At 45.1% G+C, this 60,948-nt stretch overlaps 1 protein-coding gene across 1 annotated transcript; it reads left to right on the forward strand.

Annotated features, from left to right (window-relative positions):
- The first annotated feature begins 11,933 nt into the window (after positions 1-11,933).
- Vangl1 (VANGL planar cell polarity protein 1) lies at positions 11,934-60,055 on the forward strand. Its single transcript, XM_026394187.2, has 8 exons — positions 11,934-12,036; positions 20,874-21,080; positions 28,493-28,625; positions 32,808-33,415; positions 50,341-50,474; positions 51,825-51,957; positions 52,813-53,047; positions 57,305-60,055. The coding sequence occupies exons 2-8, from the start codon at positions 21,010-21,012 to the stop codon at positions 57,563-57,565; spliced, it is 1,575 nt and encodes a 524-aa protein (XP_026249972.2). The 5' UTR covers positions 11,934-12,036; positions 20,874-21,009; the 3' UTR covers positions 57,566-60,055.
- Positions 60,056-60,948: the final 893 nt, after the last annotated feature.

Raw genomic sequence — 60,948 nt, forward strand, 5'->3', positions numbered from 1 at the left:
CTGGCAAGCTCTTCTTCATGAACCTCAAAAACTTAGGACAGGGAGGGAAACCCAAGAGAGTCACCTTGCTGGCACAGGAGAGAAGAAGGTACTGGATGCTGGGGGTGTGGTCGGGGGACATTGTCCATCCAGAATATAGTTAGAATAAATTAAATGCCATTTAAATAACGCCTACAAATAAAGGCACGATAATGACTTCTTCAGACAAACCAAATCTCAGAAAATAAATTTTGGGTAGAACTGTTTTATAAGAAAAGTTCAAATTTAAGTTCTTCATGTAAAAGGAGTATGATACCAAATAGAAACTTGAATATAATCAAGGAATAGGAAAGCACATAAAAGCAAAATATTAAGACATAGTACATAAAAGCTAAATATTAAACACAGTATTCTACTTATTCTGAATTATGCGACTAAAAGAAAAAATTTACTATGCAATTTGTAAAATATATTAAAGTAAAATATATAACAATTTTTTAAAAGACTGGAGGAAGAGAGTATAAGTATATTCTACGTTTCTTATGCTGTATGTGAACTGGTATAATACAATTCTAAGATGAATATAAGATAAAGATCTGTATTGCTGAAAAAATTAAGGGGTATAATTAAAGAACTAATAATAGGTTAAAAAATAAATTGCAAAGGAATAATTAATATAATATTTTTAGAGAGAGAGAGAGAGAAAGAGAGAGAGAGAGAGAGAGAGGGAGAATTTTTTAATATTTATTTTTCAGTTTTTGGCAGACACAACATCTTTGTATGTGGTGCTGAGGATTGAACCCGGGCCTCACACATGCCAGGCGAGCGTGCTACCGCTTGAGCCACATCCCCAGCCCAGAATAATTAATATAAATGAAGGCAAAAAAGAACAGTCAAACAGAAAATAATAGCAACATGACAGATATAAAGCAAATCACCTCAACAATTAAATTAAATGTAAATGCTTTAGAACTTCTGCTTTTAACCAAGAGAGAATAATAGGGACCAGATTTACCTTTCTGCTTAAAACCAAGAAACTGGACAAAATACACAGTGTGATGGTTTTCATGATGCTGAGTATGAGGCCCCAGAGGAGAGTGATCCCTGAGAGATAAGGGAAAGACATGGTGAGACTTAGGAGTGATTGCCCAGGCTTACAGGTTTGGGAAAGTAAATCTAGGAAAACCTTAAAAGACATCTGCTGAGTAGACACAGCTCAAGGCCCAGGGAAACTAAGAGAGCCAGAGTTTCAGTAGAAAACCTCATAATCCATGGCCCACTGGGTAGAGCACTCAGAAAGTCACCATCGGTGTCTAGAAGTAATTAGTCCTAGACTAAATACTACTCATGTCTCTTTTAACATGTCTTAAAAACAATCCCTATAAGGATCAAATTGTTGCCAAGTAACTTAACCCTATCCCAAAACAAAGCCCAGGAATATTTAGAGAAATAATAATAAGAAGAAAAAAGTCCAGCATCTAACAAGGTAAAATTCACAATGTTTAGCATGCAATAAAACATCACCATGCAAAAACACAGGAAAACCTGATCTACAACAAGAGAAAAAAATTTTTTGAAAATGACACAGAATTGATGCAGATGTTTGATTTAGCGGACAAGGACATTAAAATAGTTATTATGACTGCAACCAGTGTTTTCAAATATCTAAGTAGAAAAATGGATGATACAAAAGAGACCCAAATAAAACTTCAAGGATGGAAACTACAATGTATGAAATGGAAAAATGCACTGAAAGAGCCCAGTCAAGGAGGTAGTTGTAGTGTGGGTTCAGGACGGCCAATTAGTCATTGCAAAAGAGAAGATTAGTGAACCTCCTGGTGACTAATTCTTTCATATTGGGAAGGTCTGAAAACTTCTATATTTCATCTTCATTTTTTAAAGATATTTTTATTTGATATAAAAATATATCATTGTATCAAATCATAAGTTAACATTTTTTTCTTTTAGTAACTAAATTTAAAGATTGTTCCATTGTTTTCACTGTCTCTGATGATAAATTTGCTGTTATTCTTATCTTCCTTCTTCTGTGGGTAATGTATGTCTTTTTTCCTTGTCTTTTTCCTTTGTTACTGGTCTTGAGCAGTTTGATTTTGATGGGTCTCAGCATCACTTTCATTGTGTTTCTTGTAGTTTATTAAACTCCATGGATCTGCTAGTGCATGTTTTTCACCATATTTGGGATTTTAGAAGCTATTATTTCTTCATTTATTTCCGTGTCCCTCTCCTGTGGTAACTGCCAATACATGGATCTTACACCACTGCAAGTTGTCCATGGCTTACTGAAGCTCTGTTTACTTTTTATTTTGATTCTTTTTTCTCTTTTGTGTTTCATTTTGCATAAGTCTCGTTGCTAAACCTTCAAACCTCACTAATCTTTTTTTTGGGGGGGGAGGAAGGGTCTTGTTTGTTCAATCTGGTGTGACTTTTATTTCAGAAATTGTAAATTTCACCTTTAGGAGCTCAATTTTCTTTTATATCTCCCATTTCTCCACTTATCATGTTTAATATTTCCTCCGGCATCTTGAACATCTGAAACACAATTAAAATGATCAGTTTAATGTGTTTTTCTACTAATTCTATCACCTGTGTCAGTTCTGGTGAGTTACAACTGATATATTTTCCTCTTCATGACGGGTCACGTTCTTCTGCTTCTTTACATGCTTGGTAATTTTTCCCATAAGATTCCATTCGGTGTACATTTACTTTGTTGAATGCCGTATTCCATAAATACTCTGAAATATTGTTCTGTGATACAAAGTACTTGGAAAACTTTTGCCGCTTTCAGGTCTTGCTTCTAGCTGCATTTGGCACAACCAGAGCAGCATTTAATCTGGGGCTTTTTTGCCCCACTACTGAGGCAAGACCTTTCTGATTACATCAGCTCAATGCCCCATGGATTATGAGGGTTTTCAACCTGGCTGATTATCGTCACTAAGTATTATTTAATTTCCTGTGTGAGTTTCAAGGTATTTTTCTCTCTTGTCCATTCAGGGGATACTTTCCTCTCACTAGTAGTGCTTAGTTGAATTCTTGAGGGGAGCTCTGTAGGTTTCTAGAGTTCTCATCCCCTGTAGCTTTCTTCCCTGTCATCCAGCCTCCTTGGAGCCCTCACCCCACCTCTTCAATGCAGGGGGACTACCAGGCTCTGCTTGGGTGGGTGTGCCCTCCCTGCGCCTCAGCCTGAAAACCTCAGGAGCAAGCTTTAAAGGCTTTTATAATCAAAAGAAGCAATTTTGTTATTTCTTGGAATTTATGGTTTATATTTATTTGTATTTCAGATTCCCCTCTCCCTCCCGGAGGGGCACACATAGCTTTGCAAAAGGATGATATTTTTTTTGAAGAAAGAAAGGTAGAAGGAAAGAAAGAAGAGGTGGTGGGGCAGGGTAGGATAGGCAGTGATTCCTGATTAGGAAAGAAAGAAGAAATACACAACAAAAACTAACTGATCTGTGTTGGTTATCTATAACCTGCGTGGCAGGAAAGTTCTGGGCTGGGAATCAGAAGACCTGAGAGTTCAGCCTCAGTCCTGTAACCCTAGGAAAGTCATGACCTATTCAAGATTTTGTAAAATAATTACTTGATAGTGTTATTATCAAAATGGATAATAGATAAAAGATGGTCATCACACTGCCTGAAATATTGGAAGAACAACAACAACAAAAAACTATTAACCTCTTCTCTCTGTCCAATGGTAGAGTCCACAAACCAGCAAAGATCTGATAGAAATCCCATTTTAAAATGTACATGTTTTAATTTCCTGAAATGGGGAAGCCAACAGATCAGGAGACAATGCCATTGAATTGATAATTCCCAAGAAGAGGAGACATGCCACACCTTGAGGGCCACGCAGGGGAAGCCCCAGAATGTGGGCAAGCAGCTGTACTGTGGTATCTGTGGGAAGGGTCGGGTTAGGCAGTGTAGGACCTGCTAGTTGGAATAATTTCTGCAGGCTCTGGGGGAAGATACTGTGTCTACTTGTCTGGCACCTGGCCCTGGGGTGATTAAGACAGGGGGACAGTGTGGTCTAAAGTGCATGAGCCCCATAAGAGCCCAGTCAAGGAGGTAGTTGTAGTGTGGGTTCAGGACGGCACATGGGAATTATGCTCACCTGGGAGTGTTTAATATCTGCAGGAATTAGCTAGCCCTGGGAGGGGCAGTGCCTCTGGATCAGCACGGTCCTGATGTCAAAGCATCAGAAATATGGAAAATAAAAAGGCAGGATGAATACCAACCCTCATTGCTAAGATGAGCTAATAGTGTTGACCTACCATGTCCAGACTCAGCTGTCTCCTCCTGCAGCTCCCACAGAGACCATCTGTGACTCAGGCAAGAGACTGGACCTGCTGGTGGGCAGGGGCCTAGGCCTTCCTTCCATGCCTGCTTCTGCTCCCCAGCTAGGAGTCTGAACCCGGGCCAGCAGCTCCAGAGGCTGATTCACCCTTGGAAAACGATGCCACCTGGTGTTAGTCCAAATAGTTAGTTTAGCACCATATGTGGTGTGCTATTCAAGTGTTTCTCATAAATAGTTAATGAATTACTGGTGATGATGCCACAGACTAAAAAACAACATTAAAGGAGAAACATCCAGGTCCCCAAAGGTATCATTAGCCTAGTACAGCTCTGCCCACTATTAGCTCTGAGTACTCTCCTTTGCACTCCCAGGCAAAGGGAATCATTTTGGGATTCCCTAGCAGCCCCAGGTCATGTGCACTGACTGGTGTCTTTATTGGGCCCTCTGCCTGGCAGCTTAGCTTATATTCCTTTCACTGATAACAAGGCTGCCCAAGTGCAGGGCTTGATTGGAGGTTTGGCACCATCCTGAGATCTGAGCTCTCTACCTGCCTGCCTGCCTGCCTGTCCCGGCCTGCAGAAAATTGTGGGGGAACCCTAGGGACTGGCCCGTCCTGAGAATTAATGCACTTGGTCCATAGTCTATGACTACTATTTAGGCCTCCAGAAGCCTGGTGATTTTATATGGAACACACTTGTGTCCTGTCCCCAGACTGTACATCCAAGTCCAGGTGGAGCTATTTAATAGAAAATAAGACCATTTCAACTGCTTTTTAAAGTTTCCACTTGGATATCCCACCTTTATCCCAACTCACAGAAGAAAAGAGTTCTTAGTCATAGGAGATACTTCAGAGAGCACCGTGCCTGGAATCCTTGCGAGGTCTTTGATCCCATTCAAATTGCTTGCAAAAAAAAGATGGCAAATGTGTAGTTCTCCATGGTTTCCATCCCATTGGCAATCAGATTCTCAAAGACCCCCCACCCCCACCCCGAGGAGCCACTGGACACATTTCTCACCTGGCCTGACTCCATCTCCTGGCCTCCTGGTTCCATTAGATCCTCTTGCCTCCTATTACACAGAAAATGCTGAGGCTCCCTGACCTGCTGGCTAGTGGGCTTCACCTGTGCAATTCTAGACCTTCCTTCCACCTGTGCTCTTGATCACATGCCCCCTGCGTCCTCCATATTACTCCTTCTTTTTAAAACGTTGGACCTTTCTCCGGTTATTTCTCCCTGGTCTATAAGAAGGCTTAGGACTTCCTCTCTTGAAACAAAATGACAACTGCCTCACCTCTGCCAAGTCCCTACCTTTTTTCTCTGCTTCATAGAGTCGCTGTTTGTCTCCTCTCCTCTTTTCTCCAGGGCATTCCCGGCTACGAGGACTATCCGAAACCTAGATTCTCGACCATTAGCCTATCTTGTCCTGAGTTCTAAACCCACGGCCAGAAAGCAGAACAGCTTATGAATTAAACAGGAGCAATCCGTGGTCACTTAACCTGGGTTCAAAGCCTGGTGCCACCAGATAGCAGTGTGTGATCTCAGGCAAATAACTGAAAACTTTTCTTCTCTGTAGAAAGTAGATGATATGATACCTACTTAATGGTTGTGCTGAGAAATAAATTTGACCCGTCATATACTTAACATGGGCCTGACAGGTTACAAATGCTCACTACATGTAAAATACTATTTTTACAACTGCAGAGGTACTTGACACTCCACATGCTTCAGACAGAACTTACCTTTTCTCCTTGAACCTCTTCCTCTTCCTGGTTCCCCATTTGTGACTGATGTTTGCCTGCCATGGCTGCATGAGCTCAGGCCCACTCATCACCTTGGGCCTCCTAGATCTCACCAGAACTCCCCTGCTTCACTTATCCCTCCCACCAAACTGCCCTCCTAAGATAAGCTGAGTCAAGTCAGCTCCTCTTATTCCTCTTCATCCACACCCAATGGCTTCAATAGCTCCCCACTGCCTACTACATGAAATTGACACTTAGGGCTCCCTGAGCTCTGGTCTCTGCCTCTCTCTTTCAGACTCTGCCCACCCTCTCACCCGTCCTAGCCCTGCTTCCTCTATGTTCTCCCCAGGCCAGACAGAGGTCTTAAGGAGCCCTCCCACTTCACCACCTGGTGTCTCCTTTGCCTCCCCCCCCCCCAAACATCAGTATTTCCAGCATCTGCCCCTCCAAACCTGCAGTTCTCCAGCAGCCTCAAGGGGAATGCCCCTGCCCCTGCCCTTTACCAGCTCATCACTACTGCACACGGCCGTCAGTGAACCTGGGCATTTGTTGTCACGGGTCTGTGCGTTTGCCAGAATGCCCCCTTCCTCTTTATCTGCCAAATACTCATAGTCTCATGGTCCCAGCCAGAAGCCATACCACTTCTGCAGGCTGAGCTGGGTCCTCCGTCTCTCTGCTCCCGTGATGTTCCTATCCTGCCCCTGGCTTCTGTCACAGCACTATCATATTCTACTACAAGTCTCTGTTTACACAGCAGCCTCTCCCAGGAATGCCTGAGCTCCTCCAGGAGCGGGTTGCACACACCCTTACTGCCCCCTCTCCTGCGGTCTTTTCTGCTTTCTCCTTAGCCCTCATGCTGCGAGGGAGGACATGTTTATACTGCTCATCTATCCATCTCTCCCCACTAGAATGTGAACTCTATGAGTGTAAAAGCTTTTGTTCGTTTTGATGTGTCTCCAGAGTCTACAGTAGTGACTGGTACATAGTAAGTGCCCAACAAATATTTGCTGAATAAAGTGTTGGATCACTGATCAATGTTACTTTACCTAACTTTATCTCTAGCAGCTTAAATTTTGCTTGGCACATAGTAAATACTAAGCATGGATGTTCCTTGATGTACCTTGAGGTGACAGCCTGATAAACCCATTATATGCTGAAAATATGGGAGGCTCAAAATGTACTTAATACACCTAAAATGCCAGACACCATAGCTTAGCTGGGTTTACCTTAAATATGCTCAGAACACTTAAGTTATTCTACAGTTGGGAAAAAGCATCTAACAAAAAATCCATTTTAGAGTATTGGCTATTATTAGATATATGTATCAAAAAAAAACCCCAAACAAACCTGTGGCCACATAGTACACTGCTCAGCTGTTCACTCTCTTGATCATGGGGCTCACTGAGGGTCCCCATAGACTGCCAGCCCAGGAAAAGTTCAAAATCCCAAATTCCAAGTATGATTTCTATGAAATGTGTATCGCTTTTGCACCACTGCAAAGTTGAAAAATTGCAAGTAGATCTTAAGTCAAGTTAAAATCCTCTGTCTGTATCTGTTCTTAGATGAATGAATACTTTATCATTTTGCTAGCCTGTTTTAAAAAGTTCAAACACTCATACTTTCTAATCCTAGTCACTCAATTTTGATGACTCTGTGTCTCAGGATAAGCCCTTATCTTGATTCTGACTGCCCTGCTCCCTGCCCTGGGGTATATCCCAAACATTTCTCTCTCCCCACCCTCACCCACACTTCACAGAAATACTGCTGACCCATTGACTCAACATGAAGACACTGAGTGCTTGGGTTAGACCCGTTGCTCTTCCAGTGCCCATCTTCCATCGATGAATATTTCATTTCTCTCTTTTCTTAAGGTGAAGACAAACTGACTCTCCTCTAGAAATCTTTCCCTAACCATTCTGGCCTGTGTGAACCTCTTTGGGCACTCATGACCCATATGGTAGCATCTCATCACTACTTTATTTAACCACTAAATGGACATTACATATATGTAGATTTTATAGACAATGGCTCTTTAAAGAATCATCGATTTTTAACATGTCAAGCATTTGCATGGAAATCTTTCTAATGTTTGCTTCACTGCTTTCCTGTCTTCTTAAACGTAATACTGCATAGAGAGCATCCCTCTAGGCTTTTACAATGCAGGCTCGCTCCTGGTAGACTGAATGTTTTCCTGTGGTATGGTCTTGTGTCAGGAGGAATACCTGGTAAAAGGAAGGCCGTGAGCATTGGAATCAAATGATCCTCATAACGACCCCCTTTGCAGTTGCTGGTGTCCCTCTGAGATCACCTCTGACTCCCTTCATTTTTATTTTTATTTTTTGGTACCAGGGATTGAACCCGGGGCACTTAACCACTGAGCCACATCCTCAGCCTTTTTATATTCAATTTAGAGACAGGATTTCACTAAAGTGCTTAGGGACTCACTAAGTTGCTGACGCTGACCTTGAACTTGAGATCCTCCTGCCTCAGCTTTCCAAACCACTGGGATTACAGGCGTGAAACACTGCCACCAGCTTCTGACTTTCTCTGAATGTGTTTCTAATCTATAAGGGACTTAGGAATTAGATAATGAAGGTTATTAGAATTGTCTGCAAACTCAGTGTACAAGTATTTAAATGTAGGTAAGAATCTTCTATTGATAAGTCTATCTGCTTTAAAACATAGACTTCTGTAAGTTAATTTGTTGATCAGAGGTTTTTTTTTCTCACTGAACTCCCATTTGGGGGCTTTATTCAGAATTCTCAAGGTTGGATGTCTAACTTTTCAAAAAGTATGATTTTATTTTATTTTATTTTTTTTTTTATTATTTTTTTTTATTGGTCGTTCATAACATTACATAGTTCTTAATACATCATATTACACGGTTTGATTCACGTGGATAATGAACTCCCCCTTTTACCCCGTATACAAATTGCTGTATCACATCAGTTTCCCTTCCATTGATTGACATATTGTCTTTCTAGTGTCTGATGTGATTTTAGAGCATTCAGCCTTTATATGTTTCCTCTTGTTAGCTATCTTATGTGCAGATGTCAGGATTTTTCAACTAGATCATTCCCCGGTTAGGTTATGAGTTTCCCAAGGGCAAGAAGTCTTGGATAGTCATTCGTTCCTTTGCTAAGTATATTTTAAAGCAGCTACTATGTGGAAAGATCTGTAATACAAAAAAGGGGGTGGCAAATAAGACATGATATTTACATATTATTGAAGAGATAAGATGCAAATAGCCAACACAAGGTTAGAAAGTAGGCAGAAAAAATCAGAGAGTTTTGAGAATTTAAATGGAAGAAGAGACTATTCTGTTTGGGAGAACTGGGGAAGGTTTTGTGTAACAGGTGACATTTGATTTGGATCTTGGCAATGTGAAGAATTTTAGTAGGTAGCATTCTAGACTTCGGGAAAACTATGAGAATGGCAAAGAGGATGAAATATTCACATACAAGCGTGGGATGCAGCCATGCTGAAGACGTGAGAGCACCCACTACACAGGATCTCTCCTCCCCAATTGAGTTTCCAGTAAATGGATGAGTGAGACAAAGGAGTGGCAGACGGTGCCCACAATATTACCTTTATTATTGATTTAGCCTAAGTTGGAGGACTCACCTTTAGGGGAGAGCCAACTATGTCTGAAAACTGCCACAGGCAGTTTCTCTAGGTGATACTGAAGCTAGATTCAAAGATAGGTAGTTAGTGTAGTTAGGAAAATCAGGTCTAACATGGAGTAAAATAAAGAAAATGGAGGCCGTTATAGAGAATGGAGTCCAGGAAACCAGAGCAGCACTTGGGGAAATTGAAATGTTAATGTTCCCAAGGTCCTTAGAACCCATTCTAAGGAACTGTTAATGAAACAGCTCCTAGCTGTCTCCCACCTTTTGGACCTTCCCACCTGCATTCTATCGCTGAAAGATAAAGGGAAACAAAAGACCTGAGTGTGGGAAAGCTGAAAGAAGACCTAAGCTATAAAAAAAGGGAAGACCTCCCCCTTCCACGCATTCCGCCTTTTGGGTCCCCTCCTTCCTCCTGGGAGAAGTCCTCTCTGCTGTCCTTTAATAAACCTTCTACTTTCCACTCTACACTTGCCTCGGCAGCATCTCTGGTGTTATACTTCAGCATTGGCGGAAGCAAGGACTCCTCACCAGTCAACAGCGGTAACAATATCACTCAGTGCCCCAGAATTTTCCAGTGCTAACCTTCTCAACTTTAAAATCCAAGATTGTTGGATAAAAACAAATAGTAAATAGTATTTAAAAGTGAATTTAATATTTTAAAATAATTTGAGATTATACTTCTTTCCCACAAAAACATTGTATGGTGCCTAGAGGTAATAACCGAAATAAACTCAAATTACTTTCCATGAAAATTCACTGAGGACTCTATTTTACAGCAGCATCACAACTTGAGTAAAACAAAACAAAACAAAAAAACCTGCTTAATTTTAAAGATTCTTAATGTCAAAATCAGATACTTTTGGCAAAGCTCCACAGTTTTACACCCAGTCATGGTGGACAGTCAACTGGTCTTACCTGGGGGAATCTAGCTGTACTGGAGTCTGCAGCATCTTCTTCAGGAGCCCAGAGAGGTCAGGTGTGGGGGTGCAAATGGTCTGGGGTACCAAGGGGGGCAGTGGATCCTGATCCTGGGAGTGGTGAAAATCAGTAAAGTTGAACATCTGGGTTTCCCCTTAGGATGTGTAATATATAAGGGAGAAATGAGTGCAAGAGGGGATAAGAGAGAAGTGTTGGGGGATTAAGGGTTGATTGGGGCTAAAGGTCTCTAAGACAGTTCAGGATGTGATGAGTTTCACAGCCCAAATGTTCACAATACTCCTGTAGACAACTAGACAACGCTTGCAAATTCAGCACTTCATTATACACTGCCTCCACTAGAAAATTTTGTCATGGCAGCAACTCTGGGTCCAGCTAGATCTGACATACGTAATCTGGATCCCTAACCCTAACAACACCAGGCAACTAAGAATGCAAATATTCACGAAAATAGTTGCCCACTGCTCCTCGCCTGTTGGGCATTTCCACTTTCGATAAACCTCATCACAATCCTGCAAGGTCCACATTAGCATCCTTGTCATTTTTCAGACAGGGAAACAAAGGTGCAGAAAAAAAAGTATATGAGGTTGAATCAGCACAGAACCTTGGACTACCTGTCATCAGAAATGTACTCATTCAGCAATTTCTAGGAGACTTGGAGTGGGGAATGCCTGCTCTGTTAGGGAAGGAGTAGTGACAGCCTGTAGTAGTGTGAGTATGTATGGCTATTTATTTGTGGAGTCATTTCTTGGAGGTACTGGTGCGTTTCAGTGTGAATACTATGTGGATTGAGACTTGGGTGTATATGAATATTTGTGGGTCAGTTATTGTAATATGTGTAACTGAGAGTGTGTCTTGGGGGGGTGGAAGTTAGTTCCCGAGCCTTGTGAATATGTGGGCCTTATGTGAAAGCCAACGATTTGGATTTTGTGCATAATTCTAATTATGCGTGCATCTGTGTATGTGCATGAGCTTGGGAGTGCAAGCCTGTTGGAGACCTGGGGTGGAGGGTAAATCCCTCCTGGGTCATGTATTCGTGATGCATGTGAGTGTATACTCCCCAAAAGAGTGGGTTGCTGGATGTCTGTCCGTGTTTGAGTGTGAGTGTGTACATGAAGGTGAATGTATGTAAGGGGGGGGTGTCGTCCCCGGGCCCCTGTGTTAGCGAGTGTGACTGCGCTCCAGTCGGCCCCGCCCCCCGCTGCAGGTGGGCCGGCCCGCCGCGGGGCCCGCAGCGCTCGCAGCTCTTGGCTCGCGGCCGCGCTGGGCTTGCAGGGCTGGGCTGGGGCTGCGGGGCGGCGCCGGGACAGGAAGCGGAAAGCAGCAGTGCAGCGGCGGCGGTGGTGGGGCTCTGCCTCTACAAGAGCCCAGCACAGGCCGCAGGGACGCGGCCGCTGTGAGCCGAGACCACGGGCCGCTGAGCCCAGCCGGCCAGCGCGGAGGTGAGTCCCGGGGGAGGCCGTGCGCGGCGAGGCGGCGGCCTACGGGCGGACCTCGGGTGGGGAGATGCCCCGTCCGGACTCGGCGCGCCCCTGCGCCCTCCTCCCGCACTCTCCCCGCCGGACTCCGATCGCGGTTCGCGGCCCTCTCTTCTCTGGCCGGTGGCTCCCTTGGCTTCCTCCAGACCGCTCCCGGATCGTGCTTCCCGGGACCCCACTCCTCCCATCCCTGCACGGGGCGCCTTCCCGCCCCTGCCCTGCGCTCTCCATTGCACCCGACTCCAGGGCGTATCTTGGACGCCCCCCTTTACCCCTGACTGGCCTTTGGGGTGCGCCACTTGGGTGCGCGTGCCGGCCGCTAGGGAGTGCAGAGCATCGATGGGGGCAGTTATCTGGGCCAAAAGGGGTGGGGACTCAGCGGCTCTGCGCTCCCCAGAATTCGGGCGCGCACCGGGGTTCCCACCCGGCTACTGGACTGGACTCGTGCAATCGCCAGCGCCCGGGTGCCACCTGGCCAATCGCCAGGTACCGGGACAGAGCTGGCCTGTGTTTCACACCTCCCTTGCAAAATTGAGCCAGCCCGGAGGCCTTGGGGGGGCGCGTCCGGTGGCGCATCGGAGAGCGCAACAGGCAGGTAGGAGTTTACTTTCAAAAAAGCCGGGGTGGAGCAGAGTCGTGCCGGCCAGTCTCTGCCGAGATGTTCCTACCCTGGGAAGTCTCGCTGCGCTAGGGTAATGTTCGCCACGGGCAGGACCTCATTTCCTCTTGCAGCCTTTGAACTGCCCCAAGCAACGCGCCCAGAAAAGTGTGAAGCTTTATAAAAATTTAAACGCGTCGGTGGTGGAGGTAGAAGTGGGGCGGAGCCGCGGCCTGGCGGCTGGCGAGAAGCTGGTGAGACTTGCAGCCCAAGAAATCTGTTGCTCAGCTTTTACACTTCCAAACCAGGTATAATGCCCACGCCGTGAAAGGGCTCCGTGCCATGCTCATGGGGTGGTGTTAGGGCGGGGTACGATTGTGTGGCTAGTACGTGCAGTTCGTTAAAACCCTTTTTTGAGGGGGCTGTGGTTAGAAAGGGATGTATTCTTAAAGACTTATTCCAAAAGCTAGCAAGCTGTAGAGAATCTGGTGTTTTCACTGACATGTTTATAAATTTTACAGGGTTGCTGAAAAATATTACAACTTGTGTCACCAATCAACAATGCTAATTAGCATTCTCTTTCCTGTGGGTGGGTTGTTTGATTACACAGCTCCCAGCCTCTTTAAGGGAGATGGCAGAAACTGTCTGAATCCAGGGAGACATAATTAGCTATTTTATGTAACCACTAATTAGAGTTTTTTGAATTAAATCACTGTGATATGGTTGGGGCTTTGATTTGTTGGGAGGAAACTGTTCTATTCTGCAGTTCAAAGAAATAACACCCTTCACCTATCGGTGAGCGTTTAGCACTTCCAAATGTTGGTGACTCTTAATATGATTGGTGAAAACACCCAGTGTGAAATTTGCACTGTTACAGTGTTGGCAGCCTGACTTGGTTGCAACTTAATTTGTAAGTAAAATAGGAGAAGAATTCTGAGAGTGGCATATTTGCAAGGGCTGCATGCCAGACAGTGCATTTTATTGTTTTATGTGTTGAGCAATAGGCAAAAACCATAAAGGAAATTTAAAGTTTCCTTATGAAGCAACAATTCCAATGTCATCCTTGTCTATTGAAAAATTAATAAATGCTGAATGAGGAAAGTACCGTCTCTTTTATCCTCCTAATACATACACATACCCTGTTAGCTACCCTAGACTTCATCTGCTGCTTGGCTTTGATGGGCCTTCATCGGGTTGGATTTTAGTTGGAGGTCTCTGTCTTTGGGTTTGGGACCCTTAAGAACTAGAACTATTTGAGATTCATTTCTTTTCTACTGAACTACCCCCCTACCCCGCCCCCGACTAACACCCTTGCAATGCTTAGTTAGGACACTGAAGCTGTGAATAGGAGTTGAAATTGCAAATTCTTTGTGAGGTTATAATGTGGTTTGGAACAATTTATGATTGTTGCCTACCCTCCTCTATGTAAATAAACAGATCTGGTAATTGCTACATTGCTATAAATTTTCCATAGCAAAGAACACACGTTCTGGAATTAGTCTCCCAAAGTTCAAGCCCTAGTTGGAGCACATATCAGGTGTGTGACCTTGGTTTCCTTAACTGTGCCATGAAATTAATGTTTTATCTCCCTTAAAGGCTTGTTATGAAAATTAAGTGAGATACTGCATGCAAATAATTTCTGAGAGTCTAACATATAGTAAGCACTTGATAAATGTAAGCTGTTGGACTATAATTGCCATCATCTCTCTGTGAACTGGGGGCATGGCTGTATGTGGCAGGAGACTGGGGCATGGTGCTCGGTTATTCTTCATAGGTGGCTTGCTTGCGAGGCTGTGTTTCTACAAGCAGTCTTGGTCTCAGTGAAACCTGCTGAAAAGGAGTCTGCATGTTCTGCTACTGTCTGTTCCTGCCCGAGTTTTCCTGAGTCCCAGCTATTGCACAGTTGTCATTGGACCTGGCGCCATAGAACTCACAGAAGAGCTAGTTCTCATGAAATTGTGTTTCTTTTTTCTGTTGTTATTGCCTCTGAAGCTTAAAAGTCTAGCAGGGGTAGGGGGTTGCTTACAAACAAATATCCATTGTAGAGCCTCAAATGCATTTACCTTTCACAGCTCTTAGAAATCTATATGCAGCAGCTGAAGGCATTTCAGAAGTAATTAATGATTTAAGCCAGGAAAAGTTATTCTGGGAAGGTGAGTTGAAGTCATTGTCAAGACAGGTAAAAGGAGGTTGATATTTTCTCTCCATGTGAATAGTGGCCCAGAACCATTCATTTATAAGACTTCTGTTGCCATAAAAGGATTATTAGGTATGTCACAAGTGTCATAGGCCCTGTAGATCCTCATGCCGGTGACCTGGACAGTATTTTATGATTTATAGAACACAGGTTCAGAAAAATGTTTTCTAGTTCTTGTCATCCTTCTCTGAATTTCCACTCAACCTTGTGGTCCTCCAGCTACACCCACACCATGTTCTCTAATGTCTCTGACATTCACTTCCAACCTGAGGAAGCTTGCAAGGGGCAGAGTAGAAATTATTAAATTACTTAGCCACAGTTAATAATAGTTGTTCAAAGTGGACAATCAAACCAAAACGATACACGTAAAAATTCAATGAAAATGGTATGTTAAGTCATATGCCACCCAAAGGTATTCTTCCTAACCCAGGAATTTCACTTTACTGAATAATCATAGTTGATGGTTATGCTTACCCTGTGCTTGGTAGTGTTATAAATGATTTTTTTTGGAATCATTTCATTTAATACCCACAGTAAGCTTATAAGGTAAGTGAAAAATGTAATTCTGTTATCACAGTCGAGAAACTGAGGAATGGAAAAGTAGCTTGCTCTGAGATCACCCAGCTAAAGAGTACCCTGAGCCAGGATTTGAATGGCCATGGTCTAACTCCAGAACCTGGGCTCGTAAGCTAGTCTTCTGTAGAGGAAAAGTTGGCTCTAAGCAAAATTATTTAAATTGTTATTTTCCCCTTGAGGATCATATAATTAAAAGTGTGTGCTTGGAGCAAAATATTCACTTCAAAATATAAACAATAAATCATGGAGTGAACCCTTAGAATTCTATGTGTGGTAAAAATAAAATATTCCAAGTAATGCACATAGTATATATAAACACAGTTGATACATAAACTGTGCTTTATGCTTTCCCTTGGAAACCCATCCACCTCTGGGAGAGCAGGCTGACTCTTGAAGTTCCATGTACATCTCTGTACCTCTTGCACAGTTTATGTTCTACCCTCCCAACCAAAGCCCCCTTAATTACTTAATAGCTCTAGGCAAAGCTGTTGATGTTTTTATAATTTGCTTTTCATGAAGATTAGCTTATGTTTACCACTGTCATTACCATAACCTATTATTTCCCTCATGATTTTCTGAGCACTGTTTTTCTTTCAAGTCAGAAGTCAGGTGTATTTTACGTGAGTGAACATGACTTTAGGGGAAGATTCTGTTTGAGGCCACTGACCTTCACTTGCTCTGAATAAAGGGTGGTGAAAGAGGTCCTTTGGGCCTTTTTGCCTGGGAATTCCAGAATTCAAGGCACTTCCACTAAGAAAAAATCACCCTGTGCACCTGTCTAAACGGTGTTCCTCTTGCTGGCATGCGTTGTAGCTTGAAGAGTTCCCTTCCTGTCCGGATGTGGGCTTCCACCCTTACCAAGCAGTGCCTGTAGCTTCTAAGGGGTGGGTGACAGGAGGGTCAGGATGCATCTGGAATATGAACTCTGGTGTGAGCCAGTGGTGTGGCTACAACTCTCAGTAGTTCTGACACCACTGCTGTATCTACTTCTGCAAGGTTTTTTTTTCCACAGTGAATGTATGCCTCTGTGTCCTGAGATCTGCTGCAGAACCCAGTATTCATTTAGCAAAGGTTGATTGGATACTGGTTATATTCTAGGAACTGGAGAGAGAGTACTGGAAGTGGTTCCTGCCCTGTGAAGCTCATAATCCATACAGGAGCCCGACACTGAATAACCATACAATCAAAAGTAGGTTGGAAATTGGGATAGGAAGAGTGCTGGGTGCTGGGAAGGGCCTGATTTAGATTGGAAGATCCGAGAGGCCCCTTGGAAAAAGCTGTATTTAAATTCAGAAGAATTGGGAAAAACTGGGCATGTGAAAAGTGAATACCAGCAGATACACTGCATTCTGCCAAAGACAGGAGGCTGGAAAGAGCCCGTGCCTTAGAGGAACCTGGTGGGCAGGACATTGCAGATCAAATGGAAGATTTTGTATTTTATTCAAAATTTAGGGGGAGACCATGGAGTTGTTTTAAACAGGGGAGTGATGTCTGCATTGTAATTTTAAAGGTCACTCTGGCCTCTGACTGCTGCCCAGTCTGGGCCAAACAAAATAGGTCATGTGAGGGGTAAGATAAGGAGGCAGTTCCAGATTTTAGGGTCCAAATTTTCTCCTTTGAATGACTCCATGCATTCAGGCTGGTGCAGCAGCCTGTAAACTTATTACCCAGGGAAACTGATTCCTTTTTATACTTTAGAATCTTCCCTGATAAGGGGTCCCTTCTAACCTTGTGTGAGTGCTGTCAATTCCTGGTGCATACAGGGAACTGTCTCATAAATATGTCTTTGCAGGGATCAGCTTTAGGATACGCTTCTTCTTCTTTTTTTTTTTTTTTAAACTGGATCGAAGCTCTTAACCTGAGCTCAAACCCTCTTTTAAAATGAGTGCACTGTGGATTTTATTAGTTTGTTACCTGTTGCTTCTCCTTAATCCTCACTCAGATCTTAGAACAAGAATTGGTAACCACAGTCTTAACAGTCTGACTTAGAAGAAGAGCCAGGCTCCTCACTGACTGGATTAGCTGAGGAAACCCAGAGGTCTTGCTAAGGTTGGCGTAGTGTTGCTGCGAACCAGCAGCATGAGGGCAGGACCCCGGACCAGCAGAGCTTAACAGTGGTCGGAGGTGTGGGATAAAGGGAAGATGAATAGGATGATGGTATCACTGCAGCAGAGGAAATTAGAAAGATTAGGCCAAGACTTGAGAGAGCAGTAGTGGGTGGTGATAATCCCAGATGGAACAAGAAATATCCAAGCAGGAAATATTCATCTGGGCTTTGTCCTTCAGGCATTATTTGTTGGGGACCTATATGATCAAAGTATGGCACAGCCTCCAAGGAGCCTGTACCATAGTAAATTCACAGATGGAGAAGAAGAATGGTGCATGTTTTGAGGGTCAAGGGATGACCTCATGGGAGAAGGGAGGACCGTTTGGAGAGGTAGTAGAGGTACAAGTGCCATTGAATCGGAAGACAGCCAGCAGCAGAGTCCCAAAGGACAGCAGTGTGCCTCTGTCATTGCTATACCCCTATCCTTGCTGAGAGTATTCTCTCATGGCTACTCTTTCAATATAGAGGTGAATAAATGGATCACCTGGGTAAGAAGGACTTGGAGAAGGAGCACAAGGTTTGATCTTTGGATTCGGCTCACAACAGTCTCTGGGCAGCTCCAGTGAGTTGCTTCCCTGGAGAGGGGAGGATGGAGGATTTGGTGGTGACCAGGGAGCGACAGCATGTACAGATCCCCCTTGGGCAAGTATGGTCAGGAAGCGTGGGAGAGAAACTGGGCATGGGGGTTGGTAGAGTTAGGAAAAGCCTTTCCCCAGAGGGCACTTGGGGGCTGTGATTGCCTTTGAGAGGCGTGCCTGAAGTTGCCCTAATGGATAGTCAAGGTTTTAACGAGAATAAAGAATGATGACCTTTGGCAGAGCGGAGGAAGGGAATGAAACTTGGGTTCTCTGAGCTGGAGGCTCCCCACCATTTAATCCTTACCAACGGCCCTTGAAAGAGAGTATTAAATAAACCTCATTTTATTTGGGGACCTTGGTGGATGGGTGGAACTTTGAAAGCTCAGAGAGGTCCACATCTAACCTGTGGTGTCACGGTTGGGAAGCATGGAGACAGGATCATGTCTCCGTGACTGGTGTGCAGAGCCTGGGCTGCCTGCCTCTTAGATACCCCTCAGCATTTAGCAAGGAAACATTCGATATTAGGGTAGAACAAGGAATTAAGGATTATGGTTTGAAAGGCAGAAACGAGTGTAGGAGTTATGCCCGGTTAATTATGAATCTGAAAAAGGGTGGTCAGTTTTCTGAATAAAGGATCCAAACCTTGGCACATGCAGGTCAACAGGGAATGGGCCGTGGGCTCTCGGGAAAAGAGACTCAGTTCATTCCAGGCTGCACATATTGGCTGTATCTCCCAAGGCTGGTGTCTGTCATGTATGAAGCTGGTGAAAAAGCACCAAAACCTGGAGCAGAAAGGAAGTCAGACTGTAAGATGCTCAGAGCTCCCTGGAATGCCTAGTGATAATGGTAGGAGATGGAGCAGGGAGAGAAAGAGGTGCTCTTGAAGTTCCCAGAAAGGTGGATGTTAGTCCAGGAGCCAAACTAACATTCTCTTAAATGCCTGTTGTATTTCACATTTAATCTTTACAGTTACCCCCACCCCGCCAAAGGGGGTCTGGTGTGGGAAACCTATGGCTCCAAGGTTAAGCTCAAGTGCAAAACTGGTTAGTAAGTGGTGGACTGCAGGTGAGCCTCAGGGTGGGAAGCCTCCCACGCAGGCTCTTCCCCCACGGCTCCTTCCCAAGCTTTTTTCTCACTGAGGACAAGGAGAACTTGGAGTTTGGAACCATTGAAGGGAGTGTTGATGGCCTCCAATTTTCATTCACCCCATGCCTGGCCATATTGGCTCATTACAGCCATCCTGCCATTTGCAAGTTCAGAGGTTTAATCATTTCACTGAGGTCTTGTAGCTAGGAAGAGAGTCAAGTACGGGGTTGCAACCAGCTCTGGATATTACAGTATCTGCTTGGGTCTTCATGTTAGCCCTGTGAGGGTGGTGGCTAGTTGATTTATCCCTGTTTAGCAAAACAAGGCTCAAGAAGGCTAGTGGCTTATCCCAGGTTGTGAGACATGGTGGCTGAGCTTGGGCCCGAACCTAGGCTTCCTCAGGGCTTGCCTTCGACTTCACAGCCAGGGAGAAGTGAAATGATGAGTCAGGATACCCTGGGTAGAGGAGGCTTACCCTGGGTAACAGACAGACCTTGCACAATTAGTCAGGACAGTCTCATCCTCATCAGTATTCGAAGCCCTGGGGAGTGGGTTGGTGTGTGGTGATGTGACATGCAGGCCCAATTCATGCCCCAACCTGCCCGGATTCCCTTCAGACACTTGTTGCTAGCTGGGTCAGGGAGACTGGGCCTCTTCCCAGTAGGGGTAGGGGTATGGCATTTGCCACTCCTTTGTGTTTTCTTCACACTTATCTCACTGGCTCTGTTTGCAGTTTCAGCTTCCAGGGGCGCTGGAAGGAGGAGCCCTGTTGGGCGGAGTCCAGCTCTGGAGGGGTGCTGGGAGAGACAGAATTTCCTAGAAGTAAAGCTTTAGCAAGTGGGAACTCAGGAATGTACTTGGAAATGTTTCCAATTTATTTTTATTGCAAAGCAATACCTAATGAAAGTGTGCGGAAGGACCCAGGAGCCTGCCATCAATCAATCATGGTCTTTCATTTTCTGATGTCCCCCTTTAATTCTTTTTCTTACATAAACTCTTTTATGTGATTGTAACTGTAATGTTTAGACTCAGTGTGCATCTACAATCCTGTATCCTGCTTTGTGAATTTGTCATTCATCATAAAAGTCTCCATTCTTTATCATTATCACTTTGTACAGATATGTGATATTTCTTTGGTGAGATGAACCATGAGTTTCCTTACTGATTCCTTTGTTTTTTTTGGGGGGAGGGGGAGGAAGGTCATTTAGATTGTTTTTGGCTTTTTAGTATTAGAGACAGGGAATAATTATTCTTCTTTAAGAATTAGCTCTTTAAGGTGAATTTTTATGTGTTTGGATTCTTGAATTTAAGAGACAGAATTTGTTTTTAAATTGACATTTGGAGATTATGACCCCAAAGCTCCTTCCCTAGGTATTGTTTATTTATTCAACTAACTGGCAGTGGGGGGCTGGGCATTCTGTCTAGCATTGGTGTGAGAAGTCACTTCCTGCAGCTAAAGCCAGTGAGGGCGAGGCTGTGCTCAGGAAATGGACCACTGCCCTGGCTCTCCCACCACCCATCTTCCTGCTGCTGGGATAGGATTTGGTTCAATTGACGCCCATCCTAGGCACCTGGGAAGAGATGACTATTGTCCATTGTCCTTCAGCCCCGTGAAGATTGGCTTTGGAGATTGATCCCTCTTTCTTTCCTCTTTCCCAGAATTCGTTCCTGGCGAAGAGAAGCTCCTCCTCTGGTTCCCAGACCCCTTGAGGCTTTAGGAACCAGTAGGTGAACTTACCTGCCTTGAAGGAGAAACAGCGCCTGCTCCTTCATCAAGAGGAAGCCGTTCATTGCTATGGATACCGAATCCACATATTCTGGATATTCATACTATTCAAGCCATTCAAAAAAATCTCACAGACAAGGGTATGTAAGCTGTCAAATGTTCCACTTTTCTGTTTGGGGAAAACTGCAGGCTGCTGGAGCTTTCTAGACTCAGTTTTCAAACCGCTTGCTTGCAGGGCTGTTCATGCTGGAGATTCAGTCCTCCGGTGCATGAGAAGCTGAACACGGTTGACATGTGTTGGGAGTCGCCATGCCACCAATTTACATTTTATAGCCACCATTACCGTCGATGACCTCAATTTCTCACAATTGGTTTTCAATTAAAGTTTCCCCGGCAGTGGGGATGTTCTTCATTTCTAGGTACTTCTAGATGTCAGTTCTCCCAAAGCTTTACCGATCATGCAAATGAAAAGTTTAAAAACTTGTGCTGATCTGTGGGTGTCACCCCAGGCTGCTGACTCATTGTCCATGATGCCTTGCCATGAGGCTCACACGCAAACCCGCGTGATTGGCCAGGCCCCTTATTTCTCTTTGACTAATCTTCCAAGTAAAGCCTGGGTTTTGAAAGCACTGTCCGGGGTGATGGGGCCAGTTTCTCCCTCCTCTACAAAGTGACGGCAGGTCTGCACTGGTATTCACAGGGCCTGCGTGTTACTGACCCACAGAGTACTTGCTGAGTGGAGGATGAGTGAATGATGGCAGAAATAAATTAATATATAGTGGACGCTGTGCTGGTTGAGAGTAGAGCTGATGAAATTGTAGTGCTGCCATTTACCCTGTTCTCCTGATTTGTGATATGGGTACAGCGATCCCCTCCTTACAGCATTCTAAGAAGATTAAACAAGATTTAATCTTAATTTATGTAAAGCATTGAAACTAGCACTGTAGTTGGAGGTTGCTAACCAGTGCCTTGTCATGGCACCACGGTGTTAAGGTACCCACTGATCCCAGCCCCAGGGCCCACCATGGCCACAGTTCTGCACTCGCGTGGGAACGGTGGCTCCTGGTGTTTGTTTCCCTTGCTGAGCTCTCCGCACAAGCAACTGTTGCAGAGTGAGCTTTTGTTTTGTGCATCTCAAATTTGCTAATTTATTTATGAGCCTGGGTAGATCTACACACACAGAAAGAGATCTGTGAGCATATTCTCCAAGCTGCCAAGAGTAGCCGTTCCCAGGGAAGGGGGTCAGCCACAGATGGTGACTGATGGGACCTTCAATTATACTGTCTTTTTGTAGTTGTTCAATTTTTTTTTATAAGTGTGTCTTTTGTGATTAAAAAAAATGAATAAGAAAGTACAAAGGAAAGGTTTTCAAAGATTATTTGAGGATATGAGAAAAATGTCACGAGATGGTGTTATTAAAAAAATGGAAAAAAAAAATGGGATTCAAAACATTGTGTCTTATAATAGTTCTATCGACACCTAATAAGATCAGTATTAACCAAGCCTGTCTCTGAGTATAGGATTATGGGTGGCTAACTTTCTTTTTAAACTTTCATCAATTTCTGAGTTTTTATACATGGCTCTTATAATCATACCTATTTGACCCTTTGCACTGGAGCCCAGGTTGGCCTTTCCAATCAGAAAAGAAAGCAGACGTGCTCAAGTGTGGCTGCTGCAGGGCTGGGGCGAGGGAGCCTGCAGTCACATGCCAGAGCCCAGGTCCTGAGAGAGCTAGAAACCTCAGGTGATAAAAATCCAATCACAAATTCCCACCAGCGGGTGAACTTACCAGATGAGTTATGACACACCAGAAGCGGCTGTTTTGAAATATCAACTCTGGGAGCTAAGCGGGAAAAGCCACTCCCTCTTCAATATTCCGGGCTCTCCTCTTTCACGCCACAGTGATGGAAGTAGGGATTTGGGGTGCTTTTGAAATTTGGGGATGAAGAGGGGTGACAGCTTGCAGGATCGGAACCAGCTCTGGCCCCTTTGGTCTACACTTGTATTCTGACTTCTACGCTTTGGGACCTTTTGCTGCTCTCTGCCTCTTGGAGGCCCCAGAAACTGATAGCCCAGTTCAGTGGTGGGAACTTCCAGGAACTATAACTTTGTATTAAAACAACACGCAGAACTCTCAGTGCCTTCTTGGACCTATGTGGAAAGTGCTTGGCAAATGTTAATACAAGCCGAGGCTTCTGATCAGCTCCGAGAGGAGCTCTAAGTGGAGCCATGTGAGCACAAGGGGTCTGGAGGTGCATTTCATGGTTCTTTACAAAACACCATTATCCTTGGGGGTGAATTGTCTGACTGTAGGCAAAGCCGGGTACAGAAACTGGTGGGGAGTTGTGATCTATAGATAATGGGTGCTATGGAGTGCTTTGCTAGGGCATAAAGAATGTTAAGCAGTAATTGTACCTTCCACAGGCATGAGAGCAGGCCTGAGACACAGCCAAGGACATCTATTTTGTCCCGGGAGTTTCCCTGGGCAGGTGGCTCTCCTCCGTGCCCTGTCAGGTGTTTGAATGGAAGAGCAAGAAAGTGGAGGGCCTTGTCTATTGGGTAATTTTAGTACGATTTCAACGCAGGAATAATGAAGTGCACCAAACATGGTATGCTTGATGACATCATGATCATCTTGGAGAGCTGACAGGTGACTCTTATAGCAAAGAGGCTGTTGGCCTGGTTTGGTGATGCCTGTGGTCTCCAGAGATTGTCCAGTTAACTTCAGCCCACCTCACCTAAACCCCGGGGGGGTTCAGAGCGTAAGTTTCCCAATTTAAACACAGAGCTGCCAATAATATGGACAACCACTTTGGGAGTCCCTGCTGGCTCCTCCCATGGTCACAGCCATCCTAGGAGGGTGGGAGGTGGTAGCCCATGTTACAGATGATGAAACCAAGGCTCTGAGACAGCGTTGTTGCCTGAAGTTATAAGGTTTGTTGAAGCACCCTACAGATTTCAGGCTCATGATCCTTCAGAAAGGAAATGTCACTTTTGCAAGGGAAGTGAAGGGCAGCTGGTGTGACTGATGTATTAACGTGCATCATCCCAAAGAGGGCTGCCTGGGCAGTGGAGAAATTGGTTCTTTTGTTCTGAGGCCATTTCAGTTCCAGTTTGCCCAGTGCTCAGCCCTCCTACCCCAGACAGGGCCCAGAGGAAGCAGCCAGCCAGACCCAGCAGTCAGTAGAGAGAGAACAGGTAGTGGGTGGTGGTAGAGAAGGAAAGGGAGGAGTAACCGGTGGGGCTGGCTTTCCCCAAATAGAAATAGACAAACAACAGAAACAAGAGTAAATAATCTTCCCAGGAAATCCCGAGTGTAAGTGGAAACAGTATGGGAATCAGAGGATTCTGGCTACATACTGAGGGGGTTGGTTACAGCAGCCCCCAAGAGCTCAGCTCCAGAATTGGCCTAAATAGATGCATTTATACACACACAAAGGTGCAGACATTTGTAGGTGCCTCCTACACACTGCTGCTTGTTCTTCCCACCATCTAATGCACACGTACACACACACACACACACACACACACACACACATACTTATCTTTGCTTATCTGGGCAGAGAGTGTGTGGGGATAGATTTAGAGATGAAGATATGAAGATTCCCTTAGATGATACAGCTGCTCATCAAAGGCACATAGGTGATCCAACCAATTAGGCCAAGTTGGAAAAGTCTATCCTAAGTATGTATTTATTTGTAAGACCTCATTCATTGGTTTGGTAAACTGTTGACTCCTCTGACCTCCTATTGCCATACTCATAGACACGTGGACCCATTGTCTCCATGAATGGGGAATACTTTCCCAGAGGAAACTTGGAAGCCTTAGAGATTCCTTGGAGTGATACCATCGAGAGCATTTGGGCCCCTGCTGCCAGGAGGTGGCCACTTGCAGTTCTGCAGACTGGAAAGCACTGGATGGATGGCCATATTTTTGTTGGAAGTCACTCTTAAATCCTACCCTGACTTAGTACCTGGAGCAGTCATGCAGGAGTCGTGATTCCTGTGAAAGCTGTATGGCGGGTTGTGTGCTTCCTTCATAACAAGACCAATACAAAGAGCCGACCCCCGGCACAATGTTGGTGCAGTGATAGGACCTGCTCTATGTTCCCCACAATCGACCTATGTGTTATCAGTTTTGTGTCACTGTGACCAGAATACCTGACAAGAACAACTTAAGGGGGCAGAGATTATTTTGGCTCCTGGTTTCAGAGATTTAGTATATGGTTGGCAAACCCCACTGCTCTGGGCCCAAGGTGAGGCAGAATATCATGGCAGAAGGACATGGTGAGGGAAGCTGCTTAGGGAAGGGTGGCTGGGAAGGGGAGAGAGAGAGAGAGAGAGAGAGAGAGAGAGAGAGAGAGAGAGAGAGAGAGAGAGAGAGGGGCAGGCCAGGAAGGGGCCACAGAGAAGGTGCACCCCTCCAGGGCATGTCCCTAGTGACCCACCTCCTCCAGCCATGCCCCACCTGCCACATTAAACCATTAGTCCATTCGAACTAGGATGGACTGATTGGGTTACAGCTCTCGAAACCCAATCATTTCACCTCTGGCTATTCTTGCCTTAACACAGGAGCTTTGTAGGGAGCACTTCATGTCCAAACCATAACACCCTGCGTGGAAAGTTCTCAGCTCTGGGCAGCCTTCATTCCCGGCTGCACACTGTCCTTCACCTACTTAGCACTATTTTAATAAGGAAGCACTGTGCGTTGTGTCATGGTGCAGCTGAGCATAGGTTCGTGGCTCCCATTATGTAGCCTCTGCTGTGTGCAAGGCATACTCTGTCACTCCAGCAGCCCCCTGCCCAGGGCCAGTTGGGTTGGAGAATCTTGGGGGAAATTTCTTAGACTGCCTACATCCTGCACACCTGGGAAGCTGGTGGAAAATATGGATTCCTATCACCTCCCTTCCAGATAAATCCCTTGATGGTGGAGCCTGCCAGTCTACCTATATCTGTGCTCCAAGTGGATTCTCTGCACACTGGGGTTTGCGAGGCACTGGTTTCTGGCTCTGGAGGATGGAAAACTCCCCTCACGTTATCAGATTAAGGGTTCTTATCTGGTTCTCCTCAGATGTTAGCAGGGTAGTTGTTAGACAGTCGTTCCCTGTCTGGGTCCTCTTGGTTTCTGTAGGAGCCAGGCTGGGTGGGTTGGGGGTTGGGAGAGAGCAGAGAGTCTGTTTCCAGCCCTGGGTGGTTCCCCCACCTGCTCTCTGCCCTGCTAGTTAGTGTGCAGGATCGGGGAATTGGCACTCAGTGAAAGATTTTGATTTCCAGTGGAATTTGTGCTGTCACAGGATTTGACCCATGGGGCTTGTGAATAGAGAGATGGGTTAGGGAAGCATATGACTTGGCTGATGGCCGAGGCAATGATAAATGTGGCAGCAGTAAGAGTAAGAAGGGAATCTGTCTGGCTGCAGGTACGACCTACCAGAGAGACAGTTCTGGCCCTTGTCTGACGACTCATTCTGAAAACTAGCCATGCATGGGCGAATCTCTCCCACGCTGTTTATTGCTTCTCACATGGAGTTCCTTTTTAAATGATTGTATTAGACAACAGAGAGTGTGGGGCACACAACTTTGTGCTATCTAAGGTCACAGGGCAATCAGGACTCCTAGTAGTATCTTTAAGGCGTAATTCATGGCTCTTGTAGCTTTGACAAATATGAGGGTGAGCATCAGGAATTTTATGCTGTAAAATCTTCCAAATTGTTTTTCAAAACACTGTAGCATCGTGGGTTTGAATGGAGATAGTGGCAACAGACCTGGATTCGGATACTACTCTGCCACTTCCTGCACCTTTGGGAAGTCACTTAAATTCTGTGAACCTCAATTTTCTCATCTGTAAAATGGGAACAATAATACTAACCTCAGAGGATTATAGCTAGGATTGAGTGAAACTATCAAGCACGTAGCAAAGTGCTTTGAAATTGAAATGGGACAAAGATGATTAACGTTGCGTTGTAATATCTTTGGGTGAACAAATTCTCCACTTATATGACTTTTTTCCTAGTTGCCTGGTTGAAATAAAGAGTTAACCAGAATCTGTCTATTCCTAGTTCTATTCTAGGGATAGAACTGTTGTCATTGAAAGATCTTCTGCAGCCATGGGTGCCTCTTGGCTCTTAGAAAGAATTATCCAATGCTTATGATAAGGTACACGTTTAACATGAAACCTGCACATGACAGTTTTTGCTTTTTGGGTTTTTGTTGTGGTTGTTTTGCTAAATGGTGGGTTAATAGAAGACCTGTGTGTGGAAAGGAAGGGAGTTTGATGATGTGTTGATGGTTCTGTTTACATCTCTTTCTCCGAGGTAACAAACTCTGCTTCACAAAGTCAGGAAACCATTCTTGGTCTTTAATAATAGTAGTGATACCATTATAACAGTAAGCCACAATGGCTACTGTGTACTGGTCCTATGTACATTATCTATTTTTATTGTTCCCCGTTTCCTATATGAGGAGATGGAGGTTTTAGAGGTTGTGCAAGGTCGAACATCTGGTGGGGACAGATCAAGATTGGACTCTTTGCACAACCTTTATGTGCAATGCTTTCCCTGACTTGGGAATGAGGGCAAGTGGTCATAGGAAGGAGGACTGATGTCAGGTGGCCTACGGGGACAAGAGGCTAAGGGAACTTACTGACTGTTGACCACTGAGGGGCTGGCTCTGTTGCTGGGTCACTCCTGAATTCACCATTGGCAGCTGGAGGCTAGAGTGCTACTTTCCATAGGTGGTTATTGACCAGATTGTGACCTCTGGGCTTGGCCACCGTGATTGATTGATTTGTAACTTCAATATTGACCCCCCACAGTGGGGTGCCCTTTCAGTCAGCATGGGAGACCACCCAGAAAAGTTCATCTGGGTTGAAAGTATGCCGCAGTCTGCTCTCCTTAGGAGGCCTGAACACACACACACACACACACACACACACACACACACACATACACACCACACACACACACACCTGGGTGTCATTTGTCCTAGCTTTGTTTGTTTCTGTGGGTGTCTTTGAGTTCACCTAGAACCTATGGGAATGACTTTTAGTTTGGAATTCGTAAGAATTAGGAGAAAATGATTCTCTGTCCTGGTTTAGAGTTTCCTTTCTTCTCTTGTCCAAAAGTATAGGGTGACAGTGTGTCCCAGATTTTTGGGGGGTAGAACGAAGCTTAGATATTCTACAATGATGGCCCAATAAAATCCTAGAAAATTAACTCGGGCAAATTATAACCAAGTCAAGTGAGTAATTATTACCATAAAATGTGCCTCCAATTCAGGAATTGAAAAATTTGAGGCTCTGAAAAATTAAGACCACTGTTGATAGAGGAGGAGTGACAGTCTTTGTGTCAGGTCTTGGAATGGCAGAAAGAAAATACTAAGTAAGGAATAAAGGTCACTTTACTCTTTGCAGGGGGTGGAGATGGGTGAGTATTGGTGCTGTGTGTGTATACAATTTTCCTAAATTCAGAATGAAACATATAATGCATTTTGATGAACCAGAGAGTTAATTACTGTGACATGAAATGTGCTCGCTGTTATCATTTTTTTTCCTCCAGGGAGAGAACTAGAGAGAGACACAAATCACCCCGAAATAAAGATGGCAGAGGGTCAGAAAAATCTGTCACCATTCAGGCTCCCACCGGAGAGCCCCTGTTGGCAAACGATTCTACTCGGACAGAGGAAGTTCAGGTAAGGCTCACAGGTGGTCGGTAAGTATACTGCTGCCCCTTGACCACGTCTCTTTTCTGTAAATGTTTTCCTAAGTCCTGTTGCAATAGGTTCTCTTGGGTTTTTAACCTTTATTTTTCTAGCATGTTAATTAGTTTATCTATGTCCTGTGGTTTCTTGTTGGTCTAAGGACAGCCTGTTCTGCCATTGGATAGCTTGGGGATTCTCCTGAGGTGTGATTGGTTGGCCTGCGTTGAATGGTGTTGGACAGAAGCCAGGGCTGCTGACGACAGGGCAGGGCAGGGCAGGGAAAAGTTATAGGCTGCAGTCTCCGGAGACTCCTTCCAAAATGGAAGAGTGTTAGGGAAGGAATCTCTGTCTCCAACAAGCCTAAGTAGTGTTGGGAAGATGAGGAAAGAATTTAGGACAGCTCAGATGTACTCCTGGACATGTGAAACAAACCAGGGCTGGACACGCAGCCTGGTAGGGAAACAGGATGAATGAGGTACCCCTTGGATCAAAGAGAAGGGACAGGAATATATCAAGCAAGCTTTGGGTGGTAATGGCCTCTGTGATCCCTCAGCATGAAGACCTTGGGATGGAGAGAAGGATCTATGACGAACCGGAGAAGGTGTTTCTTCTGCTAAGGGACAGCAGCTCCGTCAGCTCCAGAGACTTCCTGCTGCTTGGAAATGCAAGGACTAAGTGCTGATGGGTCTTGCAGTGTTTAAGACAAGTCAGGGGGCTGGGGTTATGGCTCAGCAGTAGAGCGCTCACCTACCAGGTGCAAAGCCCTGGGTTCAATCCTCAGCACCACATAAAAAATAAATAAATAAAATAACAAGTATTGTGTCCAACTATTTCTAAAAACTAAATATTAAAAAAGAAAGAAAGAAAAGAAAAGAAAAGGCAGGCATTAGGGTGATTAGGAAACCACCCAATTTTGAAATATGGTCAGTTGTATTTCTTTATTGAAAATATCACTTGGGTACTTCTCAGGGCCCCTGCCTGGCAGCCTGTGGACTTAAATCAACATCTGAGCTAGACTCAGAAGCATGCTTGCACAACCTCTGCACCTCCTGAAACACATGCGTGTCCAGCCTTGCCTCACACAAACAAAGCCAAGTGTGCATACACAGCTGTAAAGATAGAGGGCTGCAGATAAGCCTGTATCTGAATACAACTGTAGGTACACAGAGATAGGCGCTTAGAGTCACATCCACGGACAGGACTGGCAGTTCCTCAGAGCACACATGCAAAATGCAGGCGTGGGTTGAATGTGGGGTTTGTTCAGTGATGAGCAAATGCCTTTAGAACTGTCACACTGCTTGCCTTGGCTCTGAGGAGATGGGTGGATGGATGGATGGACAGATGAACAGATGGACCAATGGGGCCAGTCCTAGGACTGGACCTTCCTTAAGTGCTTTAGGACTCAGCTTTCTTCTGTGAGTGGATGCTAAATGCCATAAAGACATTTCTTTGTTGGTAGCTTCTCTCCACCACCATGTACTCACTGGGAAGCTGTTGATGTTTACTGCAGGGTGATGCGGTGGGGAAAGCATTCAGAGGTTGTGTACCTCAATAGCTGTATTACCTTGGGCAATCAAGTGGAGTGGGCTTCTGCTGGCCTCATTGACAATCTGGAGGATTGGATTAGAGGAGTTCATTCCTTTTTGTTCAAAAATCCTCAGGCTTTGGAGAAACATTTGTATATGTACATTTTGTTTTAGGCACAGATGTGCACAAATTCTTAAACTGGACAGGAGGTTTAGTAACTCTTTGGCAAAAAAAAAAAAAAAAGATGAACAGCTACATCAGAACAATGTAGTTGGCAAGAAAATGATCACAAGGTACTAATAATTACTTCAGCATTGATTTGCAACTTTTTCCTAGCCCTGATACAAATCTGGAAGCCAGTGTTTGCCTTTATGAAAAAGGTTACAAAGTAAATTGTTTCCTGTAGACTGTGAACTCACCTGTTATTAAGCAAAATTTGTTTGTCTTTGAATTTGTATCTTTCTCCCTGGCTGATGTATTTTTTTTTCCTTTAAAAAATTGACCTAAACTTATACACAGAGAAATAAAACAGATCTTAAACATTTCAGTGAGTCTTCATAGATGAATTCACCTCTACCACCCACACTCTTCACCACAGATTCTCCCAGGCCTTTCCTGGTCAATCCCTATCCCCATTCCTACCTCTCCAAGGCAACCACTGTTTTGATTTCTATCTCTGTTGGATTAGTTTTGTCTGTTTTAGAATTTAATGTAATTGGAATCATATGATTTTTTTCCTCACTCAGCATGATTTTGACATTTATCCATGGTTTGATATGTTTCAACAGTTCATTCTTTTTCATTTTTTGCTGAGTAGTATTCTATTGTATGAATTTACTGCAATTTTTTTATCCGTTCTCCTGGTGGTTGGACATTGGAGTTGCACCACTTTGGCTGTTCACAAACAAAGCACTTAAGAACATTCTTGTACAAATCTTCTGTGGACATATGTTCTAATTAATTGGGGGTAAAGCTTAGGCGAAGCTTATTGCTGGGTCACCTAGTTAAGGGTATATTCAGATTTCTGTGAAACTGCCAGGCCAGTTCTCCAAAAGTCTTTTATCGACTTAACACGTCCACCAGTGATGTCCAAGAGCCTTGGGAGCTTCTGGCTGTTCATAGGAATGGCCTTTATATTCTGTGGTACTTCTCATTTTCCAAGATGAAGGTCTTTTGTTCATCGGTTGGGACCTTTACCACTACTGCCACCTCTAAACCTAGCCTGTCCATTTTATAAGTCACGGGTCATTTTGTTTTGTTTTTTTAATTATTACTAGATTTGGAGTTATTTGGTTATGAGAGATCTGTGTAACTGAGTAGATTTCTTTAAGTTGATGTCCTCGTTTTACCCATCTTGCTGCTGTGACTCAGTGTGTGTGTGTGTGTGTGTGTGTGTGTGTGTGTGAGAGAGAGAGAGAGAGAGAAAGAGTTAAATCATATGCACAAATCTCTGAGGCAAAACTTCTTTGGACTTCATAGCTTTTTGGTCCCTTCTTGCTTTATTGTGCTTTGGAATGAAGTCACAGCTGCTAGGGAGATAGCAGGCATGTTTGAGACCCTAACAACGGGGTCTTGTTAAATGAATAGACTAATTGCTCCAGCTAGCAACTACCTAGAAATTTAAAAAAGAGAGAGAGAGAAAGCAAGAGAGTAAAACTACAGGATCATAATGCTGGTTATTTGTATGCTCTAGGTGTTTAGTTTGCCCTGAACATGTGTTTTGGAAAGAATTTCTGAGCTGTCCTGGCATAAATAGATTCTTGAATTTGCTTAGTTTGGTCAGTGAAAACTGCTGTCAGCAAGTGCTTTATATTGCTACTTCCTGAGAGGGTCTTACAGACATCACACAGAGCTTTAAAAAAAAAAAAAATGCAAGTACCAGCCACAGGTGAGCTTAGATTTCTATAGTGATGTAAGTTCCCTTTCTGTGCCACAGAGCTATTGCTCCACAGAGCTATTGGAGTGTGTAGTAATGTTCCCCACTTCCAGAATTTGGACTTTGTAAGCTTTTAGAGCTCAGCATGCATTAGGAGGAAAACACAGGGGGGCTTCTTCTATAAGGGATCTCTCTCAAGGTTAATCTAACAGCTGGGTCTTTATTGCAGGACAAATAGCCCCAGGCCCAGAGCTTCTTGAGACTTGTCAATGCCAGGGATCGTAATCAGAGTTATGCTAATGAATCACCCAAACAATACAAAGATTTAATTATGTTTTTCTCTGTTTGAAAAGGTAAATACAAGCCAGCAGAGCTAGGGAAGCTAAGGCTGAGGATCACAGGTTCAAAGCCCTCCTCCCTAACTTGGAGAAGACCCTATCTCAAAATACAAAATAAAAAGGGCTGGGGATGTGGCTTAAGTGCCCCTGGGTTCAATCCCTGGTACCAGAAAAATAAATTAAATAAATAAATGGTATAAATTTTTTTTTAAAAAAGGTAAATACATAATACATGTGGAAGATCTCAGTGAAAATTGTTAAGGTTTAAAATTCTTCTATTACATGTTTATTCAGTTCCCATTTTCTAGAAAGCCCAGCATGCAGAGTTGGGTAAATAGGGTGCATTCTCCACATACACTGTGTCTTCTGGTGGCTTTTACAAGTGACCTGCTTCTTTGGGCTCATCATCCTCACTGTCGCCTCTCCCATCAGGATGACAACTGGGGAGAGACCACCACAGCCATCACGGGCACCTCGGAGCACAGCATATCCCAAGAGGACATTGCCAGGATCAGCAAGGACATGGAGGACAGCGTGGGGCTGGATTGTAAACGTTACCTGGGCCTCACCATCGCCTCGTTTCTGGGACTCCTAGTTTTCCTCACCCCCATTGCCTTCATCCTGTTACCCCCGATCCTGTGGAGGGATGAGCTGGAACCTTGTGGCACCATCTGCGAGGGACTCTTTATCTCCGTGTCGTTCAAACTCCTCATTCTGCTCATCGGAACCTGGGCCCTTTTCTTCCGCAAGCAGAGAGCCGACGTGCCCCGGGTGTTTGTGTTCCGAGCCCTGTTACTGGTCCTCATCTTCCTCTTTGTGGTTTCCTATTGGCTTTTTTATGGAGTCCGTATTTTGGACTCTCGGGACCGAAACTACCAGGGCATTGTGCAATACGCGGTCTCCCTCGTGGATGCCCTCCTCTTCATCCATTACCTGGCCATCGTCCTGTTGGAGCTCCGGCAGCTGCAGCCCATGTTCACGCTGCAGGTGGTCCGCTCCACTGATGGAGAGTCCCGGTTCTACAGCTTGGGACACCTGAGGTAAGGGCAGGGGGCGTTCAGGAGGCAGAAAGGCCAACTGGTATCCCTGGAAGATAGCTGGTTGTCAGTGTGACAGATGCACGTGCCAGGGCCAGGGCTGGATTCCTTTCTGGTTTGGGGGAGGAGCTGTGTGCATGAACCTCTGTGTAGGTAGTAGGGGTGTCTATGTGCATCGGTTAGCTGGACTTTTGGATGGGACCAGCCAAGTCAGGTTTTGTTTTAGTTGACTTTTTCACTGTTGCAACTAAAATATCCAACCAGAATGATTTTAAAGGAGTAAGTTTATTTGTGGGAGGGGGGGGGGGCTCACGGTTTCAGAGGTCTCAGTCCATAGACAGCTGGCTCCATTCCTTGGGACTCAAGGTGAGACAGAACATCATGATGGAAGAGGCTAGTGGAGAGAAGCAGCTTACACGATGATCCGGAAGCAGAGAGAGACTCCATGCCCGCAGTCAGCCATTTCCTCCAGCCATACACCACTTGCCTCCAGTTACCACTCAGTTAATTTCTATTAGGGGATTAATTCACTGATTGGTTTAAGGTTCTCATAACCCACTCATTTCCCCTCTGAATATTCTTTCATTGTCTCACACATGAATTTCTTTGGGGACACCTCACATCCAAACCCTATCAGGTTTTGTCAGGACTATTCTCAAATCTTGTTGCCAGCTTCCTAAAGTGGTGCAGAAAGGGTGTACCTAGTGATGACTGCCTGCCTTGACCGTGAAATCGTCTTCTGGGCAGTGCATGAAGTGACTATTAATTCCATTTTGCCCCGAATGGTTCATCTGATTTACTGTGGTATTCCAGTGGAATTATTAATCATTCTTCCCTCCTTTTTTTTTTTTTTAAACTCTCAGAGATATCCTGGTTTGGGCAGTAAATTATATGGTCACACTACTGATCCTCTAATAAAGAATCAAATACAGGTTAAAGTCTCCCAGATGTGTACGGGTTGAGTGTTTTGAAAATATATTCATGAGAAAAAGTTAGAAATCAAGTGGGGTGTCATAGTTTAAGTCTCTGCATAAAAATCCCATTATTTGGGGTTAGCTGCAAGAGTGAGAATCATCATTTATTTTATAGATAAATAAAGGTAAGCACTTCATATAAATTTAGTCTTCACAGAACCTGTGATACAGGTATTGTCAATCCCATGGTTGCAGATAAACTGAGGTTTAGGAAATTTAAGTAATTTGTACAAAATAATATGGCTAGTCTTGTTTAGAATTCACTCAGATGTCACGGCTGAGTTCATGTCCCATTGTGGCATCTCTCACTTGGTGTTAGGAGCTTATTTTTCCTCCACAATGAACTCTCTGAGGACAGGACCTGGTTCTTACTCTCCTGGGGTCTTCAGTGCCCAGCGTGGAGCATGGCACATGCTCAGATGGTCCCTGGGATGTTTGACTTGAAGCTTCTCACTCCTCAGGCCCTTCTGACTCCTGGACAGAATGTGCTGATGTGTGTGACCTGCAGTAGTGAAGCTGGCCAAGTGGCCAAGGTCAGCAAGGGCATCTTGGTGAGAAACAGAACAATTGGCTTTGTTTTGGCTAGAGTTTTGGCTAGAGCCCAGGCGGGTGGCTCAGCCCCTGTTTGGAGTCAGGTCACACTTAAGCCATTGAGTTGGCAGTCACCTCTTTCATTCCTTTGGTTCTGCTCCTACCACCCGGAGGACTGGGTGACTTAGTGTTCAAGGTTACTTGCCACCCTAATGGATCCTCAGAGGGAATTGGTGTCTGATTCACATGCTCTGTACACCACATATGGTGTTTTGAGGGTTTTGAAGATGACTGTGTGGCTCTGAAGGCAAATAAGTCACTGCTATATATTAATCTCAGTTTTCTTTCCATTTTGGAAAATGACCCAAAGATTTGTGTTAAGTACTTCTGTGTGCAGAGCCCAGAACCTGGGTGACTGCCTGCTTTGTATCAGGACTCTTGGGGTTTGCAGTCATTTGGAGAGAGACCAATAATACTGCTCTGTGGCAGATAGTTGATGAAATAGGCCTATAGACAGGTGACGGGGACAATGGATAGGAGATCTCAGACAGTGGCAGTGACCAAGACCAGCAGGGAACAGTACGTCCCAGGACAGGATTTAGAGAAGTTAAGGCAAATGGTGAGACATCCAGCTGTGGGCACAGTGGAGATAGGTAGTATTTGGAACTGCTTGTGAATGTGAGCAGCCAGTGCACTGGCCAGGAGTGGGACCTACCAGGGTTTGGGTTTTGGGCCTTCATCGCTCGTTGGTGCCAATCTTATCTGTGATAGGAAGAGTGATAACTTTCTCACACCCAGGGTACTTTGTCTGACTTCCCCTCTATCAACTCTCACTCCCTGTAAGTCTGGTCAATCTGATCTGCACTTCCCATCTGAGTAGAATCGAGGGGAACAAATCAAATAGCCCCCCCAAATGTCATAACCGGTGGCAGTCCTGGCATCTCACACACAGCTGTACTGGTCAGAACGAGGAGGAGAAGCCACATCAGTGGTGCTGCAGGGCCCGCAGGCTTGCTGCAAACCTCAGTCTGCTCTCACTGTGACCAAGTACTGCCTGTCTTTACTTTCTAAAGTGAAGCCAGACACCCCAGCTCCCCAGGGAGACTTAGGCGTTGGCTAATGTCCAGCCGCTGAGGTGGGGAGAACGTTTGGAATGATTCTCGGTATCTTCTTTTTGGTCCTTCTTCTTCTTCCTGCCCTGTGTCCAGCCCCCTTTGTCCTTCCTGTGGAGACCCTGAATTATGAGGTGGAAAAATCGGCTGGGGAAGGAGAGATGTCTTTCCTCCCAATTAGAGCCCTCAGCGGGGTTGGATGACCTGTGACAGGCAGTCTGCAAGGGCTGGAGCAGAGTTGGCATTTCTCCTGGCACCGTGTGGGCCTGGTCACCCGCCGATCCTTGGGCTAAATCCGATCCAAACCCAGCAGTGGCTGAAAGAGTCACTGGGCTGGAAATATAACTTCTAAGCCTTTTTTGTAAAGTGTAGAGACAGGAGGAAAGGCACATGGGAACGCACAAAAGCCAGCCTCAGACATCAGAATAGCAGGTCTTCATCAGACCTGACCAGAATGACAGGCCGTTCCATTTTCCCTTTATGCAAAGCCGTCGCTGCACCAGCGACCTACTGGGCTTAGGTGCAGAGTGATGGGGAGTTCTTTTTTCCCGTTTTCAAAGATGGTTTCATTGAATGCACTGAGCTATTTTTGAAAGTTGTCAAAAGAATGCCTACTCTTTAGTTTTTTTTTTTTTTTTTTAAGGAAAATAGGCTTCTTGTTAGTTCTCATAAAAAGCACTTGCTGTGGCCTAGCTTGTTGGCAAGAATAGAATTTGGGGCTTATTTGAAAACTTTTTTAAAAATGCAAAAGGTTATTGTTATAGGATATATAATGCCACAAATAGATCAAGAGACTTCCTAACCTTCCCCCGGTGCCTTAGAAGTTACAGGAGCTTTTCATACCTTTGGTCTTAATTTACCCCACCTCAGGAGTCAGAGCAAGTTGGGTATAGTGTCTCCCTATTGCAATTGAGAACCTGATCTCCAGATTAAGGGACCTGCACAAGGTCACAAGGAGCCAGCGCCTTGCTGGGCATCACACCCCCCGGACTTTCTAGAGGACTCTGAGCTCTTGGCGTCGTTGGTTCACAATTCTCCGCACACATCCCACAGGTCTTGCGCCATTCTCACAATCGTTTGCTAACTTTTCTGCCATTTCAAGAGGGACGAGTGAATTTCGATCTGACTGTATTTGAAGAGAAACCCGGATGAATAGAGAAAAGAGATTAAAAATGATGTGTAATTATACTTACTAAGAATTTCTCAGTTTTGAAATCTTTCAAGGAAAGTACTGTGAACGTTGGAATGTGGACACTGGTGTCATTGCTTGAACGTGAGGTGAAGAACCACAGAGACAAAGAAAACCTCAACAGTGACTGACCACATGGTTCTGACTCTGCCAGGAGGCTTCTCCGCTCCTAACACACAACTCGATCTTCACAACAATCCCGAGGGGGAGGCACTGTTATCTTCATTTTTAATGAGGAAACTGAGGCATGGAGAGTTAAGCGAGGAGCCAGATTTTGAGCCCTCGGTGATCTGGCTGCAGAATGATCTTAAGCGCTCACCATTCTGCCTCTGAATGGAGGGCTCATCTTCACACCATGGCACGTGAGCAAGCTCTGTAGCACTGTTGGTGAGCACGTGGTAGCACTGTTGGAGTGTTACCGTGTCCCAAGCTGGGTACTAGCTGTTGGACACATTTTCTTTTTTTCATTCAACTTTTAGCTTCAGGGCTGGAGTGGACAGAATGAAGAGATCGGGCATTTTTTTTTAATAGTTGTAGGTGGACAGAATGCCTTTATTTGTTTTTAATTTTATGTGATGCTGAGGATTGAACCCAGTGCCTCCCATGGGCCAGGCAAGCATTGTGCCACTGAGCGACAACCCCAGCCCTGGCCAGACCTTTTTGCACTCTCTGCTTCACATTGTCTCAGGAAGACATCTTACCCTTTGCTATGTAACAACTACCTCACAATGGAGTAGCTTAAACCAACCACGGTTTTATTATTTCTCGTGTTCTGCAATGTGGATTGGGCTCAGCCAGGAGGCTCTTCTGTGGTTGTCTTTGCTGGTGGTCCCTGTGTAGTTGAGTCAGCTGGGCCGGGCTTCTTTTCCTATCCTTGTATTCTGAGGGGCTTTCCTCTCCCTATAGCCTCTCTTTGTTGTTTCTATATTAGGATATTCACACTTCTTAAAGGGCAGCTCGGGGTTCTCACTAGCATAATTCAGAAGCTTCCAGGCCCCTTAAGTCTGAGGCCTAGAATTGGCTGTGTTTTACTGCTATGACATTCTCTTGGTTAGAGCCAGCCCCAGCCTACTGCAGATTTAAGGATTGGTAACTACACAGGTGGGGACTAAATCTAGGAAGCCTGCTTCAATGTAGCAGACACCCACCACCTTGAGCTGCCATTCCCCAACTATTTATTCTTTGTTTGCACATAATTCTAACAGATTTAATCATTGGATTCTATGCCTTAGAAATGCCAGAAGTAACATGGAGGGAGTAGAATCTGCTTTCAGGAGACACATAGACACCAATGAAAAGGGATTACCAATAGTGATCAGCAAGAAAAGGCAGAGAACCCACAGAAGTAGACACAATGTGCTGTACTCTGGGGAACGCCTATTCACGATGACCTACTCTTTAGGGTTTTCATATTGCTAAGTTTCATTGTAACTAATTTAGCAGGAGATGTTAACTGTTTGTGGTTGTTGAGTTTTAGGGGAGTTGCTGGGGATAGAACCCAGGGCCTTGCACATGCTAAGCAAGCATTCTACCACCGAGCTACATTCCCAGCCCCAATAAATGCTCCGTTCATTGAGACCAGGAGTATCTCATAAATTGGCCTTGAACATGAACCTCTTTATCAAAGCTCTAGTAACTAGTCCTAGAACCTTCTGCGCTTTGGACTGATTCTAGGAGTGCTTTCAAACTGTGGAAGTTTCTGATTATGCATGATTGTTTTATTACTCTGCATAAAGGACTAAATATGTCCCCCACCCCCAAATTTATATGAGCTCTAACCTCCAATGTAGCTGTATTTGGAGATGGGAGTATATGAGATTAAATGAGGTCATAGAATGAGAACCTGATTTGATAGATTAGTGTCCTTGTATCAAAGAGACACCAGAGAGCTTGCTCTGTTTCCATATACCACTGTTCCCCCCAAACACACACACAAAAGAAAAGGCCACATGAGGTCATAGAAAGAGGTGGCCATTTGAAAGCCAGGAAGGGAGCTCTCGCCAGGAGCCAAATGGCTTGACCTTGATCTTGGCCTTCAAGCCCTCAAAACTGTGAGAAAATAAATTTCTGTTGTGTAAACCACCCCGTCTTGTATATTTTGTTAGGACAGCTCAGGCTAAAACAGGAATATTTGAACACCCGTGGTTTTGGACCCTGGAGCCCCCAAATCAGTGCAGCTCAGCCCTGATGATACAGCCCCTCTTGTTCTTTCTCCAGCTGGTATCCACATCCTCCCAGCTTGAGCGGGGGGCCTTGCTTCTCAGGCTTGCACTTTGGTTTTCTAGTTAAAAACGAAGAAGGGCAGGTCTCCCAGGGAAGTTAAAGTTACTGCAGTAATTCCAGGACATTCCAGCTCCCCGTGAAATCTTATGTTTATGATTCTATGTGGAGTAGTATCCAAGCCGGCGATCACATGGTTGATCAGACCTGACCTACTGTAACACTGGGCCAGGCCCCTCCCTCCTGTGTTGGGACTGGCACCAACAGTCAGGGAGGGATCTCAGAGGCCCCAGAGCCATTGGCTGTGACAGTAGGGAGTGTTTTAAAATGACCATCAGAGGTTCTGGCTCCTGTTACTGTGAACCCGGTTTCATGTACAATGTTATTTTTAGAAATGTGGGTCTTTTTTTTTTTTTTTTTACTTTTGTAACTACTTTTCAATAAGGATAAATTCAGCAGTCAGCAATCATTGCCCCCACTCCTTAAAAAAAAAAAAAAAAAAAGCAGAAGGATAAAAAATGAACACAAGCTTAAAGATGCAGTGTGAAGGTTTCTGCTCAGATTCTTTGGCTCGGGGGAGGAGGGTTTGAAAGGCGGGAACGGAGCTGCCGTTTGTGGTCTGTGCTGTGGTGCCTGTTTGAAAGTGGCTTTAATGAGTCTGTAAGATGCCGGACACTGAAGCCCTGTGTTTATACAGCTGCCTCCTGGCAGCAGTGGCCACAGCTGGATGGTTTGTCACACTCCTGGAGTCTGCTCCCTGCTGCACACTGAGGCTCAGAGGACTCACCTCCATGGAGCACAGCTTCCCTACCCACGTGGATCTGGGAGGTGCTCTTAGTCCCTATCTAGATGGACTTGTTAGAGCACCCTCCGCAGACGCTTGTCTTTGATCCTTGGATGTCTGCTGTTTATCTTGGTGTGATTCAGCTCTGTAATTTAAGACACAGGAGAAAGCAGAGTTCCCATCCCAGGCAGGAGGCGTGGCCCAGACTGGACCATGCAGGGAGGTGACAATGTGGTGGTATCTGTGCTGAGGCCTGCCAACCAGCCTGCCAAGCAGACCAAAGCACAGCCAAGCCTGCCACCGAGGGGGATGTGTCTCCTAGGTACTAAGTGGGACAGGGCTCTGTCGTCTCTATTCTGTGGGGAAGAAATAACTAGAGCTATTCAGGAGGAGGCTGTCGGCTCAACAGGGCTGTCCCCTCACTCCGAGCCCATGGTAGGATCATGACAGCTTTGTGTTGTTTCACTCCTGAGACCCACAGAAGCACGTCTGGATGTCACAGACTGCTCCCACTGTGGAGAGAGTGGTCGCCTCTGCACGTGCTTTGGGTGTTATTTTAGTAGTATTAAAGTGGGTGTTTCCCAAGGCTATAGTATATCATTAGAAAGTTAACATGGGGGAAAATAAGGAACTTGAAGAAGTGCTGTGGGTGTCCCCCAGCCTGCACTGGGAGGCCATTCCATGATGACTAAGTCCTGTTGATTCTGTGCCCTTCAAGCTCTGGGATGAGATCTCTCAGGCTTCCACTCCGCTTGCTCGTCTTTTGGAGTGGATGCCCTGCAAGGCTGGTCCATAGCCTCATATTCAAAGCAGAGACCTGCACACTTTCCAGCTTGCCGTGATCAGTTCAAAGGACCTGGGAAGCCAGCAAGCCGGGGCACTTATAAATCCAGGTAACCAGGGTAGGGGACTTCCTGCAGGCCTTGACTGCAGGACAGAGCCATTAGTGTGCACCCTTTCTCAGGATAGTCATTGTGCCTGCTGTCTCAAGACCTTAAGCAGTGTGTCCTGCTGGATGTGTCCTGACAGAGTCCAGAAAACTTAACCTTTCTGCCAGGTCAGTAAATGAGCCAATTGCAGTTGGTCCCCTCAGGTTCTAAGGTGATCGTTGCCTGTTATCTGTGTGAGACTGGGGTATGCCAACTTCCCAGATGCAACTGCAAGACGAACATTTTAATTAAAAGGCAGAGGGTCGGGAGACGTAAACACGCATGTGTCTGGTTGTCAGTACAGACAGCAGCGTTCAGGGGCTAATTATATTTGCTTCTCTGGGACTTGCAGGAACATTGCTGCAAGGAGTCCCAACTGACTGTCCGTTTTACTTCAGGTCTGGGGAGCAGTGAAGCCCCCCCCCCACACACACACAGGTAGACTCGGCTCTCATAGACTTTTCTGGGGGAGAAGTGGCAGTGAGGTAAACATAGTCACCTGCTCACACTCCGTCCCACTGTCTCGTGCCTCATCCTTTCTCACCTTTGCGTTGTGCAGAGCCTCAGTTGGCAGTGACTGAGCCCTGCCTTGCCCTCTCCTGCTCCCATTCCTTTTCCCCTAAATATACATGTGTTGGCTTCTTAGGGCTCCTGTAATATATGACCACAAATGGGTCCCTAAAAGCAGTTTCCTCTCTCAGTTTCTCAGAAATGTGAAACCTAGGTGTTGGCCAGTCCACGATCCCTGGGAGGGTTCTCAGGAAGAATCCTGGCTGGCTTCTTCCCAGCTCCTGGTGTCTGCTGACAACCCTGGCATTGCTGACCTGCAGCTACCTCACTGCAGTCTCTGCCTCCTCCATCCCCGTGTGTCCCCTGGTCCTCTAACCACACCAGTGTGACCCTACTTTAACTATAACAACACCTGTCAGGACTCTGTTGCCAAACAAGGTCACATTCTAAGGCTCGGGGTGGATATAGATTTCATGAGACACTTTCAATGGGATGGGTTTCTCAAAGCTGTCCTTTGACTGGATGCTGACCCCTGCTCCCATATTTGTAGATATTCAGGCTGTTTAACCCTGTATCTGCTTGCTTTCTTTGCCTGGAATTTGCCTGATAGCCTGTAGTCCACACAGGAGGATCATCATTCATCTTTTCAGACTTAACTGAGAAACTCTACCCTCCCTCCTTCATGGACGTCAGCTAACCCCCCCCCACATGTCCTGCCACTGCCTCTGAATCTCTTGATTGTACTTGCTGCTTGGGTGGCTGTCACCACTGATTGGAGTGGAAACCTTTTGGAAGGTCTGACTCACATCCGTATCTCTGCACTTGGGACCTAGCAGGTGCTCATAATTCATAATTGCTTGGGATGGAGCAGGAGAGGCTGGTTATTAGGGTTTCTCTTGAGTGTCAGCATCCTTCGTCGGCTCACAGGGTAATGACTACGTACTCTGAAAGGAAGTCTTTCTGGATTTTACTGTGTGATGAGAAAACTGTTCAGTGCTTTTCCTGTCAGCACCTACCTAGGTAATCAGAATCGTGGCCTGGCCTTGATGTGGAGCCTTAGTGTGCAACTTAGCGTGCAAGATGGGTTTTCACATTTTCCACATGTGAAGAGAGCTATTTTTAATAGAGTTAAGGGGGATCCAGTTAATGTTTAAGAAGTGGTTACAACTTGAAAGGGGCTTTTTCCAGGGCCACTTGGCTATGTCCTCTTCTCTCCTCCTTGCTCTATAAGAAGTGAGGACTTGAGCCTGGATGAACTCCAAAGCTCAGGGCTAATTTCTGACTTTAATAATGTGTACTAGTTTGATGGCAGAAGCCACATTAAAGTCCAGGGAAAAGTGAACAAATAGGATGTAGTTCACAGGAACCCTGTGGGTGTGGGCGTGTCTGTGTGTGTGTGTCTACTCACACTGGTCCTAGGCCTCAGTGCCTTTATATGCAAAATAAAGAGGTTAAAAGGAGATGGCTTATGGGGCTGGGGCTGGGGCTCAGTGGTAGAGCACTTGCCTAGCATGTGTGAGGCACTAAGTTCAATTCTTAGCATAGCATATAAATAAAATAAAGGTTCATTGACAACTAAAAAAAAAAATATATATATATATATATATTATTTTTTTAAAAGGAGATGGTTTATGGCCACGGTTGTTTCCTTCAAGTATCTGATGTACTTTAACAAGAAAGAGGGACTTGGGCCCAGAGGAAGTTGTGGGTAGGCCAGGAGAAGAAAGATTACTTTAATTCCATGTGAGAGAGAACTTTCTTCTCAGTCCGAGGCTGGAGATCGGTCAAGGTATTATCAGTAGGCTTGGTGTCTGGATGGATTAGGAGATTAAGCCCAGTGGACTCCAGTTTTCTCAATTCTTGAATCTCTGGGTGAACTAAGATTCCCTCCATTTCTAGAATTCTGAGACCCAACGCCTGAGATAATCAACTTATTAGGAGGAAAGGTCGATTTGGGCTCACAGTTTCACTCCAGGGTCCCTGGGTCCCATTCCTTTGGACCCAAGGTGAGGTGGAACATGGCAGGGAGCACAGGGCAGACAGAGCAAAGCGGCTCACCTCATGGCAGCCAGGAAACAAAGTCAGATAGGAAGGGGCTGGTGTCCCCAGGTGCCCAGCAGGGGTATGCTCCAGTGACCTAACTGCCTTCCACCAGACCACTCCTCTTACAGGTTTCACAGTGACATCCCATGGCCTTCGGGGTCCACTTACGATCCAAACCATAACAGTGATTCCAAATAGGTGGAAGTTGGATTGTGCTTTTTATGCCCAGGCCCTGCATGAATCCTCCAGCCACCAACCAGCCCCATCCCTGTTCCAAGGTGCTCATGCCCATCCTTAGCCACAGGATTCATTTTTTATTTGTAGAATGCTTTGTGAAGTTACAAAATGCTTTCCCTGGCATGATTTCATTTGCTCTTTTCAGCAACCACATGCAGTGGTGGGGATTCTCTCTCCATCACCCTCCAAGAAAGGGAAATGATTTATAGAGGGTTCTAGAGTTGCAAGATCGGGTCTGGAATCCAGACCTTCGGACACTAAGGTGCGTGCCGTTTCAACCTTGTGCACTGTAACCTAACTTTACGGTCCCACGCAAAGGGACCCACCATGGCTCATGTCCTGTGGCAACACCCTTGCAGTGAGGCTTTGGTGGGGAGGTGGACGCAGGTGCATATGGGAAACAGACTGGCCTCCGTAACTTACGTCGACTGGTGAGCTGGTGATGGTTTCCACTCATGAGGTATTTCCTTTGAGCCAAGCACTTTAAAATATATTATCTTACTTCATGTTTAGAACAAACCTAAATCAGGCCAGCAGCTCCTCTTTAGGAAGCAGGAAAATAGATGGTGAACTCCCCAGGCTCCAGTATTTTTCCTGCTTTAAATGCCAATTAAATTTGAAGTCTTGGAAAGTACTAGAACTCAGAATTTCCCAGGAATAATTAAGCTCATGAACAATTGCCACATGCCGATGCAGCCTTAACCCCTGTATCTGTTATATTTGGATCCCGTCATCTCTTACTAGAATGTGCCATAGTGCCATGTCCCCATCATTTCTGTAGATTCAGGAATATACTTTATACCAGTGAGTATTTTGGATCCCATTTACCATGTTGTAACAAGGCATTCAGGGTCGCTGTTCCTATCCTGCAGATGAAGAATCTGAGGTTTGGAGAAATTAATAACTTTTTTATGATCCAAGAAAAGGTGAGAGAGTCTGGCTGCATGTCATCGGCACCATTTCTGCTGTGATGCTGCCTTTCATTGTCTCTGTACCAGCTTTCAGGTGGGCACAGAGCTTGGGGGAGGCAGGGGAAGGTACAGGTATGTAGAACATTTTGGGGCGGAAGGGTTTGTGTTCTTGTTTTCTTAGTTTATCTTTCACAGACAGATCTTTCAGATTTTCTGAACCACAATTTGGACTATCTTTCCAGGTTTGGTACAAAGGTGAGCCCCCCTCTTCCCTGTTGCCACTGTGGTCTGTGGAGTTGTCAACACTGGAAGTGTTGTGGTTGTGTAAACACAAAAGACCACATCCTTTCATATTCCATCTTCTCTGTCCTTCAAATAAAATAGGCCATTTATCAGCAAATGCCATAATTTCATTCTTCTTTATGGCTGAGTAATATTCCGTTGTGTGTGTGTACATACACATATAAATATACATGTACACACACATATCTATATCTATATCACATTTTCTTTATTCATTCATCTGTTGAAGGGCACCCAATCCCGAAAAGCCAGTTCTTTCTGATGCATGTTCTTTCTGATATGTGGATGCTAACTCACAATGATGGAGGGAGGGGGAAGAATAGATGTACTTTGGATTAGACAAACGGGAATGAAGGGAAGGAGGGGGAATGGGAATAGGAAAGACAGTAGAATGAATCAGACATTACTATCTTCTGTGCATGCATATATGATTACATGACCAATGTAATTCTACATCATGTACAACCAGAAGAATGAGAAGTTATACTCCATATATGTATAATATGTCAGAATACATTCTACTGTCATGTATAACTAATAATAGCAAATTTTTTTTTAAAAAAAGAAAATAGTCCAGTAAGGCAAGCTGGTCAACAACGGGTTTTAAGTGAAGACGTAGCTGTCAGATTCCTTCAGCATTTGTGCTGACCCCTTGCTCCCTCTTCCTTCCCCTGGGTTCCGGTTGGGCCCAAGCCCAACAGAGGAGCTTCTTTTCCACTGATGACATCACCATCCTCTTGGTCCGTGTTGTCTTCATGCGTGTATCTGGGGTTCCTGTGTTTCTGCTTTTACATGTAGATGTTGAATGAATTTCTTTTGGTATGACCAGGCGTATCTCTGCATGCTGTTCTCCACGAATCTGTGTGTTCTGGGAAGGTATATGTCCTTGGAGAATGGTAGAGGAGAATATATTGGCATGTGATATTGATTGAGCTCAGGCTTCTCCATGTTTGAGCTCAGGGTTCTCTATCGTGGGAGAAGGCTTCTTGCCGTGGGCTTTGATGGAACCATCTCCATAGTCTGGTTTCCCCTGACTGTGGTTCAGGTCTGCGTGGGGACTGTTGAGCCAGGTCACTGCCTTTGCTCTCGGAACATAATCATAGTAAGAGCAGTGGCAGTTTCTCACCAACTTGATTTTTCTCACCTCCCTCCTTCCCCAGAGATGACCTGGTCTAGAGATTGGGATTAGTGGAAGGGTTTGCTTTGGTTTGAAGGGCATCTGGGTTGGTTCCACAGTCTAGCTATTGTGAATTGTGCTGCTCTAAACATTGATGTGGCTGTGTCCCTGTAGTATGCTGTTTTTAGGTCTTTTGGGTGTAGTCCGAGAAGAGGAATAGCAGGGTCAAATGGTGGTTCCATTCCCAGCTTTCCAAGGAATTTCCATACTGCTCTCCAAATTGGCTGCACTTATTTCCAGTCTCACCAGCAATGTATGAGTGTACCTTTTTCCCCGCATCCTCGCCAACACTTGTTGTTGTTTGTCTTCATCATGGCTGCCATTCTTACTGGGGTGAGATGGTATCTTAGAGTAGTTTTGATTTGCATTTCTCTGACTGCTAGAGATGATGAGCATTTTTTTTTTTTTTGTATATTGTTGATTGTATATCCTCTTCTGAGAAGTGTCTGTTCAGGTCCTTGACCCATTTATTGATTGGATTAGTTCTTTTTTTTTTTGGGGGGGGGTGCTTATCTTAAAGAGTTCTTTATATACCCTAGAGATAAGTGCTCTATCTGATGTGTGAGGGGGTAAAAATTTGTTCCCAGGATATAGGCTCCCTGTTCACCTCAGATTATTTCTTTTGCTGAGAAAAAACTTTTTAGTTTGAATCCGTCCCATTTGTTGATTCTTGGTTTTAATTCATGTGCTATAGGTGTCTTATTAAGGAAGCTGGCGCCTAATCCCACATGATGAAGGTAAGGGCCTACTTTTTCCTCTGTGAAACGTAGAGTCTCTGGTTTAATTCCTAGGTCCTTGATCCATTTTGAGTTAACTTTTGTGCATGGTGAGAGATAGGGGTTCAGTTTTATTTTGTTGCCTATGAATTTCCAGTTTTCCCAGCACCATTTGTTGAAGATGATGTCCAAAAGATCACAACTGTTTGTTGTTGTTGTTGTTTGTTTGTTTGTTTGTTTAATCAGGCATATTGGTGAAGGATTATCTGGGTCCTGTGGAAATTCTCATTCCCCAGTATTGCTAGATGTGTTGAGTGTCAGACCATTCTCTGTAGGTGAGAGTGTGCACAGCTCTTGGAGGCATTTATAAAAGACGCTGAGAGTCCTTCAGCGCCAGTCTTAGCTTGTCAGTTGGGCGGCCAGCCAGGTCCCCTGCTGCCTCTGAGTCATTCTGAGGAGGTGCTGGACGAGAGGAGGATGCCTGCACTTCTTCCCTGGCGTGGTTTTTCAGAGCAGTAGGTCTCAGGCCTTCAGGAGACTGAGACCTCTACTTTAACAGGTCTCTGTCCAGTGGTACCTGTCCCAACCCTGTGCACTTTCCAGGGGATGCCTAGGCTTTGCTCTAGGGTCAGATGCCAGGGACAGTAGACTTGCCCCAGTTTGGAGGGTATCTGCTGGAAGTCAGCAGGATGGGAGTCCCGCTGGGACAGAGCCCCTTCTCCAGGCAGCACAGGGTACTTGTGGGTGGTCGGTGGTCATGGGCTGGCCGTGTTGCAGATGGCAGTTATTTCCTCACTGATGGACTTTGTGGGATCCCTGGGCCCCTCCTTGTGGCCTTGCTGAGTAGAAATGCAAAACCTACAACCGCAGGAGAGTTTTACTTTGAAACTGGGCCTGAGGAGAACCTTTAAAATTGCCTTTTCATTTTAAAGTTTTGATCAGGGAAATGATTTTCTGCTGGAATCCAGGCACCCAGGGACAGTCTAGGTCAGTGTAGGGCGAGGGATGAAGCAGTGTGGTCCCCAGTGTCTGTCTGTGTGGCTGAGGCTCATGTCTGCAGAGGAGCTCCCTGTCCCACAAAGGCCCAAAGACTCTGGAAAATCAGCCTGGGACAGGGCCAGGAGTGAAGTGTGCAAGGACACATGCGCGTGCCCCACCCAGAGCGGGGCCCAGGCAAGCCTCTGGGTGCAGTAGGCATGGAGAAGGACCCGCCCCCCTGGGGCACAGGCAGAGGGTGAGGGAGAAGGTTGGGAGCTCAGTGAACTGGAGGGCCACCAAGCCCTCAGGACAAGCAGGGTGGGCGTCTGCACAGAAGTCCACGGTGACACAAAACGCGGCTCAAGGGCCACCTCCCCAGGAAAGCTGTTCTTGCACCCTCATCAGCTCTTCTGTGTGCTTGTGCAGTCCCCGTGTATTCTGGAATAAGAGCATGCTCATTGTCACATGGCCACATTCCATGCACCTGGCTATCCTTCCTCTGTCCTTATAGTCCCCAGTGCTGGCGGATGCAGGTCCCTAAGTATGAGAATGGTGACTGAGCTGGGTACAGTGACACATGCCTGAATCCTAGTGACTCGGGAGGCTGAGGCAGGAGGATCTCAAATTTGAGGACAGCCTTAGCAATTTAGTGAGGCTCTAAACAGCCTCAGTGGTTGAGCACCCCTGGGTTCAGCCCCCAGGACCCCTACTCCCCTCAAAAAAAAAATGGTGAGTGAGTCACTGAATGATGAGATGACTAGGACTTTCAAAATAGGAATTGGCTTTTAGGAATCTTAGATTCCCATTACACAAAGTTGATCCTCACCAAATTTCCCCTGACAGTGTTCCTTTGGTTTACATGACTCTGTGTGTGTGTGTGTGTGTGTGTGTGTGTGTGTGTTATTATGCAAATCACTAATTGAGGCTGCTCTCTCAAGGAGATTAGCTGACTGACTTCTAGATTGTCTTTGGACTCTGTGTTAAACTCTTAAAGCAGAGCCCTAAGGGGACAGGGCAGTTTCTCTGCTGTCCAGCTGGTAGGCCAGGGGCCTCATTGTCTTGGTGTGAAGTGGAGATCCCTGGGCTACCGTGAGAGTGTTGGAATGCAGCATGGTCATCCAGGAACCAAAGACACTGCCCTCCCCCACCCGCCGTGTGCTCCAGCTATTGTAAATCATCCAAGACTCAGCAGAGTACTAGGAATGAGAATCAAAAGGGCAAGATAAAAACAGAGTTACGGTATTTAGTACCCTGATGGCTGGTGAAGAGCTTGAAGATCTACAGATATTAGGATACACTCATACTTAGGGGCTCCATCTTATAGCAGAAAGAGCCCAGGTAGGAGGTTTGGGAGTCTGCATCCGAATCCCAGCTCTCCTGTGTGTCTGACCCAACATTGTTGAGCCTCAGTGTTCTTACCTTGAATGATTGTATGGGCCAAGAGAGATGGGGTATGTAAAACTCTTGGTCTTATTGTAGCAAACTCCTCTTTGAGGTCATGTGTATCCTGCATCTGGCACCAGGAGTGTGTTCCTGTGTCACCCCCTGCTCATTCCTGAGTACGGGTGCCCTCCCCCATGTACACGCCTCCCTGTGGACGTTACTTGTCCTCTGCTTCCCCATGGATCACCCATGGTTCTAGCAGATGAAAGCTTGGAGACCTTGAGCTGGGAGAGAGAGGTGGCCACTCTCTGCATACATCCTGCTGAGAGCCAGTCCAGGGGTCCGAGGCCTTGTGGACCATGAAGCTCAAGTGATCTCAGCTGTCGCCTTTTTTTAAGGACTCTGCCCTTATGTGACTGCCATTGTGCTGCTGATGTATATAGACCTAAGCCCCAGGATTCCTTACTCCCGGGGGCAGGGTGACATATGACACAGAGCACTCAACAAGGTCCTTGGAAACCTGAGTCTCTTGTTCTTTCGCTCATGAGCTCTGTGACCATCTTTAAGTGTCTTGCCCTTTCTGGCATCCTCAATTTTCTCTTTTGTAAACCAAGGAAAAATAGGAAAATCTCTATGCAACCTATATCTAAATGTGCATTACAGTTTGTCACTTCTTCCTCTTCCAACTGTTGGCCGGATGAAATACAGCTAATCACGGAGCCCAGAGAAAGACAGGGAAGCCATATGTCAGTGAGACTCAGTGTGGTCTTTCAGTTCTCATCCTGGTGACACAGGGTGTGTGGAGCTCAGCCGACTTTGGAGGGAAATTATCCTTATATTTTGTTACGTAGCCTGACTCCGAGGATTTTTCACTGAGGACCTACTTATCCCTTGAAAAAGCCTTTCTATTAATCTCACCTTCTTTCTGCAGTATCCAACGAGCAGCTTTGGTGGTTCTGGAAAATTACTACAAAGATTTCACCATCTATAACCCGAACCTCCTCACAGCCTCCAAATTCCGAGCAGCCAAGCACATGGCCGGGCTGAAAGTCTACAACGTAGACGGTATGTACCTGGAAACCGTGTCCGGTGTGTGCAGGGGCACGTTGGAGTGATGGTGTAGTTTAAATGTCATGGTATATTGGATTCTACCTTCTCTTTGTGCTTACCTTGTGTACTTTCTCATTCCAGAACAATTTCTTTCTCCTTTTTTTTTTTTTTTGAATGTAGGCAAATATTTGCAGAGGAATGTTGACTATGTGGGAAGTTTATTCATTTGGGGATTTTTATGATTGAAGACAACAGTGGGTGTGTTTCCTGCCTCCTGCTGGGAATCCCATATATTGAAAGCTGTTAGGAAAGGGCAACTTTTGAAAATTTGAAAAAGTTATCAAAAGACTCAGAAAGCTACCCAGATCCATTCAGATTAGAAATTTCCGGTGGTTCGGGCACCCGGTGAAATGCTTCGGAGACATTTCTCAGTCCTGGTTAGGAGGTAGATGGCAGGAGGTTGGTGGCCAGGCCGGGGAAGTCCAAGTTGTGTTTCAGGGTGTCAGATGGTAAAGTGCAAGAAACAAGACCCCGGTGTCACTCTTGCAGGGCACCTTGGGTCAGGGTAAGAGCTTTGCAACTCTAGAAGAGGATTATGCTGTCCACAAGTCGATCTATTTATGCCCATTTCTGGTGGCAATATCCTTCCTGCCCTTTCGGGGCAGTGAACAAGGTGAGAGCTTCCTGGTAGATCCTGAAGGTCTGGTAAATTCCACCTGTGATCTAAAAACTCAGGTAGATTCTCCCTAGTGAAATCAACAAGTCACCAGCCAAGTAAGCCACCCATTGTTAGAAAGCCTGAAATCTGCCGCATCTTTCGGATAAGAGGGTCAGCAGTGATAGAACAAGGTGGTTTGAATTAACAGATGGGCCATTTTGCATGTCCTTAAAGCATTGGTATTTTCTGTAAACGTGGTGGCTGCCGTGACGTTCCAGCCTAGCTTGTCTTCCTGTGTGTGACCAGTGTCTCATGTCCCTTGACTTTCTTTTTTCTCTGTCTGTCCTTGTTCTCCCATCCCTGCTCATTCTCTCTCATTGTTTGCTGACATGTGATGTCCCAGCTGCCCTTATGGCCAAACTGAAACTTTGTGTAACAGATGGTAAGTGACATCTTCAGCACACTCTGGGTGTTGTTTTTTGGCCCGTGTTTTTAAGTGTTGAGCATTCTGAGATCCTTCTCTATTTCCCCTCATCAGATTGGGGTTAGATGTCCTTGCTCTCGTTGCCTTGGTCATAGGGAAAGTGGAGCCGGGGTCCTGTTCCCCCTCCTGGGAAGTTACTTGTAGGGACTGTCTGTGGCTTCTTGGGTGCTGGGTGGACCATGCTGATGGACTGCGATTCTAGTTATCTGCTGTTTCCCCAAAGGCCCCAGTAACAATGCCACAGGTCAGTCCCGGGCCATGATCGCTGCGGCCGCCCGGCGCAGGGACTCCAGCCACAATGAATTGTATTACGAAGAGGCTGAGCATGAACGGCGGGTCAAGAAGCGGAGGGCAAGGTATGTGGGCCTCCCCACACCACGCCCCTTTGTTGTGGATTTATTTCCTCTTTCTTTCTATGCTGCCCAAATGAAGATTCTATTTGCAAACCATCTGCCTGAGCCCTCGGAGTGTACTTGGCTCCTGTGTTTCCCAGACTTTATAGCAGCACCAGGAGGGCTTGTGAACACAGGTCACGGGGTCAGGGCATCTCTATGCACTCAGTAGGTCTGGGATGAGGCCCGGAAATCTGCATTTCTAACAGATTTCCAGGTGATGCCTGACCTGCCTTGAAGTGGTCCTGCTCTACGCCCTCAGTCCTTGCTGGCTTTCCAGATCTGCTTCTGTTGACTGTAGGGGACAAAGGTGATGGCCCTCATGTGTGGGTGGTGTGCCTCTTCCTTCCCTTTTCCCGTGGCTACAGGGTGGGTGGCTGGATGAAAGGGACAAAACTCTGGTACTTTGAAAGCTGCTTCTGCCCAACAGCTACCTCTCGGTGTGTGCTGGTGTCTTTTCAGCCAGCCTTTGAGGGGCTTTACAACTCTTTTTATCTAAACCTTCATCACAGAGATGGAAAAATGGATCAAAGTAAGTTTCCCAAGCTCCATCGGTAGCAAAATGGAGAACAGAGTTCATATCCCAGGCCCAGTGCCTGCCTCCCACATCTAATTTTTTTGCTGTTAACTTTCTTTTTTCTCCCTCTCCCTCAACCCTCTGGAGAACAGCTAGGGGTGCAAGCTGTGTGACCGAGCCTGGCCGAGTTGGTGGTGGCCAGGCTCCTGTCGGTGGGACAGGTGGCCCTCCCAGGTCCTGGGGGACGGTTCTGAAGCCTGCAGTGGGTGCTGCCCTGACGACTGTGTCCCATCCCTTTCCAGGCTGGTGGTGGCAGTGGAAGAGGCCTTCATCCACATCCAGCGTCTCCAGGCTGAGGAGCAGCAGAAAGCCCCAGGGGAGGTGATGGATCCCCGGGAGGCGGCGCAGGCCATCTTCCCCTCCATGGCCAGGGCGCTGCAGAAGTATCTGCGCACCACTCGGCAGCAGCACTACCACAGCATGGAGAGCATCCTGCAGCACCTGGCCTTCTGCATCACCAACAGCATGACGCCCAAGGTGCGCTCCTCTGCCGGCCCGCTTCATCACCAGACATGACCAGTCGGGATTCAGGGGGTTATTAGTTTGAGTATCCCTTCTCTAAAATGCTTGGAACCAGAAATGTTTCACATCTGGGCTCCCCTCACCCAAATTTTGGGACATTCACATGAGCCTAATCAGATATCTTGGGCATAAGATCCAAGTCTAACGAGGAAAGTCATTTATGCTTTATAAACACCTGATACACATAGCTTGGAGGTGATTTTATGTAGAATTTTAAATTATTTTGTGCATGAAGCAGAGTTTCTGGACATTGGCTGTCAGGCTGTGGCATCACGACAGTGCTCAGAAAGTTTTGGGTTTTGGACCATTTTAGGTTTTGGATCTTTGGATTTAGAGATGCTCAGCCTAATCCAGGTGGTAAAAGGGATGACAAAATGAAAACCTTCTCTAAAACACCAAGGAATAAGAATTAGTGATTCTTATTCATTGTCTATTACCTTAGTACCATTGTTTTCTAAATCTGCTTTTCATTCTAGGAGAGGAAAGAATTTCTACCTAGAAATAGGAGAGATTGGTGGTCAGGGCTGCTCTGTGGGTGCTAGAGCTGAATTGACTTATTCTAATCTGGCTCCTCCTCCTCCAACTAGCTGTGCAGCCTGGGGCAAATACCACATGTCTCTGTGTCTCAGTTTTCTAACCTGAAAACTGGCGATAATAGTAATGCCTACCTCACTTGGTCACTATGAGAGATGAAAGAGTTAATTTATATGAAGTGCTTAAGATAGCACCTGTCATGATAAGGACAATGAAAGAGCCATTGCTATTGATCAAAATCATGCCATCACTTTGTTGGGAGTTTTCAATATTGTAGAATTCATTTTCCTGAATGGTCTTTTGGATTATGAATCAATACACTTTTAGGGATATTAAAGAACATCCATATAATAATAGAGAGTTGTGGCCAAGGAGGCAAAGTAGAGTCAGAGTAGCATATGCCATCTCTTTAGACAGTGGTGGATTCAAATTCTGGTCCCACCTACCACATTGGTTTGTGGCTGTGCACAAGTTATCCTACACTTGTGGCTTGTTTTATAAAATAGGGATAATATCTATACCTCATTGGATTGTTAAGAATGATATCAAGTATGGTGATATGTAAATGTAGATCACATGGTACAAGTGAATGAGCTTGGCATCGTGCATATGTAACATTTGGAAGCTATTTATACATAGGAGCATATTACACCATATGAGGATCCTGCTGGTTCTATTATCAGTCCTACAGCCTTTAGGAAAGAAACACTGAAATATTCAGTAAGAAATAAGGTTTTCCATATGAGACTCACTAATCCCTTTCCTAGGAAAGATATTCAGCACAATCTGATAAGCGATCAGCTCTCCATATTTGTGAGTTCCACACCTATAAATTCTATATACATGAAAAATATTCAGGAAAAAGAATTGCATCTTTACACGCACACAGTTTTTTTTCTTATCATCATTCCCAGAACAATACAGAATAACAACTATCTGAATAGCACTTACATTGTATTGGATATTGTAAGTAATCTAGTGGTAAATTCAAAGAATAAAGAACTTAGGAGGGTGTGTGACTTATATACAAATACTACTTACTTTTATGAGGGACTTGAGCTTACTCTGATTTTGGTATCTGAAGAGGAACTGGGACTGGAACCTGTCCTTCCGTGGATACGCAGGGATGATTATACACAAGAATATACATGAAGGTTCTATTTATTTATTTATTTATTTTGCAAAATAACCTGTCATAACTCAAAACTGGAAATAATTTAAAAACAGAACAGTGATTGACAGATTATGGCATATTACCTGTTGAAATGTGGGGGAAAATTTTTGTTAAGAGTATAAAGTCACAAAAATGCAGAATACAATAAAGTACCTACACTGGTTGCAAATGAAGAAGATTAAGTCTGCAGTGCGCAGAGCCTTGGCTTGTATCCTGTAGAACAAACAGTTGTTCTCCTTTTTTCAAGATTTTTTTAGTTTCCTGTTTGCTTCCTGTTTCGTTTAAAATATTTTTAACTTCTCTGAGTTAAAAATAATAGGTATTTTTAGCATAAAAATCCAAATACTAAGGAAAAGTCTAGTAGAATAATTGCCATTTTCATCTCCCACCTCCAACAGTTCTTTCTGTTAAGTTGGTGTGTATTCATTCAGGTATAGGTGTGGGTGTGTGTGTGTGTGTGTGTGTGTGTGTGTGTGTATGTGTATGTACACGCGAAATTGAAAATCAGAAATGGAATCACACTCCATGTATATATTTTGGAAACCTGCTTTTTTCATGTAAAGCTCTATGGTTTTTTTCTTCCCAGGTACCATGATTTGTTTAACTGATTGCCTATTGATGCACATTTGGATTAAGAGGTTCATTATTCAAAGCCAGAGGCTGCCTGTTCTTGTGAATCACATTGTATAGGATGGAGCTACACCCTTTCTGGACATACCACTGTGGCTGCTTTTGCTCTATCAGCGGAGGAGTTAGGATAGAGTGTTGCTGGAAAAGCTGCAACTGTTGGCATTTGTAGAGAAGTCTCTCCACCTCTGGCCTAATGGGCTGAAGTGAGAGACTTTTTTTGCATATGTATCTCTGTCAGTATTTCATATCTGAAGGATATATTTCTAGTAGAGAAACAGCAGGATCAAAGTTACAGATTCTGCCAAATTATGTTCTCAGGGGGGGTTTCTTTTCCTGCATTTGCCTTTGGCGTCTGCGAATTTGTATTTTCCCACATTCTTGGCAGCATGAGGCATTATCATGCTTTTTAATCATTGACCATCTGAGAGGAGGAAATGTTTTGTTATTATAGATTTCTTTAGTTATTAATGTGATAGCAAAATTTTCATGTTATTTTCCATCAGTGATAATTCTTCTATAGGTTATTAGCATCATTTCTCTAATTATGAGTTATTTCTTTTTCTTATGATTCATAAGAGCTACTTTTATATTAGAAGTGAGAAAGTAAGCTGGACCCCCACTTTCTGCCTTAGAAAAGATGCCGCACCACAGATCAGAAATAATGTCCCTGGCAGTAGCAGAGAGGTATGGATGGAAGGGGAAACCACTTAAAAAATGTCCTTGATCTCTATTTAAGACTAGATGGATATATCCCAGTATTTTTCCTATATGTATTTCTGCCTGCTTCTTAGTTTCTTCTCATAGATAAATCAGTGTCTGCATTTGATTTCATATATCTGCTATGGCACTCCTAGTCTATGCCACACACATTGGAAATTTAAATGTGAAAAAAAAAAAAAAAGAAAAGGAAACAGGTCTTGCTCTCCGATACAGTGAAGTCTACTGTGGGGAGGAGACAAGCAAGTCATCAATAATTAATTGTCCAGAAAATAAATGTCACATGGGACCATGCCAGTGATTCTAGGAGCTTTGAAAAGGGCATGTGAATCCATTTGAGAGATTCAGAGACATGGTTTGAGAAGATTTGGAAGACATGGAGGAATTTGCTGGAAACAGCAGTGTTTAGCAGGAGGAATAATACTTAGGAAGATGGAGTTCAGCCAGAATACTCCAGGGAGTTAGGTATCATGGAGCAAGAGCCCACGAGAGGGAAGGGGAACATTGGCTGGCTAAGTAGGCACTCAGTTCAACGTGCAGTAACCAGTGTTCACAGTGATCGAGCTCACTGCACGCCAGGCAGGGCTCTGAGTACTTTCCGAGAACTAACCCTCCCCTCTTCCTGGAAGCCCTGTTATGTCCCCCTAAGGAGAAGGGAAATATCTGGAGCAAGGTCATGCTATCAGTAAGTCATAAAGCACGCACTTTGGTCCATGCTAGAATGTTGATCTACTTTTTCAGTCTACTATTCATATCTATCAAGTACTTCTCTGAGCCTGCTGTTTGCCCTGACCCTAAGGCATGCTTGGTTTAGTTGGAAGAGGTAGAGGAGTATAAGCGGTGAGGTCCAGCCCTTGGAGTCACAATGACTTCCAAGTAACCGTGGCTGCCAGCCACCCCACATTCCCACGTCTGTGGGAACCACCACCTCACCTTCTGGTTGGAGATTGGCACAAGGGAATGAGGAAGTCCAAGAAGTCTCCCCTCCTCAGTAATGACTCAACTGGGAGGATCTGGTGGGAATTTGCTGTGGCCAGAAAAGCACCGCTCTGAGGTCTTGTTGAACTTGGAAAACATATTCCTAGGTGTGCAGAGGGCTGCTGGCAGGACTCCCCTCGGATTATATTTCCTCCATCACCATCTTTCTCTCCTTTCAGGCCTTCTTAGAACGATACCTCAGCGCGGGACCCACCTTGCAGTATGACAAGGAGCGTTGGCTGTCTACGCAGTGGAGACTGATTAGTGACGAGGCGGTGACGAACGGGTTACGGGATGGAATCGTTTTCGTCCTTAAATGCTTGGACTTCAGCCTCGTAGTCAATGTGAAGAAAATTCCATTCATCGTCCTCTCCGAAGAGTTCATAGACCCCAAATCTCACAAATTCGTTCTTCGCCTACAATCTGAGACATCAGTTTAAAAGTCCTATATTTGTGTCTTTATATAAAAAGAAGAATATATAGAGAGATATATATGTCCAGAGGGGTGTCTTTTTTAAAAAAAAAAAAAAAAGTTTTTTTATTCTTCATCGATGACTGAAACTGGCAGATGATAGACCAGTATCCTTTGACCATCTGCACTTTATTCGTAAGGAAGCAGGGGATAGCCATCCTGACAAAAAGTGACCGGTGGCCCCTGACTTTCATAGAGGGGACTTCTCAAAAAGCCGTTCTCTGGAGTCTGCGACGGCTGTAAACCAAAGCGGAGCTGCTGCGTCCTCGGGAGCCTCGCCTTACAACTCGTCCCTGCCTCTCGTCCAGATCCAGGACCACATCCCCTGTTGCTTCTGGTCAACCTCTTCCTGGATTCTAGGGGACCCATCTGATTCTGTGTCACCAGACACTGCACATCCGTGTGGGAATCACGGGCAGTTTCAGAGACTCCTAGCCTTCATCTTTGTTCTTTGTTGCCTTAGATGCCTCAGAGAAAGATCTCCCCTACACACACACACACACACACACACACACAAAATGTGCACTATCAGGTTACAGCTATTAAGTGATTTACTTTTTGTTTTTTTTTCAAAGAGAAAACCTTCCTGCTCTGTTTCTGATCCCATTCCTCGGCTCATTCAACCAGGGAGCCCTTTCCTGTCCCTGGGATCGCCCAGCTGGACTTCACTCCATCCCACCCTCTGTAGCATACACACATACCATGGCCCTACCTGACGGGCAACCCTGGCTAGGCAAGCCCAGCTCTCCAAAGATCTCCACGTGTGCCCACAGGCTCTTTGTTTCCACAGGGAAGAATGGCCTACCAGGTAGAACCCAGTAGAGCGGACCTACTGGCACGCCCTCCTAGGCTGCAGCAGGAGCTGCACTCCACCCTACCCCGTCCTTCTCCCCACAGATCCATACCAACCAGGGGAGACTAACATTGTGACTCTGGGGTGGGCAGGTGCCATTTGAAGCCATCTGATTTCCTAGGGCAATAAGTTCTCATGCAACTCAACCTGCCCTGCCAAGGGGGACCAAACAATGCCGTTCACACTGGCAACTATTGCTGGCCAGTCCCTGTGTTTTCTGACCACAGTCACTGTGCAACTTATCACCTCAGCCACTTGCTTGGGGGCTTGCTTGGTTCCTGATATTGTTCAATTGTTGGTCAGGTGGAGAGAGGAAAAGTGGAGGAGGCTACAGAGTGTGGGGCAAGGAGATTAGGGAGCCAATCTTCTAGTTCAAAATGGTTCTTCTGTGATCTCTTTCTTAAAGGCAGCTGGCTTCCGAGGGCTCTCCCCAAGCTGCACAAACTGTGGGCAGGGGAACTGTCTTGGGCAAAATCCTGCTGCAGGGGAGTGTCTTCAGGAGCCACATCTAGATACCTTTCAGTGGTTTGTGCTTCTGTTTACCCTCCTTTATCTGCAGCAAACCTATTAAAAGTAATCATTCTTCCCTTTCCCCAATATTTAGGGTGACCAGTTATCTCGTCTTAGTGGAGGATGGCAGCGTTGAAATGTCTGTTGTTCAATGTGTCTGCGTACGCACTTGCCATTCCATGCATTTGGCAAGCGGCATGGTATTTTGTGGATCCTTTTAAAAATTAAAATTGGCTTTGGATATCTGTAACTACAACTGTACCTGAAATCAAGTTAACATTGTTCTTGATTCAACAGCCTTCAGCTCAAAAAGATGGGCTGGAGAAGAAAGGAGGAGAAAGCCGTGGGCGTGGCGTGGAGCCAGGATGTGCGATTCAACAGCATGGTTCTGTTTATGAAAAACACATACCATGTAACCATGGTGCTTTTTGTTCTCCGTTTTTGCCTCTGGGTCCCTTCAAACTGGAAGTTCCTTATGATGTCTTTCTCAGGAAATATTTCTTTGGTAGGATAAGAGAGGGTGAATAGATGTGAGATTTGGGCCACGTAAAGAGAACATCTCAGACCAGTCGCTGTGCCATGAATTCAGTGCAGTTGGGAAGTGCCGTGAACGTGTGTACCTAGAGTCATTAATGATACTGTTCATTAGCATTTTAAAATACTGGGCTTCCAACCGTATCTTGAATTACCAGTCTGGAAGGAGTTAATTTGGATTCATTCACTTTGGCATGTACATTCCCAGCAGGGTGAAGAAAGGTTTAAATTAAGGAATTTATTTTCTCTCTCCTCCTCTCCCCATCATCTCCCTCTTCCACTCTTTGTACAGGAGAATGTCAGACTTTCTGAAATTATTGTTTCTGTTTTAAATTGAATATCGATTTTTTTTTTTACACAAACTTTGTATTGAGTCCTTCTTGAAAGAGTAACAAAATCAAATACAGGAGGATCCTTATAAAGCCTTGGTACTTTCAACATCTTAATAGCTAGAGTTACTGGTGCATTGGGAACTATGTAGATGGCATTAAAAAATGTAAGGTTGCAGAAAGCTGCATCGCACAATTGAACACAATAAATTTTTATTTCAGTTCTTGGAAACAGCGGGCTGTTCTTTCTAATGGGGCAAAACGGTGCCCCAAGGCTAGTAGAGTGTATGTTCCTATGAGAGGAGATAGGATTTCATTTACCTTAAATGTTTATAGATTTTCTATAACTTTCAACCTAAGTTATTAAAATCTAACATTAAATGTGAAAGAAGAACTTAATGAGGAGTATAGGTCTCAGATTGCTGGCTTCCCTGGTGAAGTTTTAACCAATAGGGAACTTTTGGTCATAATAAGTATGTACTTTCAAAAAAATATGACAGTTTTTAATAGTCCATGTACTCAATGTTAGATTTTGTAAAAGCCTGCCTTCTGGGAGTTGGAAAAGAGAAAATTAGAGAGTTATCCATTCTTTGTACTATCATGTACTATGAAATCAAAATGCAGCATCGTTTTGCTGAAGTTCATAAAGTAAGCCGTAGAGAAAATGCTTGACCACCCATTTGGGGCTGAACTATTATTATCTGCCTTTCTTCCTCTGTCCTCTTGAAATCTACAAAGATGACCAGTTCTTAATAGCACAAGGTGAGAGCCAGGTGGCCCTGGTGTGTTGGCTGTATCGCTGTTCATTGCTGGGAGCTAGGGGCTCCCTTTTCGAGACCAGCCTTGTAGCATGTGTTGGAGAGGAATGAGGTGCTCACCCTGTCCCTTCTGGGGGCAGTCAGTGGTGGTGGCCTGTTTCCTTATTTACACAGTTTGTAGCTCTGGTATCCCACCAGCACCTTGGATGATAGGAATTGATTGCCTGCTTCTCCTCACCACCACCCTGTGGACCGAGTGAATGTTCCAGACACACAGTGAAACCAGCAAAGTCAAGCCCTTGGTTTACCTTTTTCCACCTGATCTCTGCTGTGAAAGGCCCCTACATGGTGTGTGTGTGTATATATA

Source organism: Urocitellus parryii, chromosome 11, assembly GCF_045843805.1.
Source record: "Urocitellus parryii isolate mUroPar1 chromosome 11, mUroPar1.hap1, whole genome shotgun sequence".
NCBI lineage: Eukaryota > Metazoa > Chordata > Mammalia > Rodentia > Sciuridae > Urocitellus > Urocitellus parryii.

Coding starts and splice junctions, on each gene's coding strand:
- Vangl1 (XM_026394187.2), top strand. CDS start 21,010: ATGGATACCGAATCCACATATTCTGGATATTCATACTATTCAAGCCAT. Junction 33,416..50,340: donor TACAGCTTGGGACACCTGAG/GTAAGGGCAGGG, acceptor TTCTTTCTGCAG/TATCCAACGAGCAGCTTTGG. Junction 50,475..51,824: donor GAAAGTCTACAACGTAGACG/GTATGTACCTGG, acceptor GTTTCCCCAAAG/GCCCCAGTAACAATGCCACA.